This window comes from Mangifera indica, unplaced genomic scaffold (genome assembly GCF_011075055.1).
Source record: "Mangifera indica cultivar Alphonso unplaced genomic scaffold, CATAS_Mindica_2.1 Un_0017, whole genome shotgun sequence".
Lineage (NCBI taxonomy): Eukaryota > Viridiplantae > Streptophyta > Magnoliopsida > Sapindales > Anacardiaceae > Mangifera > Mangifera indica.
The window spans coordinates 121,284-193,372 of record NW_025401109.1 but is presented as its reverse complement, the minus strand read 5'-3'; the positions used below and the strand labels follow the sequence as shown (position 1 = coordinate 193,372).

Sequence of the window (72,089 nt, the reverse complement as noted above, 5' to 3'; positions counted from 1 at the left end):
TTGGGGTGAAATGTTACTTTTCAAAACCAGGGGGAAATGAGATTAATCATATATTTTTAATATGAAAAATAAAATGATGATTTTACTCTTGCCTATAATAGAAAATTCTAACAGATGTTCGCCCATGGGTAGGAATTTGGGTTTTTGAAACCCCATGAATACATATTTGTCTTTACATTAAAACTTGGGTAGGAAATAATCCTTTGGCCAATATTATTATGTATGTTCAAAATTTTCAGTTTTCATTTGAATGTATAATGAATTGAAGGGACCACCAACTCATCAGAAACTAACTATTTATGCAAACATTTATGGCTCATTATTGAACATATAATAATGAAAAGAATAAACATGAAGTTGGATATTAATTGGATACTAAATGCAATTAAAATTACATAACTTAGTTGAAATTAATATGAGGGCAAACTAAATCAAATTAAGATGACATAATAAAACTTAGTCGAAATGGAATATTAAATCAAATTCAAACAAAACTTTAATGACCCAAAATAATAATCAAAATGATATGAAATAAACAAGTGATAATGATATGAAATTGATAATCAAAATAATTTAAACAATCAAATAATCAAAATAATAAGAGGGATGAAATTGATAGTTGAAAGATTACCTTAAGAGTGATTAATGATATGAAATAAAGATGAAACTTGGAGAAGAGTTGATAATGATATGAAATAAAGATGGAGCTTGGAGAAAAGTTGATAATTTAACAAGTGAAGAAAGGAAGGACTGAGCAAAGGATAGGATAGAAAAACTCAAACGAATAAAAGAGAAGAAAAGGTGTAGAAAATAATGAGTTGATAATGTTGTCAGTGTGCGAAGAAAATAATGGATTTTATTTAATAAAACATTAGAATTGATTATATAATGTCATGACATTATTGTAAATATATATAAACTTTTGGCTTTTTTCAAGTCAAGGAAGGTCAATTGACCCTAGTTCCTTCCACCTTGAATTTGATCTAAGTTAGAATAATACATAGTTTGAACTCAAGAGAATAAGTTCGAGATCAACTCAAAATTGATGAGTTGAGACTCAAGTCTCATTTAAAAATAATTTAATAGTTGATTTAATCTAGATCAACTTGAACTTTGACAAACAAAATGAAAATGTGAAAAATTTTTACATGCGAGGACAAAAGACGCTACAAAAAAATACCTCAAAACTTTTATTAGATTTTTAGAAAAATTACACAAGAACTGTCATTCTCATCTCTTATTGGTAAACATCCCTCTTGACAATGATTTCTCCATTCACCCCCGGGGTAAAATATTTACCTCTCCTTTTTAGTGAGTTAAAAACAATGAAACTGTTGCCTAGACAATGGACTCACTTTCCATTTCTTTTATTCATTTTTCATTGCCTTTATTCCATCAAAACAATATCACACAAATAATCCCTGAATCGCACCGTTTTACTTAAACAAAAAACATACTATTTTGAGAGTTAGTTTTCACATCTTCCCTTAAATCAAATATGCAATGTTTGATTTGTACTAGAAAACCAACAATCAATGACTCACTTTTCACCATCTAATATATAGAGCAACAATAATTTTCCTTTAACAACAACTCCTTACTTTTTAACTTCAATCACGCAACTCTTCCATTAACTCCAATACTTCTACACTCTAAACACATCAACTACATAACACTATCTTCCTTGAACTATAAAATTATATAAACATAATTGTTTCGAAATTCTTTTTTACTCCTCTCTCTTACTAGCTAGCAAGTTAAGCTGTTAATATTTTGTAATGTAGTAGCAGTTTTTCCAAGGGTGATATGTAATTATCATTTGAATTTAGTAAGAATAGAGCACTTGAATGATAAAAAAAATGATGCTAATATTTGTTTCACATGTATAGCAACTTCAAATACTTTCCTTTGTGTTGGGGCCACAAACCTTAAATTTGATTATGCAAATTAATTTAGTCAATTAGCCATAAGAAATATCAATTGCATGTAGGAAATAAAACAAATCAACCACAAACAAGAACATAGGATTTACATGGAAAACTTTCCACTGTGGAGGGAAAAAAATCACAAGCCAAATTTTGAATAAAATCTACTATTCAAGAAAAATTAGGTATAATCACTCGTAAGTTTACTATGAACTTGACATCAACAATCAACAAATATATAGTCACATTATTTCCCTAGTGAAAATCCCATAATACTCTGTGATTATGGATCAATACAAGAAAAATAAACCTTAATAATTTTTGAAATAAACCCTAGCGATCTTGATAATACTTAGTGATGAATCAAAGACCAAGGAAAAATCTAACATTTTCTACCTTTGATCTACATAGGTAAGAAAAGCAAACTCTCTAATATGCTATTCTTGCTTCGTCTCAGTGTCACCATAAAAAACCTAAAAGAGATATATTTATATCTCTTTATAACAAAGGCATCAATGTAAATTTATTATATTATTTAATAATGCGGGTTGGACCTTCAAGCCCATTAAACCAACAATCTCCCCCTCCAACACATGGAAGAGTGTTAGCAGCGTAACATCACTTGGAGCTTTGTCCTGCCATCTTGGTGCAAAATTGGTGTTTATCTTAGGTCACTACTTTAGTCAACATGTCAGCTAGATTTTTATCAATGTGAACTCTTTTAATAAAATCTCTCGATTGTTCACTACTTCACAAATCCAATAGTATCTCACATCAATATATTTGGTACGATTATGGTATGTAACATTCTTGCTCAAATCCAAAGCAGTCTGATTATCATAATCAGCCACATACTCATCTTGATTCAAACTTAGCCAATTCCAAAGCATCTCTTTACCTGCTTCAATTACAACTTTATACTCAGCTTTAGTTGTAGACAAGGCAACACAATAGATAACCCAAATGTTTTTTAGGATTGTGTTGAGAAGAACGGAAAATGTTTGGCAAGGCTAAAAGGTTTACGGATTTAAGGATTAAATTTGAATCAAATGGTGTAGTGTTTCAATATGATAAAGGACTTATATGGCCAGGATTGTCATTTAAGGAGTGTCTAATGTTTGAGTTTGTCCAAGCTATAGAACCAAGACTAACTTCAAGAGCAAGATCACTTAAAATGATGGGTAGGTAAAAGTAAGTGTTGAAAATGAATTTACTTATGTAGAAATAGTTTTGAAAAGGTTAAAAAATCTTTATATGTTTGAAAAGGGAAATCTGTCTCATTAAACTTTCCTGATGTTAAAATGTAAACTCCCTCAAACTTACTTAGACACTTATACCCTTTGTGAATTAAGCTATAACCTAAAAAGACACATTTTTTGTATGATAATCAAATTTGTGTTTGTTGTATTAGTGAAGGAAAGGATAACAAACACAACCAAACACTTTTAGGAATGAATTTTTAGGGGATTTATGAAACAACAATTGATAGGGACTATTATTTCCTAAGACAAGAGTTAGCATTCTATTTATTAGAAAAATAGTAGTTTGGAAAGACTCCCACCAACAATATAAAGGCATACTAGTTTGAGATAATAATACTAGTCTCAAGTCTACTTAATAACTATATTTGCGTTCATTCTGTTGGTGAGTATATGGGCATGAAACTCCAAAATTGATCCCATTATCTTAAAAATATGGAACAAGTGTTCTATACTCACCTCCTCAATCAAATTGTATGGTTTTAAGTTTTTCTTTAAATTGCTTCCTTACAAACTTATGAAACTATCTAAAAACATACATTGCCTCAACTTTATTTCTTAAGGGAAATAGTTATATAAACTTGGTATAAACATCTAGAAAGTGCAAACAATATTTAAATCCCTCTCTAGATATTATAGAAGTTGGTCCCCACAAATTACTATGAACTAATTCTAAGAATTTTGATACTCTAATGTTAGAAATAAGAAAATGACTATGTTTGTGTTTCCCAAAGTGACAATTCTCATAGAAAGAGAGATCATACATATAAAAATTAAGATTCAAAGTTTTAAACATATATTTCATAGTTTTCTCACATGGATGACTTAATTTTTTATGTCAAACATAAATATCAATTTTATTAATTTGTAAAATAACTTGTATGTAATTCAACAATATTATCATAACTCAAAACAAAATTTTCATATGCTTTGTCGACAGTAAAATCCTTAATTTTATCAAAAAACAAACAAGATACATCATTAATTTGAAATTTTATTATATTGTACTTATCAACAGGAAACTACAATTGATATAACCCATTTTTAAGTGTCATTTCTAGCAACATAATCTTGATGTCCTTGTCCTTAGCAAAACAACAATCATTTAGGAACTTAATTGTAATACCCTCAGGTACGTTTCAGGGGTATTTATGTCTTTTGACTCTGTTTGGAGATATTTCCAAGTTTAAATATAGATATATATATTAACATGTATGTCTGTGTTTTTAGATATATATATATATATATATAAAGAAATAAAAATAAAAAATAAAAACAAAAAAATGAGATAAAGCTTAGATATATAGAGAGAAAAGTCAAAAAATGCATCTCATACCCTTTTTTCCATCATTCTTCCATCTCTTCCATAAGGAGGCAGCTTTCCTCTTGCTTTTGCTGTGTTTTTTGAAGAAAAGTTTGTGATTTGGAAGGCTTTTGGAAGATAAATAAGGAAGGAAAATAAAAGGAAGCACTTTGGAGCCTTGGTAACCAAAATATCTCTTCCTTTTCCCTTTACCTATGTATATTTATATTGGATGCATGTTATATGAATATGTTAGTATGTTTTGGTGTTGATTTAAGGTGATTTTGGTGATAAAGGAAGCAAAACAAAGAGAAGGGAGCCAACTTGCGAAGATTGGCTTGAAACAGGGTAAAGGGGTATCAACTTTGATATGTTGTATGTTTTAGGCTTTTGGTTTCTTGGATCTATGTTATAAATAATGATTTTGAAGTTGAGAAATGTTTTTTTGCCATTTGGGATGTCTATGTGTGTGATTTTGTTCATGGCAGAAAGTTGTATAATATTTACATTTTTGCCACTAAATTCGTCCCACGTTTTGGCTGTCTTACCTGATGAATCATGAGTGCTATTATAGCTTGTTGGAAAGCTCTTTGAATCCTATTTTCAATGATATATATCTTGTATAAATTGGGGATCATTTGGACTGTTAAATATTGTATGAACCACAAGGACTGCGTTACCAAATAAACAGATGAGACAGTTTTGGCCACTGAATTCATCTCACGTTTTGACTATCTTATCTAATGATTTATGAGTGCTATTATATCTTGTTGGAAATCTCTTTGAATCCTCTTTTCAATGATATATATCTTGTATGAATTGGGGATCATTTGGACTGTTAACTATTGTATGAACCACAAGGACTACTTTACCAAATAAACAGAAAAGGCAGTTTTTGCCACTGATTTCATCTCACGTTTTGACTGCCTTATCTAATGAATTATGAGTGCTATTATAGCTTTTTAGAAAGCTCTTTGAATCCTCTTTTCAACGATATATAGCTTGTATGAATTAGAAACCGTTTGAACTATGAAATTGTATGAAAAAGAAGGCTGCCCTGTCAAATGAACAGGGTTGTGAACAGTATTTCACAGTTTTGGAAAGGAAAAGAAAGAAAGGAAAGGAAAGGAAAGGAACGGAAAGAAAGGAAAGAAAAAGAAAAGAAAGAAAAAGAATTTGGGGCTTAAGATTCAGGGGTCTTCCCAAGAGTAATGTCTAGTGAGTTATGAATAAATTTAGATGGAAGCAAAATTAGTAAGATATAAGACCCGCATGCATACTATAAACTATGAGGGGGCACTTTACACTACACTGCCTACAGTAGGACACGTCCGTAGTAGGACATAGACCCATAGTAGGGTCCGCTCGCAGTAGAGCATACTCATAGTAGAGCACAATTCAGATTCAAAAATGGTGTAATGGGAGAAAGGAAAAGAGCTCAAGCTTAGAAAAGTGCCAAATCCCTATAGTCAGCTTCTAGAAAGTATCAAATAGACACCAGATGGGACAAAGTATGACCCAAATAGTAAAGAATGAACTAGATTATCCCCTCGATTTCTTATGGAGGTTGTGAGTAAGGTTGAGTCCCGAGAGTGAGTTAGAACAGGAAAGGAGATGGTTTACTAAATTCTTTCCCCTTACTGAGTGTTCTTATCACTCATTTCCTTTTCTTTCATGATTGTAGGTATAGGTGATCGAGGTAGCGCGAGGTAGGGTCAGGTCAGCAAAGATAGATTCGGTTGGAGTAGGTTATCTTTGGTTTATATTACATGCATACAGTGGCATGTTCTTATTGACTTTTGACCTTTTTGAGATGATGGTACAGTTGTATATGATTACTCTACGTATTCGGATGCTTTCAGATAAGTTTTCACATGAGTATATACATTTTTTGTTCACTTCCAGATTTTCAGTTTTCTTAAAATAATTTCTAAACACTTTTAGTGATGCGTTCATGTTAAAGTATTTTAAAAGACAAAAAAGAAATAGACGCTCTGAATATTAATTCGTAACATTTCTCCTTTGGTGGGTAGTACTTCTAGAGAGGGGTGTTATATCAACAATGACATTATTATCTTTAGTAAATTTTTATATGCAAGTTTTTAGTTATTCTAGGTAGGGATAATATGTTTTTAAAATGTAGAAATCTATTAGAATATGAAGTAGATAAAAATTTTGAACCTTTATGAGAAATCCTCAAACACTCACCACTTCCCACTTGTAGATGTTGATTTCCCATTTACTTTTCTTTGACAACAAGTTGATTTGCCTTATAAGTGACATGGTCTAAGGCTCTTGAATCCATATACCAACTCATGTCTTGGCCTATAGAGCTTTTATATTGGTTCTTGAATTTTGTCCATAGCATCCAAATGTAGGGCATGCTATTTAAGAAAGGTACTTAAGGTAATTGAGGGGTATAGGGTGATATGTTTACTTAAGGAGTGTAAAGGGTGTTTTGCTAATTATGGTGATATGTTTGTTGTGAGACAAAGCCTTGTGGATTAGGTTGGTTATACTGTGAAGAGTGATATTATGTATTTAGTGGTAGTTGTTTGGTTGTAAAAGAGTATATATGTAATACCCTTAGGTATGTTCCAGGGGTAATTACGTCTTTTGACCCTGTTGGGAGATATTTCCAATTGTATGTGTGTGCTTTTAGATATATATATATATATATATATATATGTATATATATATATATATATATATATAGATTTATGTAAAAAAAAAAAAAGAAAGAAAGAAAAGTCAATATATATGTTTGGAGAGAAAAGTCAATAAAAGAAACTTTACCTTTTGCTTTTTCCATCATTTTCCCATCTCTTCCAGAGGAGGCAGTTTCTTCCTTTCTTTGTTGTGTTTTTGAAGGAAAGTAAGTGATTTGGAATGGTTTTGGAAGATAGATAAGAAAGGAAAAGAAGAGTAAACACTCTTGGAGCTTGGTAACCAAAAGATCTCTTTCTTTTTCCTTTTCCTATGTTTATATATATATTGGATCTATGTTATAAATGATGATTTTGAAGTTGAGAAATGTTGTTTTGCCATTTGGGATGTCTATGTGTGTGATTTTGTTCATGGTAGAAAGTTGCATAATATTTATAGTGTTTGCCACTGAGTTTATCCCATGTTTTGGCTGCCTTATTTGATGAATTATGAGTTATATTATATCTTGTTGGAAAGCTCTTTGAATCATCTTTCCAATGATATATAGCTTGTATGAATTAGAGATCATTTAGACTGTTAAATATTGTATGAACCAAACGGACTGTTTTACCAAATAAACAGAGGAGGCAGTTTCGCCACTGATTTCATCTCACGTTTTGACTGTCTTATCTAAGGATTTATGAGTGCTATTATATCTTGTTGGAAAGCTCTTTGAATCCTGTTTCCAATTATATATAGCTTGTATGAATTAGAGATCATTTGGATTGTTAAATATTGTATGAACCACAAGGATTATTTTACCAAATAAACAGAGGAGGCAGTTTTTGCCACTAAATTTATCTCACGTTTTGACTGCCTTATCTATTGACTTATGAGTGCTATTATAGCTTGTTGGAAAGCTCTTTGAATCCTTTTTTCAATGATATATAGCTTGTATGAATTAGAAACCATTTGGGCTATTAAATTGTATGAAAAAGAAGGCTGCCCTGCTAAATGACTGTTCTGTAAACAGTATTTCGTAGTTTTGGGCAAGAAAGGAAGAAGAAAGAAAAGAAAGGAAAGGAAAGGAAAGAAAAGAGAAAAAAAAAAAAGAAAAGAAAAAGAAAGAAAAGCAAGAAAAGGAATTTGGGGCTCAAGATTTAGGGGTCGTTCCAAGAGTAATGTCTGGTGAGTTATGAATAAATTTAGATGGAAGCAAAATTAGTAAGATATAAACCCGCATGCAACGCTATAAACTATGAGGGGGCACTTTACACTACACCACCCGTAGTAGGGCACGTCCGCAGTAAGACACGTCCATAGTAGGACATAGACCCCTAGTAGGGTCTGCTCGCAGTAGAGCTCAATTCAGATTCAGAAATAGTGTAGTGAAAGAAAGAAAGAGAGCTCGAGCTTAGGAAAGTGCCAAATCCCTATAGTTAGCTTCTATAAAGTATCAAATAGACACCAGATGGGACAAAGTATAACCCCAATAGTAAAGAATGAACTAGATTATCCCCTCAATCTCTTATAGAGGTTAGGATGTGAGGTTGAGTCCCGAAAGTGAGTTAGAACAGGAAAGGAGATAGTTTACTTGATTCTTTCCCCTTACTGAGTGTTCTTATCACTCACTTCCTTTTCTTTCCTGATTGCAGGTACAGGTGATCGAGGTAGCTACAAGGCAGGGTCAAGTCAGCGTAGGTAGATCCGGCTGGAGCAGGTTATCTCTGGTTTATATTATATGCATATAGTAGCATGTTCTTGTTGACTTTTGACTTTTTGAGATTATGGTATAGTTGCATATGATTACTCCCTGTTTTCAGATGCTTTCAAATGAGTATATACATCTTTTGTTCACTTCGAGATTTTCAGTTTTCTTGGAATACTTCCTAAACACTTTTAACGGTGCGTTTATTTTAAAGTATTTTGAAAAAAAAAAATAGACGCTTCAGATATTAATTCTTAACATTTCTCCTTTGATGGATAGTAATTTTGGGGAGGGATGTTACAATATAGGCAAGTCTATTGTGCTTGGAACAGTATTAGCAATAGAATGTTGCCTTAGGGTAATATATGGGTTACCTAAGAAAGTGATATCAAATGTGTGATAACACTGTAAGATGGCATGCCCTATCTTACCATAGAGTTGACACATAATTTAGGGTTTAAAGATTTGTAAATACTATCAAGAAATAAAACTTTAATATTAACCAAAATATATGTGTATAGAGACTATGACCCACAAACATTTAATTCAAATTTAAAGCTCACCACTTAAGGATTGAGGTAGAAAGCAAATTTTTCTAACATTTAGAAATAGTAAAAATTGGTTTATTGCGCTCTATATGATAAATTTAGACACTAGAATTAGGGTTTATTAATATTTTGATTTTCATATTTTCATTATTTATTAATTATTATAAAATTATGAATCATTACTAACTAGAGGGGGTTTATAAAATAGAGTTAATAGAAGTGGACTTTGTATTATAATCAATACTAGCATATGGGGTTTATAAATAGGGTTGGATTCAAACTAAGTTATTTGATTAAATTTTGTTATAATTAATTGAGTTTGAATCAAGGATTTTAACCTTTGTAGTCAATCGATTAAAAGTAGAAAAGATTAAACTTGCATATAAAATTCCCTTTGAGGTGATTTGACTTATTTAGGTTCTTGTTGCACATGCCATACATCTTACCATTGATTTGATCCACACAACTCATGCGGAAAAATACTATAGTACATACAACTCATACCTTTGACCATATATTATACTGTATCACATCCAACCATATATAACTCTTGTGTGTACTAAATATTTCAAAAGTTAATGTAAATAAGATATGTCTTAGAGCACTGATATTATTTACATGGTATCAGAACCTTTTAAGGCTTAACAACTTTCTTTCTTTTTTGTTTCCATGATTGACAATAGAGCAATCATGAATATGATAAATTCTTTCACACCAACGTTTGCTCATTTTTTGAATATAGCTCACCTTTTACCCTTGAAACTATCATTCTCTAATTACCTGTTATGGTAGACTTAACTCTTGCCTTTGTTCATGGATATCATGGCTCACCATATTGATAGTAGTCAATCTCCACCACCAAAATTAATTAATGAGACAGAAGTCAATCCTGCTTACACATCATGATTCAACCAAGATCAACTCATTTTGAGCTAGATAATCAACTTTCTCTCTCTGAAACAGTTTTGCCTCAAGTTATTGGTGTTTTCTTAGCAAGGAGGCTTCACAAAACTTGCTCAGACATATGCATCTAGTTCTAAAATGTAGGTGTCGCAATTGAAGACTCAATTGAATAATCTTCACTGAGACAATGATCTCATTCTAAAGTATATACAATGGGTTAAAACTCTTTTCAATCAATTACATGCCCTCAATCATCTAGTAGATGAAAAAGACTTTGTTGATGCGATATTATCAGGCCCTAGACTAACATATCATCTATTTGTTTGCAGTGTTGGGTTGCATTTTACTATTGTGTCCTTCGATGATCTCTATGGTCTATTACTAAGTAAAGAATCCTAATTGGCAAAAGACTCTATGCAATCCAACATCATTATTCCTTCAGCTTATTACACTTCTCATCAATCCAATAATAAAGACAGAGGTCTTGTATGCAACAAACAAATCTCATATGGACAAGTTTATGAGGGTTGATCCTCATCTGGTCTGCCTAATCAATTTTCCAATCAGTTTTCAAGTGGTAGTGCTTACCATGTTATAATTGTGATTGTGTCGATAATGTTTGAAAATAGTGTCCTTCCCCATACATGCAAGATGCCTATGCTTCTAATATATTTTCCACTACCTCCAAACTATAGGTTGTTGATTCCAATACCACTCATCACTTGACCAATGACATGAAAAACCTACCCATTCATTCTGAAAATATTAGACCGAAAGAGCTTGTTATTAGTAATAGTAAAACACTTCCAATCACTCATATTGGTTCCAATACATTCTCTTTTAATTCCAAACTCTATTGTTTTCAAGATATTCTTTATGTTTCATCTGTCTGTCAAAATTTACTTTTTGTTAATGCATTTACTCATGCTAATTGTGTTTCTCTTGAATTTTTTACTGTTATTTTTTCTATTAAGGATTTGGCATTTTTTGCAATCCTGTACAAAGGCTGGAGTGACAAGGGGTTATATTCTCTTTCATTAGAGCTATATTAGTCCTCTTCTAGTGGTTGCAAAGCCTTGTCTTCTGCCTTGTCAATCATACCTTAGGCATGCTTCAATCCCAATTGTTAAACACGTCTTGTGGTACTCTAATATTAATTTTGTTAATGATATTAGTACTCGTTTTCATGCTTGTAGCATTAGTAAATCCTTCATATTACCTTTCCCATCCTCTAATTTTAATGCTTCCACTCCATTAGAATTAGTTTGTTCAGACATTTGGGGTCGTACTATAGTTTTCTCAATAAATAGTGCTAGTTATTATGTTCTATTTTATGATCATTTTAGCAAATATTCATGGATATTTTTTATTAAGTACAAGCCTGAGGTACTTAGTTGTTTCATTAAATTTCATTGTATTGTTGAAAAGTATTTCGGTTGTCCTATTAAAAGTTTTCAATCTGACTAGGGTGGAGAATTTTAGGCCATGTGAAATTATCTTACTGACAATGATATTTCTCAATGACGGTCATGTCCATACATGCTAGAACAAAATGACTGTGTCAAAAAAAAGCATACCTATATTGTTGAAACTAATCTTGCACTCTTAAATCATACTAATTTGTCAATGCAATTTTGGGACTATGCTTTTGAAGCTATTGTTTACACTATAAATCGCCTTTCCACACTACATACTAGTCATCTTTCTTTATACCAAAAATTGTTTCATGAAAAACTGAATTATGCTAAACTTAAAATCTTTGGTTGTGCTTGTTACCCTTGGATGCATCCATATACCAAAACCAAATTATCTCCTAGTTCCAAACAGTGTGTTTTTCTTGTTGCAATAAAGTTTATAAAGGATAACTTTGTTTTGACACTATTGATAACAAAATCTATTACTCACAACATGTTCTCTTTGATGAACTAGTATTTCCATTCAAAGGATTAATTGATAGTGGCAATAGAATGAATAACTCAACCATTCCTAATTACATCAGTCCATTTCCAATTAGTCATTTTCATTTCCCATTGCATCTGCCTACAACAAACACCACACCACTTAGTGATCAATCATCCTTGCTCACCCTAACAATGGCTTTAACGTTGCCCCAAGCCTTTGATCGCCATAATCTAAGTCCACCAGGATTGGATTTAATTATGGATCTCTTTCAATATTTCCAACATCAATCGCCTAACTCCTCTCCATCACCTTGGTCAACTGAGAAAAATATTCATCTCATGGTTACTAGTGAAAAATTGGGGAACTTGAAACCTAAATCTTTCACCACTGGCATCGTTATACCTGAATCACCAAAGCTTTCAAACACAAAATCTGGCATGATACAATGAGTGAAGAAATTGAAACTTTTTTATCCCAAGGCACATGGGACTTGGTCCCTCGAGAGGACGCATTTAATATAGTTGTCAACAAATGGGTGTTTTGAGCTAAGAAGAATCTTGATGGTACTATCAATCCCTTTAAGGCATAACTTGTTGCAAAAGGGTTTCATCAACGCCATGGTATCAACTACTTTCAGACATTTAGTTTAGTAATTAAGCTATCTATAATTTGGCTCTTTCTCTTACTTGCAGTATCCTTTGGCTAGAATATCACGCAATTAGATGTTTCTAATGCTTTTTTACATGGTTAACTTGATGAAACCATATGCATGGTGCAACCTTAAGGCTATGTTGATCCACTAAAACCTCATCATGTCTATTACCTCCACAAGTCTCTTTATGGCCTGAAACAAGCACTAAAGGCATGGTTGTCTTATATTACCACTCTTTTACACCGGTTTGGCTTCATTAGTTCCAAAGTTGATACTTCACTTTACTGCTATAGACAAGGCACAATATGACACATTGTCTCATTTATGTAGATGATCTTATTTCACTTATAGCAATGCTATTTTTTTGTCTCATGCCATCAAGTAGCTTCAACAAGACATTACTCTTAAAGACCTTGGTTTGTTGAATTATTTTCTTGGTGTTAAGGTTAGTTGGCTACACCATGGGCTCTTGTTATCTCAAGAGAAATACATTAAAGATCATCTTGATAAAGCTAGCATGAGCATTGCCAAATTTGTTTTTACTCCTTCGTGTCCTACCATCAAATTTGTGCATAAAGATTCTGAAGCCTTTGATGATCCAACATTGTAGTGGTAGAGGGTTGATAGCTTGCAATACTTGTGTATCATAAGACCCGAAATTGCCTTAACTATTAATCAAGTGTTACAATACATGCATCAGCCCTGTAAATCTTAGTGGCAAAGTGTTAAGTGGATCTTGCATTATTTACATGACATTATCGGTCATTACTTACTCTTTCGTAAACTAAGCAATTTTGATCTTGTTGGTTATTGTGATGCTAACTAGGGCAACAATCTAGATGACAAAAAAAGTACCATCGAGTTTGCAATTTACTTCGGCTTTAATTTAATTTCATGGAGTTGTTAGAAACAACAAATAATTGTTTGGTCCTCAACAGAGGTTCAGTATGAGGTAGTTGCAACATGTGCCTTGGAAATTATATGGCTCAAATCTCTCCTTCATGAAATTGGTTTTTTTATTACATCGACTCCTATTATTTAGTGTGATAATTTATTGACTACATATCTCACCTTGAATCCTATTTTCCATCACAGTCTAAGTACTTAGAGATTGACTTCCAATTTGCTAGAGATCAAGTCCAACAAGGGCTCCTTAAGGTGTGATATTTTTCCTCCACCAACTGCAAATGTTCTCACTAAGTCGATGTCCAAAACCATATTTCAACTCTTAACGGACAAGTTAATAGTTTTTGCAAAACTTGTTAGGCTTGAGAGAGGGTGATATGCATAACTCATGCAAACAAATATAGCATCATATATTTTGTTGTATATTATACTGTATCACATAAAACTTATAATTTTGACCATATATTATATTGTATCACATCTAGCCATATATAGCTCTTGAATGTACTATATATTTCAAAAGTTAATGTAAATAAAATATGTCTTGGAGCGCCAATATTATTTATATGATTCAAAGGTCATGCAATTAATGGATAAAAAGGTAATTCATTGTTCATTTCCATCTTCTATTGTTTAAGGGATGTAAAGATTTACTTGTATTTGTATTGATAATTGAGATGTTAGAGATATACATTTAAAGATTTTTGGTTCTACGATTTATTTGTAAAATAGATTGTGATTTCGTTTAATTGTGTTAGTGTTATTGTGATTAAAGAAGATTAGAATCTAACAATAGAAAATTGAACATGAATTTCATTGATTTTTTATAAAATTTTTACCATATGTGATTTACATCCCACACGTATAGTCATACATGATGCAAGTCGAAGCTATTTGATGGATTTCTTCTTATTTCCGGTGGAATTAAAAGATTGACATTTTCTATATTGAACAATTGACCACATAAATATTGTTCACGCATGTGCCCTAATATGAGATCAGAATCAAATCAAAATCCAGGTTAAGATTATATTATATTTCTTGGTCGAATAAAAACAACATAACCGACTTTATTTTTCTTTTGATAAAAGCTTACACATTTCTAAGTAGTGGTTACATCAATAACCGAATTTATTTTTCTGTTGATAACAATTTTAAAATAAAATAAAATTATACGGAGAAACAATAATTTATTTATATAAATTAAAATAATATTTTATAATTAAGTAATATAATTTTTTTTATTTCAAAATTATTAAATCAGATTTTACCGCAAAATGTATACATGAATATGATTGTATAATTAATTTGTATATACTTCTCAATAATAATTTAAAATAAAATAAAAATTATCTATAACTTATTTATATAAATTGTAGTTTTTTATAATTAGATAATATAATTATTTATTTTATTTTTCACTATAAAATTATTAAATTAGATATTATCACCTAATATATATATGAATATAACTATATAATTAATTTATATAAATAATATTACTCTTGAAAACACCATGCATAATATTATCTCAAAAAGTGGTGGACTTTTCATGTTTGCACATAAAGTTGAAATTGTTCTTTTGTGTACGTTTTTATCATATTTGACTTATATTAAAACCATCAAAATATTTGATTCTAAAAAATATTTTAATATAGTGTTAGGTTAAAAATTTTTGGCATGATTCTATTTCAAATTGGATTACGGTTTAGACTCTTTGATACAAAATCTAAATTGATATGATATAAACACTACTCAATGATATGAACTATCAAGTCTATTATATACTAACAATATTAATTAAGGTATGAGACTTTATTTGTAACTTCCAATAATAATAATATTGACTATTGTATAGAATTGAATTTAATCTAAATTAAATTTGAACAAATTCTAATTGGAGAATAGTTTAAACTTAAAAGAAAAAATATCAATTCGTGTATTATTTTGTAACAGATAGTGTTATTCTTTGAAATTTGATAAAGTGTGTTGTTTTATAATAAATAGTTCATCATGTGTAATATTTTGACACAATTTTATTTGTTAATTAGAGTTAGGTTAACTAAAAAATATTTCAAATCGGGTTAAGGCTTAGACTCTTTGATATGAAACTTGAATTGATATGATATGAACACGACTTAATGACATAAACTATCAAATTTATTATATACTAATAATATTAATTAAGGTATGAGAATTTATTTGTAGCTTCCAATAATAATATTGACAATTGTATAGAATTGAATTTAATCTAAATTAAATTTGAACAAATTCTAATTGGAGAATAGTTTAAACTTAAAAGAATTAATTCAATGTGAGCTCAAGATTAATGAATTAAAATTCAAATTGCATTTAAATATAATATAATATTTGAGTCGATCTAAATCAACTCAGAGCTTAAATGGATCACAAACTTGATTTGATTATCACATGTTGCATATTGTCAAAGACTAATAAAATACGGCTCTTCGTAGTTTGTAGACAGATATTCATTAGACATTTCTTGGTCAATTTGGGAGGAGATGACTTTCGCCGTCTTTCCACTATCTTTTTAATAACAATATTATTATTAAAATGCAACATCAAACAGCTGCAAGATAAAATTCCGGATATCCAAATCTGAATATTTAAAATAATATATATTATATTTGATTAAATAATTTTAAATTAATAATTTAATTTAAATTTAATCATATAATAATATATTATATAAGCATCTAATTAATAGTTAAAATTGGATGTATAGAATAGACTTAATAATTCATTTATTAATATATAACGTGAATGTGCTAACAAGATTTATTCACAGTCAAACCAAAAGAAAAGTACTATATATGAGCCATACGCAGCCTATATATACAAGACAAGAAGCAATGAATGAGTTATTAAAGTAGAAGATGATAAAATTTTGGCAAAAGGCCTAACCGAAGGCTAGCTCCTCTAAGTAGATATCTAAAATTTATCAAAAAATAATAAATATCTGCCTAACTTATATAATATTTCAAGGACTGAATGAGCGATGTAAACTTGGTATTTCGTGATGTAATATCAATTTCTTTGTTTATTCAAATTAGAAAATATAAATTATGTATTGAAACTTATTCTGTCAAATAAAGAAAATAAATAATATTCAAGATTTTTTTTTGATATCATGTTATACAATAATTTGTTGAAAATATTCAAGTTAGTTCAGATTAATTCAAATTGGTTTCATGTTAATCCAAACCTGATCCAAATTTTTAAGGGTCAACCCTAACCCTATTTGAAATACTTTTTATGTAAAAAAATCAAAACCCTAACCCAATTTTTTTTGTATCGTGTAGTATCAAGTTAACATCTCGTGCCAAATTTTGCCAACTCTAACATATAGCATTTCTCATAACTCTAGGATGTATTTAGTTTGAATAATATTTTTTTACAAAAATGAAAAATTACCATACTAAAAGATTAATATATAAATGATTATTATATTTAATAAAAATTGATAAATATAAATAATTATTATATTTAATCATTATAATAAAATGATACTAAAATATAATTATTTGAAATATTCTTATATTAATTGTTTTGTTAACTTAAAATAAATGTATTTTTATTGTAATTTTATCTTAAAAAATTAATAAATAATTATCAAAATTATAATTAATTTATTAAGTTTTTAATATATAACGTGAATGTGCTAACAAGATTTATTCACAGGCAAACCAAAAGAAAAGTAATCATATAGAATGATGATAAGATTTTGGCAAAAGCCCTAAGAGTAACTCCTCCAAGTAGATATCCAAAATTTATCAAAAAAATAATAAACATCTAGCTAACCTATACAATATTTCCAGAAGCAATGAATGAGTGATGTAGATTTGATGTTTAGTGATGCAATATCAATTTCTTTGTTGATTTGAATTAGAAAATATAGATTATATATTTAAACTCTCTCTGTCAAATAAAGAAAATAAATAGTATTGGAGATTTTTTTATAATATTATGTTATGCAATAATTTGTTCAAAATATTCAGATTAGTTCGGATTGATTCGAGTTGGCTTTGTATCAATTTGAACTTGATTCAACTTTTTAAGGGTCAACCATAACCTAACTTGAACTATTATTTGTGTAAAAAAATCATAACCCTAATCTAATTATTTTCGTATTGTGTCATATCGGGGTTAATAGATCACGTCAAATTTTGTCAATTCTAACACATTATTTCTCGTAACTCTAAGATGTATTTGATTTAAGTAATTTTTTCACAAAAATAAAAGATTACCATACTAAAAGATCATAAATTACTATTATATTTAATGAAGATTAATAAATATAAATAATTACGGTATATAATTGAGTATAGTAAAAGAATACTAAAATATACAATATTAATTGTTTTATTAACTCAAAATAAATATATTTTTATTCTAGTTTTATTTTTAAAAAATTAATAAATAATTATCAAAATTATAATTAGTTTATTAATTATTTAATATATAACGAGAATGTGCTAATAAGATTTATTCACAGTCAAACCAAAAGAAAAGTATTATGTATGAACCATACGCAGCCTATATATACAAGACAAGAACCCATGAATACAACGCACATGCATAATATCTACAATGAAAAATTTTACAAATACTCCGAAACTTTCATTGTTTTCGATAATTCTCATTCTCTTTTCATCTTTTTCATGGCGAGCAACTTCTGATTCTGTCCACGAAAACTTCCTCCATTGTCTCTTCAACCATTCTCAGCCTTCCCATCCAATCTCCCCCGCCATTTTCACCCCACAAAATACCTCCTTTTCCTCCATATTGCAATCCTACATTCGGAATCTCCGTTTCAACTCAACTTCAACTCCCAAACCTTTCCTTATCATCACTGCATTGCATGAATCCCACGTCCAGGTTGCGGTTATTTGTGCCCGGAAACATGGCCTGCAGATGAAAATCAGAAGCGGCGGCCATGACTACGAGGGCTTATCTTATGTCTCCCAAGTCCCTTTCTTCGTCCTTGACATGTTTAATCTTCGCGCTGTTGATGTTGACATTGAAAACAACACTGCCTGGGTTCAGGCGGGGGCGATTCTTGGAGAAGTTTATTATAAAATTGCGGAGAAGAGTAAAACTCATGGCTTCCCGGCCGGGATTTGTCCCACAGTGGGTGTTGGTGGACACATGAGCGGCGGAGGATATGGTAACATGATGAGAAAATACGGGCTCACTGTCGATAATATCGTCGATGCAAGGCTTGTTGATGCTAATGGAAGGCTTCTGGATAGAAAATCCATGGGGGAAGATTTGTTTTGGGCTATCAGAGGAGGAGGAGGAGCCAGTTTCGGAGCCATTATTGCTTATAAAATCAATCTTGTTCCAGTTCCAGAAACAGTGACTTCGTTTCTGGTTAGAAGAACTTTAGAATCACACAATCTAACTGAGATTGTGGATCAATGGCAACATGTCGCGTACAAACTTCCTAAAGAGCTCTTCGTCCGACTCACATTAGATGTGGTTAATAAGACTGTGAGGGGGAACTTCTGGGGTTTTTATCTCGGTGGCTCTGAGAAACTTCTTTCAATCATGGAAAAGAGCTTTCCTCAACTGGGGTTAACTCAGTCTGACTGCGTCGAATCGAGCTGGCTTGAATCAGTTGTTTTCTGGAGAGATTTTCCCTCCGGAACATCAACAAATGTTTTACTAAATCGTGCGCCGGCGCTGAGTTTCCTGAAGAGAAAGTCCGATTATGTGAGGAAGCCGATTCCTATGGACGGCCTGGAAGGAATATGGAAGAAAATGATTGAACTAGAGACGCCAATGCTGACATTCAATCCTTACGGGGGTCGAATGGAGGAGATTGCCGCGACGGCGACGCCATTTCCGCATAGAGCTGGAAACTTATGGAAGATTCAGTACTTAGTGGACTGGAATGAATCGGGGACTGAGGCGGCAAACTTTTATTTGGGGTTGATTCGAGAGCTTTATAATCACATGACTCCATTTGTGTCCAAGAATCCGAGGCAGGCGTTTCTGAATTATAGAGATATTGATTTGGGGATCAATCACAATGGAAATGGGAGCTACTTGGAAGGAAGAGTTTATGGAATCAAGTATTTCAAGGGTAATTTCGAGCGGTTGGTGAAGATTAAGACTAAGGTTGATCCTGATAACTTCTTCAAGAATGAACAAAGCATTCCAGTTCTTCCACACTAGTTTAATATTAATTATTTCAGATATAATATGAGTATCAATCAAATCATGAGCCCTCAAGAGTTAAGTATTCAATTATATATTTAAGTAATATGTAATTATGTGATTGAATAATTAAATTAAAGATAAATATTTAATTATATGAAAATAGATCATATGAATGTTTAATTAAATACTCAAAATTTGGTGTATAAAAAATTATTGTGATATTTAATGGTTATAAAATTAAACATAAGTTGGTTCTTGCAATCTTTTTGTTGGAATCTAATAAATAAATGAAGTTGTTTTTTTTATTATATGAGTTTCCAAGTATTAATGAGAATATGTGTCATCATACATCATTGTTGTATCGCTCTCTTGATGTTAATTGTTCATACAACTCTGCACGGCGTTGTAAGATCAATGATATTCTAGCAAAATGATGTCGTGGCAGTACAAGAGTCGGATACGTAATTAACATTTGAATTTTGTAAGGATATAGCATTTGAATGATCAAAAGCACGAGGCTAATATTAATTTGTTTTCACATCTGCAGCAACCTTTGATAATATCCTTTGTTGTTTGGAAATTTGGAACACTAGTGCTGTTTTCCCCTTCTACGTATGACAAATATTGAATAATCCTTGATAATATCCATGTGTACGGCTCGTTCAGACTTTTCAGCATGCTCTTAATCCAACCGACATTAAATTGTAAAGACGACGAAATTTCAACAATAACTAGTTTTAAATTGTTGGATGATTATCTCTATATATATTTTCAACAATAACTAGTTGAAAATATTAAACAGTGACATCTAAAATTCTATTTAGATTTTTATCTTTGAAATTGTGACCATTTGCCTTTTTAAAATACATAATTTTCTCTTTTTTTCCTCTATAATTAAAGGTATATAAACAAGAACAACAAACCCTCAATAGAGGAAATTTAAGAACAACCTAAGCATCTCTTTCTTATTCTTCTTTCTTTCACTTATTTTTTTTCCATTATCCCATCTTAGGAAAGGCCTAGGCCCACCCTTAACTCCAATTTTTTTTTTTTTAAATTTTAATGAAGACCCACCCTCATTTGTTTCATTAGGCCACCCTTACTAAGTTTTGCTTTTCAAAATATAAACAAGCCCAAAAACTCAATTTCCAAACCCTAACCTATTCACCAAATCCCATTCTTCCAATTCTGTCGCTTCCAAGAATTCTTAGGCCCAAGTTGCAATCCCATTCTTCACTAATTCTCCCTCGTTACTCATTTGATAAGTGGCTGCTCTATTGCTCCTAGTTACAGCTTCCAAGTAATTTTTTTTTAATTTTTATATAACAATTTTATGTTGGAGCATCTTGAATGGTTCAGTGTTTTTGGAATTAATGAGGAAATGCTGGACATAATTGTAGTTTTTGTGCCTATGAATTCTGATGAAATTTCACCGGTTGATTGTCCTTTATTATTAATAGGATTTTGTGAATGGAAAGCTTTTGTATTGGATGTTTTTTCTTGCTGTGAACGAATATACATGAACCTTAATAAGAGTGCAATTGGACAACTTATTGAAAGGAGCACGTGGTCCATGGCATATTGATTTGGCACTTAATATAATGATGAATGAGGATGTGCATAACTGTGAATAATATAATTGTCTATGGACTTTTTGTTAAGGTGTAGCTCAATGAAACACCATGAGTTGCAGTTTAAAGTTCTAACACACTCAAACTCAGCATTTGTTATAGCACAAATGCTACCCTAAAATATTTACATCCGATTGTTTTTTCATCTTGTCTGGGTTAGGCTTGTTAATTTCTTGAGATTTTGTAGAAATTTAAGAGGTCAAATAGAGATGGGACCTGGGAGTTACTCAATTTTACTTTTTGTTGTCTCGCCTGTAAATTAAATTTTGATAGTGAGGGATTTAAAGAAAGTTTATTGCTGCAATTGAGATATGAGAATTGACATTTATATTTTCTATTGAAATTGAATAATGCAAATCCCTCTTTTTGTTCTTAACTTCGGTGTAACTAGTTATTAATTTCTTAGATATATTTTGATATTTTGGGTTTAACATATTCATCATTTTTTCTATAGATTTAATATTAGATTGAGTGTTACTATAAGGTAAAATATATGTTGATTAGTGAACAATGATTGAGCATGGAGAGCCCCCCTTAGCAAAAATTTTGGTTCTACCTTTGATTTCCTCTTCCTTTTTCTCCCACTCATTTCTTTTCAATAAATTTTGATCTAGCTGATTCTTCTATTCAAGTAAATATAAATCAAGGGTTATTGTCAGATTGTCCTAGAAAATTGAAGAGTGAAAATTGGTGATGAAGAAGATAGAAGCAGAAGGATGATCAATGGTAAGAATGAATGAAGGAGAAGGATGGCTACTCTTGTTGGTGGTGAAGATTTCTATAGAAGAAGGACGGTTAAAAGTGGTGTGGCAGTGAAGATGACGAGAGGAGAAAGAGAATGACTAATGATTAGTGATGAAGATAACAAGAGAAGAAAAAGATGGTTAATGGTGGTATTAAATGTTGGTGAATGAAGAGAGGAGAAAAATGATAACCGACAATTAGTGGTAAAGAATTGAACATGATAAAAGAAAAAGGATTAAATAAAAAAAAATATTTTTTTTTAGAAAAAGGGAAAATAATAAATTATAATTATTAGAGGATACATCGGTAAATTAAATATTAGTGGATAATAAATTGATTAGTTAAATTTCAATTGTTCAATATGGGTATTTTTATGAATTTTTTTAAATTGAAGACTTATTAATAATTGAAATTTGTATTAAAGAAACATCTTATATAACATCTTATATAAGTATTTCTTGCATATAAGATTGTCTCAATATCTTATTTATTAATACGATGATGTCAATTAATAAGTTAAGAACAATGTTATGTGTACGTATTATATATATATAATTTAGATATACAAATGGCGTGTTATCATATGAGTGAATATTATATTTTTAATTAAAAATCATCCAACTATATAATGACCCATCATCTATATATTTAAATTATATATCAAAAATATATATGCATGGTTTTATTAATAAATTAAATTTTAATTTTCAATACTATTTATCATGGTTGTAATTACTGAATATAAATTTTAATTTTGATGACAAATTGAATGAAAGATAGAATTTAACATTATACAGATGTTACTGTATTATTAGAAAATTTTATCATTACATTAAAATGATATAAAGAGACTATTTATATAAACATTTTTTTAAAATTTAGGATTAATATTATGTATACAAATAAATTATACAAACTTTTGTATATAACCAAATGTGTTTGCATCTGATTACATGATTGTGAAATAAGAGAAAAAAACAAACAATCATATCACTCAATCATAAACTGCTACCTCAATTTGTACAAAAAAAATATATAATTTGTTTGTTCATACAATTTTATTCTTAAATTTAAATGCCACATGATTATATAAATTTGAATCTTAATGAAGATGCACTACCATGTGATTGGTCTTATAATAAATACTTAATCACGATGTCATATCATAATTGATACTCAAATTATTACTTATTATAAGTATACATAATTTTATTATATGTCAATCATACTAATAAAAATTTGAGATTTTGTCTGTAGCTTTCACTAATAATAATATTAACTATTGTGTAACAAACCTATAAATAAATCTTACGGGGGTCAATATTATAATAATATAAATATGTTTTAAATTAAAACAAAAACAAACATTTATATTAATAAAATATTCATGAACTAATACATTTATAATTGTTTTTTATGTGATTTCATCTTTTGAAAATATTGTATAATGACTTTATTATTAATACTATCAAATATATCATTTTCTACATATACAACTACACTATCATTTAATTATTGATCACTTATTTTATTTTGCAATGGATTTTTCATAAAATTCATTGCTGAAAAAATTCTTTCTACACTAGCAGTGATAACAGGTAAAATCAATGCTAATTTCATTAACAAAAAAACTAATGGAAACACTTTATCCTTCTTAGTTTCAACCATCACTCTTGCAAGATCTTCAGTCCCATAAATTTGATATTAGAGAGTATATTCAAAATGTAAACATCAAATTGAGAATCAAGTGCAATGAGATATAAGTCAAAAAATTCTTCAAGATAAAATTTAGTAAGACAAATTAATTTTTTATTATTAAAAGCAACCCAATTTTCATTTAGACATAAACATGCCAAATAAATAAACTTCATCTTTACTTTATTAAAACGATTATTCAACTTTTGAAGTTACATATTTATGACTATATAAAATACATCAATGCGGTAATGATTAGCATTTGTGATACCTTGAATCTTGTGTCGCAATTGCTCTTGGATAAAAAAATTTTCATCCATATTTGGAACATCAATGTCATGATTGACACAAAAAGAATAGACTTTGTTAAGTAAAATCTCCCATCCACTATCTCTTATCACTTGTAAAACTTGGTTACATGCTTCAATTAAATTCATAACATTTACAATATCTTGGTATTTTCTTTGTGCTGTTTGAAAAAGTTCATTTGTAAAGCCAAGTATATCCTTCATCATAAATAGACTAAACATAAAGTAAAATGATTGCATCAATTTCAGTATATTTTTTTGCTTAGAATCTTTGCTCAAAGTTTGTCCCATCTTTTGCCACAATTTCAAGAACATCGATAACAGATGAAAATAACAAAGTTATGCTTATTAATGAACCATAATGCAAGCCCCAACGAGTATCACCGACACGTTTCAAATTTGTCTATTAATTAAGACCTCTTCCACTTGAAAGTTCACCATCAAAAAAAGCTTTAAAAACTTTATAAGTTTGCTTATGTCTAAAAATATCACAAGGTTTTGATAAAGCACCAATAATATTAATTATAATTGCTACAATATTAAAGAGATCATTAACATTATCTTGGTTCTTTGCTAAAGCTACAAGAGTCAATTAGAGTTGATGGGCAAAACAATGAATATAATAAGCACATCTACTATGCTTCAAGTTTAATGTCTTTAAACTATTGAATTCTCTTCCATATTATTAGCTCTATCATAATTTTGTCCTCGAACTTTAGAAAAATTCAACCAATGCCTAGAAAAAAAAATTGTTAAGTGTTATCTTGAGTGAGAGAGTTGTAGTACTAATAACATGTTCAACACCTAGAAAAAGCTCTACAACAAGCTCATTCTTGTTAACATAACACAAGACAAGAGCTCAAGAAAATTCCCCTGATTGTTTGAATTTTCAAATTCATTATGATCATAAAATGCTAGTGCTTGTCTTAGAAGAAAACAAACACAATCAACTGTAGCATTTAAACCAATTCGATACTCAATTCATCCTTTAAAAAATGTCTGAATATGTTGTTTTTGATTCAATAACAATTCACACATTCTTCAAGCTTAGTTATGATAAATATTAGCACTTCTAAAGTGAACATTCAATTTTTCCTTCTTTTTTTTCCAATTTGAAACCTTTGGCCAACCAAGTGATCACCATCCTCTTTATCAGCAATGTTTGGCTTAAAAAGATGAAACAACAAATTGCCTTGAAAATCTGCCAAAATCTTTAAAAGGAAATATTATTTTTGATTCAATAACAATTCACACATTCTTCGAGCTTAGTTATGAGAAATATTAGCACTTCCAAAGTGAACATTCAATTTTTCCTTCTTTTTTTTTTTCAATTTGAAATCCTTTGGCCAACCAAGTGATCACCACCCTCTTTATTGCCAACGTCTGGCTTAAAAAGATGAAACAACAAATTGCCTTGAAAATCTGCCAAAATCTTTAAAAGGAAACTAGTGATCTTTAGGTTGATAAGAACCCCTTTTCACTTATAATCTTCTTATTTGATCTCAAATAAGAGGATCATAATATGAAATTCGTGGTCATAAACTTGGATCTATAGGATGATCTTACAAATTGACATCCACTTTTTTATTTGAATCATCAATATTATCCTCTTGTTCACGCAATGAGATCATTGTTGACTTTTTTTTGAAAAATCTTTCCATACTATTTCAAAATAATAATATATTATAACTTGATAATGAAAATGCAATAAAAATATATTATAAATAAAACAAAAAATTTATTTGTCCTGATGAAATAATAAAATAAAACTCAAATTAAAATGAAATTCACATGAGTAAAAACACAAACACCTTAAGCACAAAACTACCACAAATTCATACAAGTCTTTCTTTAAACACCTTACAAACAATTAAGAAACAATAAACAAGTCTTCTTCAAAATAATCACTCCCAAAACTAACCAAACAATCGAACAAACTTTATAAACAATCCATTAGTTATAGCAATTTAGGCGCTTATTCATGTAAATCTGGAAAAAGGAATAGTGAATATTATTGGCCAAAGGACTATTTCCCACCCAAGTTTTAATGTAAAGACAAATACATACATAGAGTTTTAAAAACCCAAACACTCACCCATGGATTAACATCTGCTAGAATTTTCTGTTAGAAGTAAGGGTAAAACCATTATTTTACCTTTCATATTAAAAAATATATAATTAATCTCATTCCCCCCTCCAAGTTTTGAAAAATAACATTTCACCTTGATTTCAAACTTTGAAAAAGTGACACTTCACCCTAACAAACCCTTGGTTTTCTTCTCTTTGGCAACGATGACCACACAACAACAAAGACAACACCATTCTCCTATCTTTTCTCTTTGTTATGACTAACAACGTCTCACAATAGATGAAGATCAATCGATGATGAAAATTGAAGATGAAGCCTTAATTCTTTAACGACGAAAGCATCAACACGATGAAACCTCAATTCTCCAGCACTAGCTTTGGTGTTATCGCTTGGGCTTCAAATAAAGATGAATTGCACTACTGAAGCTTTATCTGGAGTCAATTTGATGGATTTGAGAATTGGCCTAGTCTTCTTCTTCTTCTTCAATTTTCATCGTCGACTGATCTTTGTTTGTTGTGGGACGTCGTTGACCATGGCAAAAAGAGAAATGAGGGGAATGGTGGCCATCTTCATCACCATGCAATTACCGTTGTCGAAGAGAAGAAAACCAATGGTTTGTGGGGGTGAAGTGTCACTTTTTCAAAGTTTGAGGTTGGGGTAAAATGTTACTTTTCAAAACTTGAGAGGAAATGAGATTAATTATATATTTTTTTATATGAAAGGTAAAATGATGATTTTACCCTTACTTCTAACAGAAAATTCTAGCAGATGTTAATCCATGGGTGAGTGTTTGGGTTTTTAAAACTCTATGTGTGTATTTGTCTTTACATTAAAACTTGGGTGGGAAATAGTCCTTTGGCCAATATTATTATACTATGTTCAAATTTTTCAATTTGTATTTGAATGTATAATGAATTGAAGGGACCACCAACTCATCAAAAACTAACTACTTATGCAAACATTTATGGCTCATTATTGAACATATAATAATGAAAAGAATAAACATAAAGCTGGAAATTAATTGGATACTAAATGCGATTAAAATTACATAACTTAGTTGAAATTAATAAAGGAGGAAAATAAATCAAATTAAGATGACATAATAAAACTTAGTCAAAATGGAATACTAAATCAAATTCAAACAAAACTTTAGCAACCCAATATAACCTAAACTCTAATTTAAACAATCAAATAATCAAAATAATAAGAGGGATGAAATTGATACCTGACAAAAATACCCTAAGAGTGATTAATGATATGAAATAAAGATAGAGCTTGGAGAAGAGTTGATAATGATATGAAATAAAGATGAAGCTTGAAGAAAAGTTGATAATTTGATGAACAAGCGAAGAAAGGAAGGATTGAGCAAAGGATAGGAGAGAAAACTCAAATAGACAAAAGAGAAGAAAAGCTGAAGAAAATAATGAGTTGATAATGTTGCGAGTGTGTGAAGAAAAGAATGGATTTTATTTAATAAAATATTAAAATTGACTATATAATGTCATGGCATTATTGTAAATATATATAAATTTTCGGTTTTTTTTTAAGTCACAAGGGTCAATTCACCTTGTTGACCCCAGTTCCCTCCGCATTGAATTTGATCTAAGTTAGAATAATATCTAGTTTGAACTCAAAAGAATAAGTTTGAGATCAACTCAAAATTGATGAGTTGAGACTCAAGTTTCATTTGAAAATAATTTAATAGTTGATTTAATCTAGATCGACTTGAACTTTGACAAACAAAATGAAAATGTGAAAATTGTTTACATGCGAGGACAAAAGACGCTACAAAAAAATACCTCTAAACTTTTATTAGATTTCTAGAAAAATTACACAAGAACTGTCATTCTCATTTCTTATCGGTAAACATCCCTCTTGACAATGATTTCTCCATTCACCCCTGAGGTAAGATATTTACCTGTACTTCTTAATGAGTTGAAGATAATGAAACAGTTGCCTAGGCAATCAACTCATTTTCCATTTCTTCTGTTCATTTTTCAATGCCTTTATTCCATCAAAACTATATCACATGAATAATCCCTAAATCGTACTATTTTACTTAAACAAAAAACACACTATTTTGAGAGTTGGTTTTCACATCTTCTCTTAAATCAAATATGCAATGTTTTGATTTGCATTGGAAAACCAACAATCAATGACTCACTTTTCACCATCTAATAAATAGGGCAACAATAATTTTCCCTTAATTACAACTCCTTACTTTTTCACTTCAATCACACAACTCTTCCATTAACTCTAATACTCTTATACTCTAAACACATAAACTACATAACACTATCTTCCTTGAACTATAAAATTATATAAACATAATTGTTTCAAAATTCATTTTACTCCTCTCTCTTACTAGCTAACAAGTTAAACTTTTAATATTTTATAATGTAGCAATTGTTTTTTCGAGGGTAATATGTAATTATTATTTGAATTTAGTAAAAATAAAGCACTTGAATGATAAAAAACATTAAGCTAATATTTGTTTCACATGTATAGCAACTTCAAATATTGTCCTTTATTTTGGGGCCACAAACCTTATATCTGATTGTGCAAATTAATTAAGTCAATTAATTATAGGAAATATCAATTGCATGCAGGAAATAAAACAAATCAACCACAATCAAGAACATAGGATTTATGTGGAAAACTTTCCACTGTGAAAGGGAAAAAACCACAGCCAAATTTTGAATAAAATCTACTATTCAAGAAAAACAGGTACAATCATTCTCAACTTTCTTGGTACGTGCTGTCGTTGACACCCAAATTAAATCCTAAATTCCTGCAACAAAAATATAGTAAAGGAAAGTAGGGATCGATCCCTCGAAGAGCCTTGATTAGTACGTCGCTACAAATAATCGAAACAAAGAAATAAAAGGGGGGGTTTTGAAGTGAATGCAAATTATAATGGAAAACAATAAATAAAAATTCAGAAAAGTAATCTAAAAGGAATAAATTGATTTAACAAACCTTGGTCTTCAGTCACATCCACCAATGGAACTACGATTGATCATCGAAACCAAAAATATCAAATTAATTATTCAAATATTCGTTGTGGTATTAAATTTACCTGTCATTCCTTACGATTAGTTAATCAAAAACATGTATTCCAATTAACCCTTATTGATTAATAATTCGGATACGATCGCGAATTTAATTAAACAATAGCATTACGAATTAGAAAGACCAACGAAGTAAGACAACACAAACGTACGACGTTGCATTTAATCTAGTTGATTATTTTCCTAGGATTTATAGTTTCTGACGCAGCAAACGATAAACCTAGTCGCCACTTCGATTAGATGGATTGAACAATTACGGATTCAGCACCTAAACTAGCAATAGATTATATTAATTGATAAACTAATTGCGCACCTTAGAAATCAACCAACACAATCATGAAAAATAATTCAGAAAGATAACCAATACTCAAATAATTAAAAGATGCATTAAAGAACAAAAAATAAATCTCACAATCATTGTAGTTCCATGGTTTCAGATCCCTTCAACCAAGATAAATTATTCAGCCACTGTAGACCATGCTTTTCTCTCTAATTCTCTCAGTACAATGGTTGATAAAAACTCAAATAAAAACATCAGATTATATATATATTATCTTCCTACTAATAATCTGGAAATTGAATCCTAATCTCCTAATCTAATCAAGCAAAGTGATCCATATCTTCCCAAAAAGAAAGGAAAAGGAAAAGATATATATTTTTAATATAAATCCTTCTTCCAAAAATATCATTCCTTATTTAGCTCAATTAATCCTCTTTTCCAGCTGGTGATTATCCCTTTCCTTGGAAGCAAATCTTAATATTTTCTGGACTCTTGCAACAAATCTGGACGTTCAGATCTGCTTTCCGGATTCTGCTCTCATTTTTCACGTGCCCACGCCTAGTCTGCATTACGAAATTTCCAGTTTAATATGTCTGCTGCAGTTTTTCCTCTTTTTGGCCCTATTTATTCCAAAATTGCTCAAAGCTTCCTAAAAGCAAAAAGATAAGCAATTCCATTAGATTAAATCAAATTTCCACACAACACAAGGGAATTATAAATCAAAATAGTAACAATTATTGGCCTTATCAATTTCTATGAACTTGACATCAACAATCAAGAAATGTGTACCCAAATTATTTCCCTAGCCAAAATTCCACAATACTCTGTGATTATGGATTAATATAAGAAAAATAAACCTTCAAATAATTCTTGAAATAAACCCTAGTGATTTTGATAATATCCAGTGATGAATTAAAGACCAAGGAAAAATTTAACATTTTCTATCTTTGATCTACATAGGTAAGAAAAACAAAATCTCTAATATGTTATTCTTGCTTCGTCTTAGTGTCACCATAAAAAACCTAAAAGAGACATATTTACATATCATTATAATGAGGGCATCAATGTAAATTTATTATTATTATTTAATAATGTGGGTTAGACCTTGAAGCCCATTGAGCCAACAATCTTCCCCTCCAACACATGGAAGAGTGTTAGCTCCTCAACATCACTTGGAGCTTTGTCCAGCCATTTTAGTGTAGAATTGGTGTTTGTCCTAGGTCATTATTTTAGTCAACATGTCAATCGGATTTTTATCAGTGTGAACTTTTTCAATAAAATCTCTCGATTGTTCATTACTTCACAAATCCAGTGGTATCTCACATAAATATGTTTGGTGCGACTATGTTATGTAACATTCTTGCTCAAATCCAAAGCACTTTGACTATTATAATCAACCACATACTCATCTTGATTCAAACCCAACCAATTCCAGAGCATCTTTTTACCTGTTTCAATTACAATTATAGACTTAGCTTTAGTGATAAACAAGACAACGCAATGGATAACTTGGACATTTTTTAGGATTGTGTTGAGAAGAAGGGAAAATGTTTGGCAAGGGCAAAAGGTTTGTGGATTTAAGGATGAAATTTGAAACAAATGGTGTAGTGTTTGTGTGTGGTAAAGGACTTATATGGCTAGGATTAACATTTAAAGGGTGTCTAATGTTTGCGTTTGTCTAAGCTATAGAACCAAAACGAACTTCAAGAACAAGATCACTTAACACGGTGGCAGGTAAAAGTAAGTGTTTAAAAAGAATTTACCTATGTAGAAGCAGATTTGAAAAGGTTAAGAAAATTTTTATATGTTTGAAAAGGGAAATCTGTCTTATTAAACTTTCCTGATACTGAAATTTAAACTCCCCTAAACTTACTTAGACATTTATACCCTTTGTGAATTAAGCTATAACCTAAAAAGACACATTTTTAGTATGATAATCAAATTTATGTTTATTGTATGGGTGAAGGAAAGGGTAGCAAAACACAACTAAACACATTTCTGAATGAATAGTCAGGGAATTTGTGAAACAACAATTGATAAGGATTGTTATTTCCTAAGACAAGAGTTGGCATTCTATTTATTGGAAAAATAGTAGTTTGGAAAGACTCCCAATAACAACCTAAAGGCTTACTAGCTTGAGATAATAACACTAGTCCCAACTATACTTTATGCCTATAGTTACGTTCATTCTGTTGGTAAGTATGTGGACATGTGTTAGTGTGTGAAATTCCATATTTTTTGGCATCTAATTTCCTTGATTTGTGTTATTTAATTCATTAATTATTCGATTAATTTCTTGTTTTAGGAAATTGGGCATTAATTGCATTATTCTGAGAAAAGATGCGAAATAAAAGGAATTTAGAGTTGTCACATATCAAGACGGAAAGACAGCAAAATACATAGGAAATGCCTAATTGTGGAAAGGAGAGAATCTCGCTATTTATTGAGAAATTCACAGTTAGAGACTTAATTGACAATCGGAGAAAGTTCAGGTCCTTTGGATGATATTTGGCACAAAAAATTTCTCAATGACTGAAGCAGACCTGGCACTATAAAAAGGAAAACTGCTCTCTGTTTTAGGGGCTGGCTTTTTTTGGCATCATTTTCTTTCAAAAATAAACACAGCCGCAACCTTTTGCTGGTTCTTCTTCAATTAGGATAGGATTTTTATTTTATTTTTTTGTGAAGCCATGAGCATGAACATGAGTGGCTAACTCTTTTCTTTAGTCAAGTAATCAAGATCATGGTTCTACGATGATTGTGAGATCTTCTTTACCCGTTCTTTTCTTTTAAATATTTAATCTATTCCTAATTTTATTTATTGTTGTCTTGTTCAAATTAAATAGGAGAAGTCTTATTTATTTTGGATTAAATACAACTTTGCTAGAATAAATTATTGAATCCATAATTGTTTATGGTTTAATCATAAATGGCCAACTAGCATGCTTGGTGAAGTAGAATAACTATTGTATGTTAGTGGAATAAGTTAATCTAATTTAAACAAAAACAACGTCTGTGTTTTGTTGAATAGAATTGGTGGCTTTTCTAATTCTTAATTCTATTTCAATTTAAATTCTAAGATCGTATCTAGAACTGATTGAAAAACAAGAGAAGTAATTAAATAATGTTTCTTAATTACCGACACCCAAGGAAAAGGAGAACAACAAGCATCTTGATGTTTCATAACCGGTTTATTTAAAAGGAAAGATTAATCTTTTTATCGATGATCAATTGAATTGAACCATACTTGAATTACTTGGCTAGAACTCGTGTTATTATTGTTTCAATCTAGTTTTCTGATTGCTTTGATTATTTAATTTTGAATTAAATTATTTTTGTTTATTGGTAGGATTACAAACAACAAAATCCCTCTTGCTTTATTTTGTTAGATTTTAGATGAATAGCCTAATCTTTGTGGATACGACTCTGCTTGCCCTATCTACAAGTTTTCATTAAGAGAGTAGAAAATTTTATTTTTGGTGGATTTGACACCCATCAAATTTTGGTGTCGTTGTCGGGGATTGGTGTTGATAATTTGTTTGAAATGTTTTTTTAATTTTTTTTTATGACCCGTTTGAATCCTGTAGGAGAACTTCAGTTTGATCCTGAAATCGAGAAGACTACGAGACAACTCCGCAAAGAAACTAAATTAAGTAAAGTTTTTTCTTCTTCATCTTCTGGAATTAATTTAGGAAAGGATTTAACAAATACGAGAGTAGCAGCAATGATCGAATGAGAGCTTACTTTGAAGGAGATGGTTATACCTATCATCAATCAACAACCTCTGTGCATTGCCTATCCAAACATCGATGCCAATTTTGAACTCAAATCAGGTTTGATCCATTTATTGCCTACTTTTCAAGGATTATCAAGTAAGGACCCTCATAAACAATTGAAAGAATTTCATGTTGTTTGTTCCACTCTGAAACCACAAGGGGTAGTGAAGAGCAAATTAAACTGCATGTTTTCCCTTTCTCTTTAACTGATAAGGCTAAGGATTGGCTATATTATTTACCATCAGGTTTTATCAATAGTTGGGATGAGCTTAAAAGACAATTCTTAGAAAAATTCTTTCCTGCTTCTAGGGCCACCTCAATTAGAAAGGAAATATGTGGGATTAGGCAATATAGTGGGGAGACACTTTATAAGTATTGGGAGAGGTTTAATCAACTCTGTGCCAGTTGTTCCTATCATCAAATTTCTAATAAGCTATTAATTCAATATTTTTATGAAGGTTTATGGTTGTCTGACAGGAATTTGATCGATGCAACAAGTGGTAGAGCTTTGGTTAATAAAACTTGAACAAAAGCAAAAAGACTAATCTCAACAATTTGGCGTTAGACAGGATGCAACTGTAAGAAGGGTTAATGAGGTAAGCAATAATAATCCTCTTGAGCAAAGACTTGATAAACTCACCTCCTTGTTAGAAAAAATTGTAGTAAATCACCAACAAGTAAAGGCTTACGGGATCTATTCGAACATGGAACACTTTACAGACACATACCCTATACTTCAGGAGGACACACATGAGGATGTTAATGACATAGAAGGTTATCAAAACCAAAAGAGGTATGATCTGTACTCGAAGACCTATAATCTAGGATGGAAAGATCACCCGAACTTCAGTTATGGCTAAAAGAACAACAACTTCCAACAGTCCGGATACCAAAATAGGCTGCCCCCTCCTCAACTGTTTAATCCAACACCCCTACCTCAGTGGAAAGGTATGTCTCTTGAACAAATTGTTACTACACTTGCTAATAATACACAACAATTTCAATAGGAGACAAGGGCTAGCATTCAGAATCTAGAAAATCAAGTAAGCTAATTGGCTACTGCTGTAGGAAGATTGGAAACTCAGAATTCTGGTAGATTGTCATCTCAGATTGTGGTGAATCCAAAGCAAGATGCAAATTTTACTGAGAATATCAATGCAATCACCCTACGGAGTGGTAAGGAGTTGAAGGATCCTAAAAAGAAGATCCTAAAATATGCAAAAGAAAAGGAGATTGAATGCGAAATTGAGCCAAAACAAGCCCAAAAATCGTCCTCTCCTATAAAGAAGTGTATGCTACCTTCTGTGGTCATTCCACCTCATTTCCTGAGTCGACTTGCAAAGAACAAAAAGGAACAATGGTACGTGTTGTCGTTGACACCCAAATTAAATCCTAAATTTCTGCAACAAAAATGTAGTAAAGGAAAGTAGGGATCGTTCCCTCGAAGAGCTTTGATTAGTATGTCGTCACAAATAAATCGAAACAAATAAATAAAAAGGGGGGTTTTGAAATGAATGCAAATTATAATGAAAAACACTTATTAAAAATTCAGTAAAATAATCTAAAAGGAATAAATCGATTTAACAAACCTTGGTCTTCGGTCACATCCACCATTGGAACTACGATTGATCATCGAAACCAAAAATATCAAATTAATTATTCAAATATTCGTTGTGGTATTAAATTTACCTGTCATTCCTTACGATTAGTTAACCAAAAACATGTATTCCAATTAACCCTTATTAATTAATAATTCGGATACGATCTCGAATTTAATTAAACAATAGCATTACGAATTAGAAAGACCAACGAAGCAAGACAACACAAACGTACAACGTTGCATTTAATCTAGTTGATTATTTTCCTAGGATTATAGCTTCTGACGCAGCAAACGATAACCCTAGTTGCCACTTCGATTAGATGGATTGAACAATTACGGATTCAACACCTAAACTAGTCGTAGATTATATTAATTGATAAACTAATCGCGCGCCTTAGAAATCAACCAACACAATCATAAACAAATAATTCAGAAGGATAATCAATACTCGAATAAATAAAAAGATGCATTAAAGAACAGAATAAATCTCACAATCATTGTAGTTCCATGGTTTCAGATCCCTTCAACCAAGATAAATTATTCAGCCACTGTAGACCATGTTCTTCTCTCTAATTCTCTAAGTACAATGGTTGATAATTCTCAAATAAAAATAAGAGTATACATATTGTCTTCCTACTAAAAATCTGGAAATTGAAAGTGAATCTTAATCTCCTAATCCAATCAAGCAAAGTGATGCATATCTTCCCAAAAAGAAAGGAAAAGATATGTATTTTTAATGTATATCCTTCCTCCAAAAATATCCTTCCTTATCCATCTCAATTAATCCTTTTTTCCAACTGGTAATTATCCCTTTTCTAGGAAGCAAATCTTGATATTTAGTGGAACCTTGCAACACATCTGGGCGTCTAGATTTTATTTCCGTATTCTGTTTTCGTCTTTCACGTGCCCACGCCTAGTCAGCATCACGAAATTTCCAGTTTAATAGATCTGCTCCAGTTTTTCATCTTTTTGGCCCAACTTATTCCAAAAATGCTCAAAGCTTCCTAAATGCAAAAAGATAAGTAATTCCATTAGACTGAATCAAATTTCCACACAATACAAGGGAATTATAAATCAAAATAGTAATAATTAATGGCCTTATCAAACAACAAGAACAAGAGATCTTTGAGGTCTTCCGCAAGGTTGAGGTAAATATTCCCCTTTTGGATGCTATTAAACAAGTTCCTAGATATGCTAAATTCCTTAAGGAATTATGCACATCAAAAAGAAAATTAAAAGGAGATGAAAAAGTGCATGTTAGTGAGAATGTTTCAGTTGTTCTCCAAAGAAAATTGCCACAAAAGTGTAAGGATCTAGGTATGTTCACAATACTTTGCAAGATTGGTAATGTTAAAGTTGAGAAAGCTATGATAGATCTAGGAGCATCTATTAATGTCATACCTAGCTTAATTTATCATTCTTTAAATGTAGGACCTTTAAAACCCACGGTGTAATAATCCAATTAGCTGATAGGTCCAATGCATATCCCAAAGGGGTGTTAGAAGATGTTCTTGTTCAAGTTAATGAACTGATTTTTGCTGCTAACTTTTATGTGCTTAACATGGAAGATGATAACTCATCTAAATCAGTCCCAATTTTGCTAGGAAGGCCTTTTCTTAAGACATCTAGAATAAAAATCGATGTTTCGGAAGGTACTTTAACTATGGAATTTGATAGTGAAGTAATTAGATTCAATATTTATAAAGCCATGAGATTCCCTAGTGATGTCAATTCAGTTTTTGTTGTTAATGTGATTGATTCCCTAGCTCAACAAGTTTTTGAGTTGTAGGATTCTGATAATTTGAAGGTTGTCCTTAATAAAAGACTTAACACAAGAACATTGCAGAGAATTGAGTAGAAGCTTGTGGTAGATGACGGATTAAGTGATACGATTTATGAGTTGGAACCATTCGAAACAACCAGGTATGATGTTTCTTATATTTCATTACCTGTATCTAACTCAAAATTACTTCCATCAATTATGCAAGCACCCGAATTGGAATTTAAGCCTTTGCCAAGCCATCTCAAATATGTATATTTGGGAGATAATGAAACCCTTCCTATGATAATTTCTAACAAACTCATTCTTCTTGAGGAAGAAAAACTCATTAGAGTCCTTAGAGATTACAAGTAAGCCATCAGATGGACCATCGTAGACATCAAGGGTTTGAGCCCATCACTTTGTATGCATAGAATCTTGTTGGAGGAGAACACTAAGACTTCGAGGGAAGCTCAAAGAAGGTTGAATCCTCCAATGATAGAAGTTGTGAAGAAAGAAATAATAAAGCTCTTGAACGTCGGTATAATCTATCCTATTTTAGATAGTGATCGGGTAAGTCCAGTATAGGTAGTACATAAGAAAATCGGTTTCATTGTTTAAAAGAACGATAATGGTGAGTATGTTCCTGTTAGAGTTCAAAATGGATTGAGGGTTTGTATTGACTATAAAAAATTGAATACTTTTACTAGAAAAGATCACTTCCCTATACCTTTTATTGATCAAATGTTAGAAAGATTAGCTGGTCAATCTCACTATTATTGTCTTGATGGATATTTAGGTTTTAACCAAATTTCGGTTGCTCATGAGGATTAAGAGAAGACGACATTCATATGTCCCTTTGGTACTTTTGCATATAGACTCATGCCTTTTGGACTTTGCAATATCCCAACCACTTTTCAGAGATGTATGGTTAGTATATTTTTGGATTATGTGGAGAATATCATAGAGGTATTTATGGATGACTTTACTATTTACAATAATTCATTCGAATCTTGTCTAAATAATCTGATAAAAATTCTGAAAAGGTGTATTGAAACAAACCTTGTGCTAAACTATGAAAAATGTCACTTTATGGTTGATCAAGGTTTGATATTAGGGCATATAGTGTCTTCTAAAGGGATAAAGGTAGATAAGTCAAAAATTGATTTGATTAAATCCTTACCTTACCCAACTTATGTTTGGGAAGTGCATTCTTTTCTTGGACATGTAGGTTTTTATAGGAGATTTATCAAGGATTTTTTGAAAATTGCCTAACCACTTTCAAGACTACTACAAAGGGATGTCCAATTCGAGTTTGATGGAGAGTGCAAGAAAGCGTTTGGTCAGCTGAAGGAACATCTAATTTCTGTGCCGATTGTTCAACCACCCAATTGGGAATTACCCTTCAAGATTATATATGATGCCAGCAATTATGCTATAAGGGTCATTTTAGGCCAGAAAAGTGGAAAACTTTCTTATGTGATTTATTATTCTTTAAGAATTTTTGATAATACTCAAAGAAATTATTCCACAATTGAAAAAGAATTGTTGGTAGTAGTTTTTGCTTTAGAAAAGTTTCACTCTTATTTATTAGGCACTAAGATAATTGTTTATTCTGATTATATAGCTTAAAGTATTTGCTTTCTAAGAGGGAATCAAAGTCGAGGCTAATTAGATAGATACTATTGCTGCAAGAATTTGATTTGGAGATTCGAGATAGAAAGAGAGCCAAAAATTCTGTGGCTGATCATCTAAGTCGATTGGTGACAAACGAAGACCCCATGTCTCTCCAAGATGCTTTTCCAGATGAGAATCTCTTTCACTTAGATAGTATTACACCTTGGTATGCTAATATTGTTAATTATGTGGTCACTAAGTCATTATCGAATGATCTCACTAAAGCCCAAAAAGAAAAAATTAAAAGTAATTCTAAGTACTGTATATGGGATGATCCGTATTTATGGAAGCAATGTTCTGACCAATTAATTCGCAAGTGTGTACATGATAGTGAAATCCAATCTATCTTGGAGTTTTGCCACTCTTATGCATGTGGAGGTCACTTTAGCCCGAAAAGAATAGCACAAAAGGTTCTAGAATGTGGGCTATATTGGCCTACTCTGTTTCGAGATGCATACATGTTCCATAAGTCTTGTGCTAATTGTCAAAGGAGTGGGAATTTAGGACATAGGGATCAAATGCCACTAACCCCAATTTTGGTTTGTGAAATTTTTGATATTTGGAGAATTGATTTTACGGGTCCTTTTCCATTATCTTTTGGTAACTCCTATATTCTTTTAGTTGTTGATTATGTTTCTAAATAGATTGAAGCTAAGGCAACAAGAACTGATGATGCTACAACTGTTGTAGGATTTGTCAAGACTTACATTTTTTCCAAGTATGGAACACCAAGAGCCATTATAAGTGACCGTGGAACCTATTTTTGCAATCGGGTCATGGAGGCATTACTTAAGAAGTACAATGTCACTCACCGAGTCTCCACCGCATACCATCAGTAAACGAGTAGACAAGTCGAAGTTTCAAATAAGGAGATTAAGGCTATACTTGAGAAAAAGGTAAATCCAGATAGAAAGGATTGGAGCCTTCGCTTGGGTGATGCCTTATGGGCTTATAGAACTACATACAAGACTCCGATAGGTATGTCTCCTTATCGCTTAATATTTGGTAAATCTTGTCATCTCCCAGTTGAATTGGAACACAAGGCCTATTGGGCACTCAAACAATGCAATACGGACTTGAACAAGGCACGTAATCATAAGAAGTTACAACTTCAAGAATTGGAGGAAATCAGAAATGATTCCTATGAAAATTCCCGGATTTATAAAGAAAAGACTAAACTTTTCCGTGATAAAATGATTTCTAGGAAAACCTTTCATGTTGGACAAAGAGTACTCCTATATCATTCTAAACTTAAATTATTTTCGGGAAAATTACAATCTTGTTGGATTGGTCCTTTTGTTGTCACTACTGTCTTTTCTCATGGTGCAGTTGAAATTCAAAGTACCTCTACCAATAAAATTTTAAAGGTTAATGGACATCGTCTAAAACCTTATTATGAAGGATTTCATGCCTACAATAAAAAGGAAATATCTTTGGCTCCCTTGAATTGACAAATTGGTTGCGTCTAGCCAAAGACGTTTAAGAAAGGTGCTTATTGGTAGGCAACCCAATCGATCTTATTTTTCATTATTTTTAATCATTTTGTCTTTAATTAAGGTTTAAATTAAAACCAAAACAAAACAATAATAAAAAAATTATTAAAAAAAAAATAAAGAGCATATTTCATTTTTGTGTCTTCTCTTTTATTTTTCTAATCTCTTTTCCTCCCTGTTCAATTTCTTTTCATCTCTACAAGCCCAAATCAAACGCCGATAGCTTCAATCACTCCTCTACTACACTAACACTCTTATTTAGGGAAGTCCTCTTAACTTTCCTTTCATTCTTTCTTTTATATGTGAGCTTCAATTTTTCTACATTGAGGACAATGTAAAGATCAGGTGTGGGGGAAGGAATGTATAATTTTCAATCTCTTTGGAACCTTTGACTCTCTTGAAAGTTGTCCTAGAATTTGCTCTAAGTTAGTATGCATTATTGGTTCGAGTTTTAATGCATGAAAGAGGCAAGTATGATTAGTGATTTTGCTTCAAATGTTTCGAGTGTCTCATTGATTTTAATGATTGAATTGAATGAAAATGTGCAAGGTTTGCTACAAGTTGAACACTAATGTGAGCTTTTGAGCCCATGAGCATTTCATTACACTTTGCTCTAATTATCTTCTTTATTGAGTGTTTATCAAACATGGCTTGTTATTCTAGAATTTGCTCTGTTATGCATTTTGAGACCACATCTTTGTGAATTCATGCATTAAGATGATAAGGGCATTTAGGATTAACCACTTCGAAACTCTTAAAAAGCCAACTTTAGCTATATTTTCTAATAGATAGCCGATTTTGAGCTGAATCCCTTTTTCTTTGTTTTAACCCATAAATATTTACGCTTAAGCCTTTTTTTTTATCTTGTTTAACCCTTGTATCAAGATATTGTGAGAGTGAATTGCATGATAAAGAACCAAATGGGTAGATGGGTAGATATAAGGAGTGAGAAAAAAAAAATTTGAAAAAAAAAAAGAAAGAGAAGATATTAATCCTTATGTATTGAATAGGAAGTTTCGACAAGTGAAGTATCCATAATTGTATAGAAAAGAAGTTCAATTATTCCTACATGTTGCAAATTAAATTTAAAAAAAAAAAAAAAATCTTTGAAGAAGGGATAAGTTTCATTGAAATGAAAAAAAAAAAAAAAAGAAAAAAAAAGGAAGAGAGAAGTATGGTTGAAGAAGTTATTTTCGTTATTCTTTAAATATCATGTAAGGGAACTCACTCATATCTTGATCTTTACACCTATATTTTCCTTTTTTTTCCTACCTTTACCTAAACCCCATTACAACCCTACTTAAGACCCTTTGATTTTCGCATCGTATTCATATTTATTAGTGGTGGAGATATGATATATGAGCAAACTTATGGTAATGACTTACTATGTTTTGATCTGAGAGCTAAATGAAACCCTAAACACTTTGAGAGTATAGAGTGAAACCGATGTGAGGGTGTTGAATCTTGTTTCATTTGATTTTGATGAGATTGTTAAGATGCTTATGTTTTTCCAAAAATTCACACTATGAAGACTTGTGCTCTTGATTGTTGTTTTGGACTTGGGTTTCTAATACATCTTAACTTTGAGTTATTTGAGGATGTACTGGAAGGAGGGAAAAGGGTGAAGAAGAGACTAATTGATGTTTGCTTGAGGGCAAGCAAAGGAATGGTGTGGGGGAATTTGTTAGTGTCTGAAATTCCATATTTTTTAGCATCTAATTTCCTTTATTTGTGGTAATTAATTCATTAATTATTTGATTAATTTCTTGTTTTAGGAAATTAGGCATTAATTGCATTATTTTGAGAAAAGATGCGAAATAAAAGGAATTTAGAGTTGTTACGTATCAAGACGGAAATATGGCAAAATACATAGGGGATGGCTGATTGTGGAAAGGAGAGAATCTCGCTATTTATTAAGAAATTCACAGTTGGAGACTTAATTGACAATTGGAGGAAGTTCAGGTCCTTTGGAAGATATTTGGCACAAAAAATTGATCAATGACTGAAGCAAACCTGACACTATAAAAAGGAAAATTGCTCTCTGTTTTAGGGACTGGTTTTTTTTAGCATCATTTTCTTTCAAAAATAAACACAGCCGCAACCCTTCGCTGGTTCTTCTTCAATTAGGATAGGATTTTTATTTTATTTTTTTGTGAAGCCATGAACATGAACATGAGTGGCTAACTCTTTTCTTTAGTCAAGTAATCGGGATCATGGTTCTACAATGATTATGAGATCTTCTTTACCCGTTCTTTTCTTTTAAATATTTAATCTATTCCTAATTTTATTTATTGTTGTCTTGTTCAATTAAATAGGAGACGTCTTATTTACTTTGGATTAAATACAACTTTGCTAGATTAAATTATTGAATCCGTAATTGTTTGATGGTTTAATCATAAGTGGCTAACTAACATGCTTGGTGAAGAATAACTATTGTATGTTAGTGGAATAAGTTAATCTAATTTAAACAAAAACAACGTTTGTGTTTTGTTGTTTAGAATCGGTGGCTTTTCTAATTCTTAATTTTGTTTTTAATTTAAATTCTAAGATCGTATCTAGAACTGATTGAAAAACAAGAAAGTAATTAAAGAATGTTTCTTAATTACCGACACCTAAGGAAAAACAGAACAACAAACATCTTGATGTTTCATAACTGGTTTATTTAAAAGGAAAGATTAATCTTTTTATCGATGATCAATTGAATTAAACCATACCTGAATTACTTGGCTAGAACTCGCCTTATTACTATTTCAATCTAGTTTTCTGATTGCTTTGATTATTTAATTTTGAATTAAATTATTTTTGTTTATTGGTAGGATTCGAAACAACAAAATCCCTCTTGCTTTATTTTGTTAGATTTCAGATAAATAGCCCAATCTCTGTGGATACGACTCAACTTGCCCTATCTACAAGTTTTCATTGAGAGAGTAGAAAATTTTATTTTTGGTGGATTCAACACCCATCAACATGAAAATCCAAAATTGATCTCATTATCTTGAAAATATGGAACAAGTGTTCTATACTTACCTTCTTAATCAATTTGTATGGTTTTAAGTTTTTGTTTAAGTTGCTTCCTTACAAACTTATGAAACTGTCTTAAAACATACACTACCTCAACTTTATTTCCTAAGGGAAATAGTCAGATAAACTTGGTATGAACATCAAGAAAGTGCAAATAATATTTAAATCCCTCTCTAGATATTATGGAAGTTGGTCCCCAAAAATTACTATGAACTAATTCTAAGAATTTTGATACTCTAGTGTTCGAAACAAGAAAATACTATGCTTGTGTTTCCCAAATTGACAATTCTCATAGAAAAAGAGATCAAACAAATAAAAATTAAGATTCAAAGTTTTAAAGCATATTTCATAGTTTTCTCCCATGGATGACTGAATCTTTTATGCCAAACATAATATCAATTTTATTAACTTGTAAAATAACTTGTATGTAATTCAACAATTTTATCACGATTCAAAACCAAATTTTCATATGCTTTGTTAACAATAAAATTCTCAGTTTTGTCAAAAAACAAATAAAATACATCATTAATTTGAAAATTTACTATATTGTACTTATCAACAAGAAACTACAATTGATATAACCTATTTTTAAGTATCATTTCTAATAGCATAATCCCAATATCCTTGTCCTCAACAAAGCAACAATCACTTAGGAACTCAACAATGACATTATTATCTTTAGTAAATTTTTATATGCAAGTTTTTAGTTATTCTAGGTACCAATAATACATTTTTAAGATGTAGAAATCTATTGGAATATAAAGTAGGTAAAAATTTTGAACCTTTATGAGAAATCCTCAAACACTCACCACTTCCCACATGTAGATGTTGATTTCCCACATACTTTTCTTTGACAACAAGTTGATCCACCATGTGAGTGACATGGTCTAAGGCTTCTAAATCCATATACCACGTCATGTCTTGGTCTATAGAGCTTTTAGACTAGTTCTTGAATTTTGTCCATAGTATTGAGTGTAGGACATGCTATTTAATAAAGGTACTTAAGGCGATTAAGGGGTATAAGGTGATGTGTTTACTTAAGGAGTGTAAAGGGTGTTTTGCTAATTGTGGTGATATGTTTGTTATGAGACAAAGCCTTGTGGATTAGGTTGGTTATACTATGAAGAGTGATTTTATGCATTCATTGAAGGTTATTTGGTTGTAAGAGAGTATGTAGGCAAGTATGTGGTGAAAGAATGTTGTCTTGGGGTAATATATGGATTACCTAAGAAAGTAATATCAAATGTGTGATAACACTATAAGATGGCATGCCCTATCTTACCACAGAGTTGACACACAATTTAGGGTTTAAGGTTTTGTAAAGAATGTCAAGAAATAAAACTTTAATATTAACCAAAATGTACGTGTAAAGAGACTATGACTCCACAAACATTTAATTCAAATTTAAAGTTGACCACTTTAGGTTTGAGGTAGAAAGCAAATTTCTTTGACATTTAGAAATAGTAAAATTTGGTTTATTATGCTCTATATGATAAATTTGGACACTAGCATTAGGGTTTATTAATATTTTGATTTTTATATTTTGATTTTTTATTAATTATTATAAAATTATGAATCATTACTAACTAGAGGGGGTTTACAAAATAGGATTAATAGAAGTGGACTTTTTATTATTATTCATACTAGTTAGATGAGGTTTATAAATAAGGTTGAATTCAATCTAAGTTATTTGATTGAATTTGGTTCAAATTAATTGAGTTTGAATAGAGGATTTTAACCTTTGTAGTCAATTGATTAAGGGTATAAAAGATTACACTTATATATAAAATTCTTTTTTAAGGTCATTTGACTTATTTAAAAACCCATATATACTATGCATACAAGGTTCTTGTTGCACATGTCATATATCTCACCACTGATTTGATACGCATAACTAATGCAGAAAAAATACTATATTACATATAACTCATACCTTTGACCATATATTATACTGTATCACATCCAACCATATATAACTCTTGTGTGTACTATATATTTCAAAAGTTAATGTAAATAAGATGTCTTGGAGTGCAAATATTATTTACATGGTATCAAAACCTTTCAAGGCTTAACAGTTTTCTTTCTTTTTTGTTTCCACGGTTGATAGTAGGTTAATCAAGAATATAGCAAATTCTTTCACACTTTCTACTTCTCTTCTGAATATAGCTCACTTTTTACCCTTGGACCTAACCTTTTCTAATTACCTGTTATGATAGACTTAACTCTTGCCTTTGTTCATGGAAATCACTTGGCTCACCATATTGACAACAGTCAATCTCCACCACCAAAATTAAATAATGAGATAGAAGTCAATCTCATCTACACATCATGATTCAACCAAGATGAACTTGTTTTGAGCTGGATAATCAACTCTTTCTCTCTGAAATAGTTCTGCCTTAGGTTGTTGGCATTTCCTTAGCAAGGGAGGCTTTAGAAAAACTTACACAAACATATGCATCTGGCTCTAGAACATAGGTGTCACAATTGAAGACTCAAGTGAATAATTTTCACTAAAAAAATGATCCCATTCTAAAGTATATACAATGGGCTAAAACTCTTTTCAATCAATTGTATGCCCTCAATCATTCAGTAGATGACAAAGACTTTGTTAATGCGAGATTATCAATCCTTAGATCAACATATTTGTTTGCAATGTTGAGTTACATCTTACTGTTGTGTCCTTCGATGATCTCTATAGTTTGTTACTAAGTGAAGAATCCTAATTGGTGAAAGACTATGCAATCCAACATCATTACTCCTTCGACTCAATACACTTCCTATCAATCCAATAATAGAGATAGAGGTCATAGACGTAATAGGCAAATCTCATATGGACAAGTTTATAAGGGTCGATCCTCATCTGGTATGCCCATTCAATTTTTCCAATTAGTTTTCAAGTGGCAATGCTTACCATGATTTTTCGCTCATGTGTTATAATTGTAATGGTGTTGAACATGTTTCAAAATGGTGTCTTTCCCTATGCATACAAGATACCCATGCTTCTAATTCATTTTTAAACTACAACTCGACCTCGCCACATCTTCCACTGTCTTCAAACTATGGGTTGTTGATTCCGATGTCACTCATCACTTGACCAATGACATGGAAAATCTAGCCATTCATTATAAGAATACTAGACTAAAAAAACTTGTTATTAGCAGTAGTAAAACACTTCTAATCACTCATATTGGTTCCAATACATTCTCTCTTAATTCCAAGCCCTATTTTTTTCAAGATATTCTTTATATTTCATCTGCTTGTCAAAATTTACTTTTTGTAAATTCATTTACTCATACTAACTGTGTTTCTCTTGAATATTTTCTTAACTATTTTTTTATTAAGGATTCAACATTTCGAGCAATCCTATACAAAGGCTTGAGTGACAAGGGGTTATATTCTTTTTCATTAGAGCTATTTCAGTCTTCCTCTAGTGGTTAAAAAGCCTTTTCTTTTGCCTTGTCAGTCTGGCATGTATGCCTTAGGCATACTTCAATCCTAACTAGTAAACACGTCTTGCGACACTCTAATATTAATTTTGCTAATAATATCAGTATTCGTTGTCATGCTTGTAGCATTAGTAAATCCTTTAAATTACTTTTTCGATCCTCTAATTTTAATGTTTCCGCTCCTTTAAACTAGTCTTGCATTCTTAAATCATACTAATTTGCCAATGCAATTCTGGGACTATGATTTTGAAACTATCGTTTACACTATAAATCATCTTCCCATACCACATCTTGGTTAACTTTCTTTATACCAAAAATTATTTTTTGAAAAATCAAATTATGCGGAACCTAAAATCTTTGGTTGTGCTTGTTACCTTTAGATGCATCCATATACCACAACCAAATTATCTCCTCGTTCCAAATAGTGTGTTTTTCTTGTTTATAGTAAAGTTTATAAAGGATATCTTTGTTTTGACAGTTTTGATAACGAAATCTACTACTCATAACATGTTCTCTTTGATGAACTGGTATTTCCATTCAAAGGATCAACTGATAATGGCGATAGAATCAACAACTCAACCATTCCTAATTACATCAGTCCACCTTCAATTAGTCTTTTTTATTTCCCTTTACATCCGCCTACAACAAACACCACACTCTGATGTTACCCCAAGCCTCTAATCGCCATAATCTAAGCCCACCAAGATTGGATTTAATCATGGATCTCTCTCAATATTCCCAATATCAATTGCCCAATTCCTCTTCATCACCTCAGCCAACTGAGAAAAATATTCATCTTATGGTTACTAGAGCAAAATCGGGGAACTCGAAACCTAAATCTTTCACCACTGGCATGGTTATACCTGAATCACCAAAGCTTTCAAACACAAAATCTGGCATGATGCAATGAGTAAAGAAATTGAAATTTTGTTATCCTTAAGGCACATAGGACTTAGTCCTTCAAGAGGAAACATTTAATATAGTTGTCAACAAATGGGTGTTTCAAGCTAAGAAGAATCTTGATGGTACTATTAATCGCTATAAGGCACAACTTGTTGCAAAAAGGTTTCATCAAGGGTATGGTATCAACTACTTTGAGACATTTAGTCTGGTAATTAAGCAATTCCTTAATCCAACTCATTCTTTCACTTGCAGCATCCATTGGTTAGAATATCATGCAGTTAGATGTTTCTAACGCTTTTTTACATGGTCAACTTGATGAAACCATATACATGGTACAACCTCAAGGCTATGTTGATCCACTAAAACATTATCATGTATGTTGCTTCCACAAGTCTCTTTATGGCCTTAAACAAGAACCAAGGGCATGGTTGTCCTATATTACCACTTTCTTACATCGGTTTTGCTTCATTAGTTCCAAAGTTGATACTTCACTTTACTGTTATAGATAACGGCATAATATGACATATTGTCTCATCTATGTGGATGATCTTTTTCTCACTAGTAGAAATTCCATTTTATCAGTCTCATGTCATCCAGCAGCTTCAATAAGACATTGCTCTTAAAGACCTTCATTTGTTGAATTATTTTCTTGGTGTTGAGGCTAGTTGGTTGTACCATAGGCTTTTGTTATCTCAAGAGAAATACATTAAAGATCTTCTTAATAAAGCCAACATGAGTATTGCCAAATTTGTTTCTACTCCTTCATGTTCTACCATCAAATTTGCTCATAAAGATTTTGAAGCCTTTGATGATCCAACATTGTATCGGTAGATGGTTGATAGCTTGCAATACTTGTGTATCAAAGATCCAAAATTGCCTTCTCTGTTAATCCAATAGCATAGTACATGCATCAGCCTTGTAAATCTCACAAGCAAGGTATTAGGCGAATCTTGCATTATTTACATGACATTATCGATCATTGATTGCTTCTTCATAAACTAAGCAATTTTGATCTTGTTGGTTATTGTGATGCCAACTAGGGCGATAATCTAGATGACAGAAAAAGTACCACTGGGTTTACAATTTACTTCGGCTCTAATTTAATTTCATGGAGTTGTTAGAAACAACAAATAGTTGTTTGGTCCTCAACAGAGTTAAGTATGAAACAATTGCAACATGTTCCTTGGAAATTATATGGCCCAAATCTCTTCTTCGTGAAATTGGTTTTCCTATTTCATCGACTCCTATTATTTAGTGTGATAATTTATCGACTACATATCTCACCTTGAATCTTATTTTCCATTCACAGTCTAAGCACTTAGAGATGGACTTTCATTTTGCTAGAGATCAAATCTAACAAGGGCTCCTCAAGGTGTGATATTTTTCCTCCACCAAATTGCAAATGTTCTCACTAAGTCGATGTCCAAAACTAGATTTCAACTCTTAATGGACAAGTTAACAATTTTTGCAAAAATCTGTAAGGCTTGAGAGAAGGTGATACGCACAACTCATGCGAACAGATATAGCATCATATATTCTGTTGTAAATTATACTGTATCACATAAAACTCATAACTTTAACTATATATTATACTGTATCACATCCAACCATTTATAGCTCTTATATGTACTATATATTTCAAAAGTTGATGTAAATAAGATATGTCTTAGAACGCCAATATTATTTACATGATTTAAAGGTCATGTAATTAATTGATAAAAAGGTAGTATATTGTTTATTTCCATCTTTTATTGTTTAGCGGATATAAAGATTTACTCGTATTTGTATCGATAAGGGAGATGTTAGAGATATATATTTAAAGATTTTTTGTCCTACAATTTATTTGTGAAATAGATTATGATTTCATTTAATTGTGCAAGTGTTATTGTGATTAAAGAGGATTAGAATCTAACAATAGAAAAATTGAACATGAATTTCATTGATTTTTTATAAAATTTTTACCATATGTGATTTGCATCTCGTACGTGTAGTCATACATGATGCAAGTCGAAGCTACTTGATGGATTTCTTCTTATTTTCGTTGGAATGAAATGATTGACATTTTCTATATTGAACAATTGACCACATAAATATTATTCATGCATGTGCCCTAATATGAGATGAGAATCAAATCAAAATCCAGGTTAAGATTATATTATATTTCTTGGTCAAATAAAAACCAACCTCTCAAAAATCAACATATTTAATTAATTGATAATTGTTATAAACAGCCCAGTCGATATTGTCCGCTTTGGGCTTCAAGCCCGCACGGTTTTGTTTCTCCACTTTGGGAAAAGGCCTCAACTGGGTTAAGGGCTTCTGGCCCCTGCCTATATACATGCTCAGTGGACTGCACGGGAGCGATGTGGGACTTCAGGTCACAACACACCCCCCCATCGCAAATCGTGCTGATAACGTGTTATAAACAGCCCAGTCGATATTGTCCGCTTTGGGCATCAGGCCCGCACGGTTTTGTTTCTCCACTTTGGGAAAAGGCCTCAACTGGGTTAAGGGCTTCTGGCCCCTGCCTATATACACTCTCAGTGGACTGCACGAGAACGATGTGGGACTTCAAGTCACAACACACCCCCCCATCGCGAATTGTGTTGATAACGTGTTATAAACAACCCAGTCGATATTGTCCGCTTTGGGCTTCAGGCCGGCACGGTTTTGTTTCTCCACTTTGGGAAAAGGCCTCAACTGGGTTAAGGGCTTCTGGCCCCTGCCTATATACACGCTCAGTGGACTGCACGGGAGCGATGTGGGACTTCAGGTCACAACACACCCCCCCCATCTCGAATCGTGCTGATAACGTGTTATAAAATTAACTTAATCAATATGACAGATGAAGAAATTAAAGAAGAATTGATGGAAGGAAGTAAGAAAATATTGAGAGAATGCTTTTATATGAACCGGATGCAGAGGAGAAGAAGAAGATTTTTTGTGTGATAATAACAGAGAAATGGGGGGTTTATATAGCAGTTTGTCGCCCCCCTTTTTACCTAATACATTGACTAAAACCCATTTTATTTGCTTCTCCTGCGTCACCTTGCCATTTTCTTCTTGCTCTAATAAATGAATTCCCACCGCTTTTTTTGACTTGCTTTGGTGGAAAGCCACCTTGCTTTATAACACTCCCCCTTGGATTTCCACCACTTACAGATAATTATATTAACCTTGCTAAGAAAAAACCCAGTGGGATAAAAACCAAAGCCAAGGAACATAATTATTAAATGTCCTGTAAGTTGGCGTTGGACGTGCTTAAACTGCCTCATTAAAAACCTTACTAGGAAAACCCAGTGGGATAAAACCTAGTGAAGGAAAAAAGAGTACAGTGCACCTTTTGTCCAATACTTCAAAATTTTGCCTGATGAATACTCCCCCTGATGAACACGTTATCAGCACGATTCACGATGGGGGGGTGTGTTGTAACCTGAAGTCCCACATCGCTCCCGTGCAGTCCACTGAGCGTGTATATAGGCAGGGGCCAGAAGCCCTTAACCCAGTTGAGGCCTTTTCCCAAAGTGGAGAAACAAAACCGTGCGGGCCTGATGCCCAAAGCGGACAATATCGACTGGGCTGTTTATAACAATAATGACATTTTTGACTAGTGGCACATCAATAACCGAATTTATTTTTCTTTTGATAACAATTTTGAAATAAAATAAAATTATACGGAGAATCAACAATTTATTTATATAAATTAAAATAATATTTTATAATTAAGTAATATAATTATTTATTTTATTTTTACTATAAAATTATTAAATTTGATACTATCACATATTATATATATGAATACAACTATATAATATTACTCTTTAAAATAAGATGAACCCATTAAAATCACCATACATTTATATATATATATTGAGTATATAAAATAAATATATAAATAATATATTATTATATGAAATGTTATTTTATCTTTAATTCAAAATTAACTAATTATATGATGACACATTATTTATGTACTCAAAATATGTACACATATTTTTATTATATAATAAATACCTAATCACGGCGACACAACATTATTGATATTCAAATTAGTGTTCATTATAATTATATATAGTTTTATTTTATATTAAACCTAACAAAATTTGACATGATTTTTTAACCCGATACGATACCCATGAAAAAATTGGATTAGAGTTATGATTTTTAACAAGAAACATAATTCAAGTTAGATTCGAGTTGACCTCCATAAAATCAGATCGTATTCAGGTTGACATGAAGTGAACCCGAATTCACTCAAATTAATCCGAAAATTTTAAATAAAATATTACATAACATCATAACAGTAAAAAATCTCCAATATCTTTTATTTTCTTAATTTGATAGAAAGAGTATCAATCCATAAAATTCTTGTTTTCTAATTCGAATCAACAAAAAAATCAACAAATACTAAATTTACATCACCCAAATATATTCATTTTAATTTAATAACATTTTTTTTTGTAGACTTGTAAAAAAAATATTTGTAATTTTTTTTGGTGTGTTATAAATATTATTGATTTGAAATTAATATATTAGATGTGTCATATTCATATACTTGGACTTCTTTTTATATTTATGATAATCACATTCATCACATGGATTGAAATTAAATTTCTTAAATATTTGACAAGTAGTTGTTAAATTCATTAGTTATCAATCATATAATTTTGAAATTGAAGTTATAGACTTATTTAGTATTAATTTATTATAATATTTTGTTATTTTATCCTTACAATTGATCATATAAAAAAACAATAAACAAACTATTAGTATTAATTTGAAATAGAGTAATCTTATTTTGACAAAATATTTGTTTGTGTATAATTTTATAACAAATTGTGTTATTCCTTGAATTTTGACAAAGTGTGTTGTTTCGTAATAAATCATTCGTTATATGTAGTATTTTGACATGACTTTGCTTGTTATATAGTTTGAATTAATTAAAGTTAGGTCAACCCAAAAAATATTTTAATGCAGTTTTGGATTGAAAAATTTTGATACGATTTTATCTCAAGTTAGATTAAGGTTTAGGGTCTTCGATACGAAACCTAAATTGACATTATATGAATACAACTCAATAATGTGAACTGTCAGCTCTATTATATACCAACTGTATTAATCAAGATATGAGATTTTATTTGTAGTTTTCAATAATAATAATAATATTGACTATTATGTAGAGTTGAATTTGATCTAAATTAAATTCAAATAAGATGTAATCCAAAAATAGTTTAAACTCAAAAGAATAAATTCAGAGATAACTCAAGATTAATGAATTCAAATTCAAATTGGATTAAAAAATAATATAATATTTGATTCCATCTAAATCAACTCAGAGCTTAAATGAATGGATTTGATTATAAAAATAAATGTAATCAAATTCAAATTGAACTTGATTTGATTATCAAATCCAATACTATTATCGCATGTTGCATAATGTCAAAGACTTATTAAATACAGCTATTCATTAGACATTTCCTGGTCAATTCGGGAGGAGTGACTTGCGCCGTCTTCCCATTATCTTTTTAACAATAATAATATTATTAAAATGCAACATCTCCAGGCATTCAATTCTGAATAATCTTAAATATTTATAATAATATATTTTATGTGATTCAATGATTTTGAATTAATAATCAAATTTAATTTAATTATATAATAATATATTATATGAGTATCTAATTAATATTTAAACTAGATACATATAATAGACTTGATAATTCATGTGATCGGATCATATTTATATTGTGTCAATTTAGATTTTGGATTAAAGACCTTACTCTCTAACTCGATCTAAAACAAAATCGTATAAAAAAATTTTAACCTTAAACTGAATCTAAATATTTACAGATTGACCTGAACTGACCCGAATTAACTCAAATTATGTAAAAAGTGAACTCATATCAAAACACAACATGTAATGCAATAATTTATTATGAAACAACACATTTTGTCAAATGTAAAATAATCACTCGATTTATTACAAAAAAACACATGAAAATATATTTTGACACGAAATGATATTTTTATTAAAACAAAATTGTTCTATTTCAAGTTAATATTAATAATTTGTTTAATGTCCCTTTATATGGCAATTGTAGGGATAATATTAGAATTTTATAATTAAATATTCAAATAAGTTCACAATTTCAACTTTAAAATAATATAATTGATAATTAATAAGATTAATAACGACTTGCCAGATATTTAAAAAATCTAATTTTTATTCCATATAATGAATATGAGTATCATAAATATTAAAATCATTAATAAGTATATAAATATAACACATCAAATATAATAAGTGTAATTTAGTGGTATCTATAACAAACCAACAAAAAAAAATTACAAATAGTTTTTACACGCTTATTAAAAAAAGTTATTAAATTAGAATGAATATCTGTAGTAGAAGATGATAAAATTTTGGTAAAAGGCCTAAAACTAGCTCCTTCAGGCAAACATCTAGCTAACCTATACAATGTTTCAAGAAGCAATGAATGAGTGATGCAGATTTGGCATTTGATGATACAATATCAATTTCTTTGTTGATTCAAATTAGAGAATATAGAGTATGTATTTAAATTTTTTTTGTCAAATAAAGAAAATAAATAATATTAGAGATTTTTTCATGATATCATGTTATGTAATAATTTGTTTAAAATATTCGGGTTAGTTCTGATAAATTTGAGTTAGCTTTGTGTCAATTTAAACTCGATCCGATTTTTAAAGGTCAACCATAACCTGACTTGAACTACTATTCATGTAAAAAAATCACAACTCTAACCTAATTTTTTTTTTTTGTATCGTATCATATCGGATTAATAAATCATATCAAATGCTACGTCTAACACATAGCATTTCTCTTCACTCTAGGATGCATTTGATTTGAATAATAATTTTTTACAAAAGTGAAATACTACCATACTAAAATATTAATTCATAAATTATTATTATATTTAATAAAAATAAACAATTATTGTATCCGATCAATATAATAAAAAATATTAGAATATAATTATTTAAAATAACCTTATATTAACTGTTTTATTAACTCAAAAAAAATAAATTTATTCTAGTTTTATTCTTAAAAAATTAATAAATAATTATCAAAATTATAATTAATTTATTAATTATTTAATATATAACGAGAATGTGCTAATAAGATTTATTCACAGTCAAACCAAAAGAAAAGTATTATATATGAACCATACGCAGTAGAGATGGCAATTTGAACCCGACTTTAAGGGTCTCGACCCTCCCCGACCCTAACGAGGAGGAGATTTCCCAATAAAAATAGGGAAAGGGGCGGGGATGGAGATGAAAAAAATCTCCGTAATCGGGGACGGGGATACATATGTCCCCGCCCCGCCCCTCCCCACTCTTCTCCTCCCCTAAATCTAATATATTAATATAATAATTTCTAATATATTTTAATTAGTTTAATATTTTTAATTACAAATTCGTTAGTATTTTCTATGTAAGTTGTTTTTAAAATTGATTATTGTAGGTTAGTTTTTAAAATGTTGTTTTATATCAACATAAAGAATTAATGATGATATCAACATGAAGAACTACTAATGAAGAGATTGATTATTGCATATTGTTAAATTTTGTGAAAACTTTGTATTTGAACTAAAATAATAATGAATATTTTATAGCTCTTATAGCAAGTGATATTTTAGAAATGTATGATTTATTTTATTTATTGAAATATAGGAAGGAATTAAAATTTATATTTGCGAGTATGGGGAAGAGATCTTTCCCCGCGGGGACAGAGAGGGGATTTTCCTTCCCGGGGAGAGGATGGGGATTTTTTTTATCCCCGTAATGGGGACAGGCCGGGGATGGGGATTGATATCCCCTACGGGGACAAAGACGGGGATTGATATCCCCTCCCCGCCCCTTCCCGCCCCATTGCCATCTCTGATACGCAGCCTATACATACAAGACAAGAACCCATGAATACAACGCACATGCATAATATCTACAATGAAAAATTTTACAAATACTCCGAAACTTTCATTGTTTTCGATAATTCTCATTCTCTTTTCATCTTTTTCATGGCGAGCAACTTCTGATTCTGTCCACGAAAACTTTCTCCATTGTCTCTTCAACCATTCTCAACCCTCCCATCCAATCTCCCTCGCCATTTTCACCCCACAAAATACCTCATTTTCTTTCATATTGCAATCCTACATCGGAATCTCTACTTCAACTCAACTTCAACTCCCAAACCTTTCCTTATCATCACTGTATTACATGAATCCCACGTCCAAGTTGCAGTTATTTGTGGCCGTAAACATGGCCTGCAGATGAAAATCAGAAGTAGTGACCATGACTACGAGGGCTTATCTTATGTCTCCCAAGTCCCTTTCTTCATCCTTGACATGTTTAATCTTCATGTCGTTGATCTAGATAAGGAAAAAAAGAACAAACAGCCAATAACTGAGGGCCATCATTCAGACCCGCGATTGGTTGAGTCCTATTCAGAGTCCACATTATGGTACCGTCAAGCGTTTGATAAAGACACTCGACATGTCTTCCTCGGGGGACCATCTGAAATGACCGCCCATTTGCCTAAACCATAGTGGACCCAAATTGTAACACTAAGGCAATGGTTGGAAAACATGGTATGTACCCTTCCTTTGTATTTGTTCATATTAGTTATCATGTTCAACTTATGATGTGATTTATCTGTGTACGCATCATATCGAAGCTTTTTTGGATACACTCTGTAAATCTTATCTAGATGGTAACTGGATGACTATTTCGATCTAGTTTGTTGGACTTCTCCTATAGTGTTACAGTGAGTTTAAACAATTGGGTGCAAATATGGAGTGGCCCATATTTTTTCTAGATCAAATCAATGACATCTCACACCTTCGGACAAAAGAATTCTTTCGGCCATGGAGTAGTGTTGACAAGGTGGTGTACAACTGTAAGTTGTTTGTGATAAAATTGATTATTGGTACTTATTTCTCTTCATTGGTCGGCAGGTATTCATTTCGCTCAACTTCGACAACCAACATTGGGTGTGTGGCGTATTGGATATCAATGATTGAAGGATGTATATATATGACTCTGCCCAATACATTAATAGCATAGAGAGGGTGAAGAAGTTATTGATGCCATTTATGACACTAACACACCTAATGAAGGCAAGTAACTTCTATATATCAAAGGGAATTCCATCGCCAGATACTCCACCGACATTACAATATAAGTGTGTGATGTGCCAAAATAGGATGTTGGAAGCGGAGACTGTGGCATTTTTTTACTCATGTTTATGGAATACCTTGCCTAAAATCAGCCATTTAATTTCACATCAAAACATTCCATGAGGTTAAGAAAGCACGTGGCTATAACCATATTCCAAGGAAGGGCCCTCAGTAAGTATTTAGTGTTTATGAGTTTATTTATATGTCAACAAACTATACTAAATTGATTGTATTTATTCAATTCAATTGGAATGTGACAATGCAGGCTTCGAGGATTTCAATTAAGGCATGGATGGACGGGCATGCACATGAATTGGATGTCATTTTATTATTGTTTGAAAGATGTATTTTATTATTGATTGAAAGGTGTATTTTATTATTATTTGAATGATGTCATTTTGTTATTATTTGTATGGTTTATTTTATTATTGTTCGAATGATGTCAATAAATTATTGTTTGTATGGTGTATTTTCCACATTGTTTTATTGAAACACGGTATGAAAAAAAATTCAAATATATACATAATAAAAAATGATAGACTAACAAAAACAATAATAAAATGCAATACATTAAAAATTGTATAAAACCTAATAGATAAATTACATTAAATTAAACATGCAATACATTAAAATCCATTGTCATCGCGTACATGTACAAAACCCAATAAAAGATTCAACATGATAACCTAGTCGGCCATATAGGTTGCACCGTGAGTATGACGACCTCGGGTTCGTGTGTTACTGGGTGTGCGGGACGAGTTAACCACAGGCACTGGCGCTGGACTTTGACATCTCAAACGAGTATGACTAGGTTGATGACATCGGCTACAGTATTGTTGTCGAACTTCTTCTCCTTGTGAAGGTCTTCTTGTATGATTAGAAGGGCGACCAGACCTTCGTTGCTCCATCACTGGAGGATAAATCGCAGACATATTTGATGGTGCCCAAGTTGATTGATTCCCTAGTGGATTAATATCTTCCTCGTATACCCTATGTAAATATTCAGTAGAGTAGTATATACTGACCCAGCCTACACAGTCCGATAGGTTATTATACCTTGCGATAGCAGCAGTGTGTGCACATAGAATCTGGGATTGCTGAAATTTTTCACAATTACACGTTCGATATAGAAGATTCACAATGAACACTTGTTGTTGTGAATCATGAACTTCATACTGTTGCATGTTGATTGGTTTAACAACCATGTTGGCAGATTTGAACACATGTCGAGCAAGCTTGTCCTCAGCGCATGGTGTTAACAGGTGAGATCTCTTACTTGCAAAAAAACAACTAAAATAAATGTAGTGAAAAAACAGAAACATCAGAATAAATTTTAGTCATACGTACCAGCTATGTTTCGCTTATTGAAAAACCAATGTTGCAGCGTGCTTCGAAGAAACTCTACCAATATAGTGATAAGCAAAGCGCGAACAGTCCGTGTCAAAGTATTGAAAGACTCAGCAATATTGGTCGTCATAATATTGTACTGTCATCCTCCAAAATGGGCACGTGCCCATCTGTCATACCCAATGTTGGTCAAATAGGTTGTTGCAGTGGGATTTACTCTAGCAATTCTACTCATAACAGCTTGAAAGTTCGTGAGACAATATGTCTTAGTAGCTTTCCAAAATAGTCATTCAATATGTTTAGTTTTTTTGAACTACGAACGCATGTTACCCTTTATATGGTAATTACAAAACCCATGACGAGCGTTGATGTAATTATTGAATGATGACGATCAAAAATAATGGCCAAATCTGGTAAATCACCAATGCATATGCGAAGGTATGTCAAAAACGATGTCCATGTATCTATTCCCTTTTTGTGCCCAATACCGAATGCGAGTGGGTAAATTTGATTATTACCATCCTTGGCAACAGCAATGAAAAGAGACCCAAGATACTTTCCTTTTAAGTGTAAAGCATCAATGCACATCATCGGGCAACAGAATTGTTGGAACCCTCGTATAGAACACCCCATACACATGAAAAAAAACTTGAACTTATTTTTCAAAGCGACATCAATACGTGCCATAGTTCCTGGGTTCTTAAGCTTCAAATTATAACAGTACTCATGTAATATACCAAAAGACTCTTTCGGAGATCCTCGTAATGTATTTATTGCATATGTTTTAGCACGCTATGCTTGCGTGTAGGATATGTCATTTTGGTACCTATCTGTCATGTCTGAAATAATTTCCTTTGGTCGATAAACACGATTAACCATGAACATGGACTTAAGTATGTTACCTAACAATTCAACACCAGCTTGTTTGTGATGTGACAATAGTTAATCTCGCGGACAAGTATGGGTCTCATCTATACATCGTAAGACCCAATAGTCTTTGTCTTGCTCTCTCGTCGCTCATGCCCGCCATTTATATTGTGGGTGTATGCACTTAAGCTCATAACATATGTTATCGGAGTGACCAACCTTCCATTGAATTTCTGTCTCTAAGGCATACATTCGAAATAGTGCTCTCAATTCAGCTTTGGAGTTATAAAAACCCATTACTTGTAAATGGTTGCCTTTTTATGTTGTCTGGTTAGTAATAACTGCATTCTCAACATCAACAGCAAGCTTAGGAACCCATTGAAATGGATTTGGATTATGGATGTGACTTGGATATGCTCTAATATTCATAAAACCATGACGTCTTATGCTACATTCAGCCTCATTGTAACAAGCATGACTTTGACTTCTGTCAGCGTCTTGGCTCTGAACACCATATATGTCGTCATCAAACCCCGAGAATTCTTCATCTTAATCATCATCATCCTCCTCCTCCTCCTCCTCATTACCTTCTACATTATAATCCTCATCCATGTTGTCGTCATTATCATCATCAACACCATAATTCCCTTCAAACTTTTGAAAACTTTATGGATGTGCCCACTCATCTGTCGAATGATTTTTCCTTTCTTCATCATGAACATCTTCGCCTTGTTGATTGGCCTTTTCATCAATTTGACTCTCGGTAACAAATGTTTTGTGTAACCTTGTGAACTTCTTGCTACAACCATAAAAAACTCCACATTATTATCGTCTACAATCTCCATTGGACTCATATCACCTACTGTAAATACACACACAGTTGACTGTCTTTGATCGAGTCTTAGACGATAGTTGATTCTTGCAATGAATCCATCAAAATCAACATTTGTGTCAATACAAATCCCTCTCTCATTCCCCCCAACATATCTTGTGACATTATCATCACCTTCAACCCATTGGCCTCTATATCGAATCTTAAATGCAACTTTTTCCATCCTAACTAAAAATAAACCTAAAAAACATAAAAACTCCAAATTACACTATGCTTCCATTTTTTCAAATTAAGCCCCAAATGCAATACCAATGCAATCAAACTTCATATATACATATTTAACTATCATATCATCAACTGATGTACAAAAATTTATCAAGGCAAAACAATAAAAAACATCAAAAAAATGACAGTGGTAATTTCGTAATATATTATATAACTCTCTGTCAAGACAAGGAAAACAACACACACCCAAGCTCCAAATTGGAATAAACAAGCATAAAAAATAAAAAAATTGCATGCAATAGAAGAAAACAGGAAAAAATAAATAAATTCAGTGGGGCACATCTGGTTGGCGTTAACACCAACCCTTGGCGGAAACGACCCCAACCTGTTCATCATTAATCTGGAATTTTTTTCAGCTGTATTTTGGTTTTTTATAATCATCACAACAACATTAAACAATAATAACAACTTTAAACAATAGAAACAACATGAAATAATAGCATTAAACAATCTAACAACATGAAATCATAATAAAGTTAAATTTTACATGAACATGAAAATACCATACTTATTTCATTTTCAATTATTTATAAAGAAAACAAATAACATACGGGGTTAATTCAACACTCACCTAGACCTGGATGATTTTGCTATGAAGTCTTTGAAGCAGATGTTAATTCTCTTCATAAATTTAGCAATTTTCGTCTCTCCCTCCCTTATGTCCAATTTGAATCTTTTATAATAGATTCTCACAGGTTTTATTGTTCAATCACATGTCTTCTTCCTTCCATTAATACTAATATTTTATTATCATGCTGCAGGGACTTCTTCCTCAGTTGAGGAAGAAGAGAGAATTACAGAGATTCTTTGCATGGGTCACTTTAGGAGCGTCAACCATTTAATTATACTATAATATAATTATAATATTCTAATTAAAAATATAATATAAATATAATAATATATTATTATATTATATATAATATATTATAATATATTATTATATTATATATAATATATTATAATATATAATATTATATAATATTATAATATTAAGAATTCTTTAGATTAATATAATATCATATAACATATTATATATATTTTATTATATATAATATATTATATAATTAGATAACATATTATATATAATATATTATATAATTATATAATATATTATAATTATATATTATAATATATTATATATTAATATATAATATAATTATAATTATATAATATATAATATTATAATATTATAATATAATTATATTATTATAATATTATAATATTATATACATATAAGGGTTGGCGTTTAACGCCAACCTTTAATACTTAGCAACTTTCACGCCAACGATTTTTTTTTTTAGTTTAAATTCTTAAATGTTAATTTTTTTTTTCAGTTAAATCCTACTAAATAATCTTCTTCGATGGTCATTTCTTCCAGGATATAAAGTGGATGTGGTTGAGTTTTTGTGGGTAGCTCTTTTTTTTTTATATCCTCACTTTGAAGAATTCTTAATCTGAAGAATTCAGTTTTTTCCTTCCTTCTTTTGTTTTTGAAGATGATGATGAAGAGAGTAAGGATCTCTCTGCATGATTTTTTTATTACTTTGAAAGAAGAGAAAGAAGAGAGAAAAAAGTTGCAGAGAAGAAGAGAGAAAGAATATATGCATGAAAGATTAAAGAGGGGTATTTTGAGAAAGTTGATTACTGTTATGGTATATTTGTTTAAGCTTTAGGATATGTGGCATTTTTGTATACACGGATTAAAATAGTGGCAAAAATTTCAATTTCCCTAGATAATATCCTTTGTTGTTTGGAAATTTAGAACACTAGTGTTGTTTTCCCCTTCTACGTATGACAAATATTGAATAATGTTGGCAATTACGTGTGTACAGCTCGTTCAGCTGTTTCTGCATGCTCTTAATCCAACCAACATTAAATTGTAAAGAAGACGGAATTTCAACAATAACTAGTTTTAAATTGGTGGATGATTATCCTCACAACAACTAAATTCTGAAAATACAAGTAAAAGCAATCTAAACCCGAATCCAATGGAAGGTCCATGCTCGGTCCATAGTCCATCCAAGACTCCATCAAGTGCAATCCAATCAAGACCAATAGAAAAATACCAAGTCAAACCTCATCACTTGTTAAATTCGACCCTACATGAAGTGTGGAGCCCAAAACTTTGTCTTGAAGAGATTCAAGCACAAAACCAACCTATGTTCAAGCCCATTTCATCCTTTCCTTCATTTTGGGGTCCCAAGCCCTCTTTTGGTCATTCATTTATCACTTGGATCCATTAAAAGTCCAACAAACCTAATAGAGTGTTTAATTAGCTCTAGATATTTTATTGTCTAATTATGCACTTTACTTGTTGTTTGTGCTAGATTATGTTTAATTCAGATTGTTAGTTGCCTTGGGAGAAGCTAAACAAGTCAAAGAAGCTCAAAGAAAGAGACAACAGTTGACATATCACATGGCTATAGGAATTACTTCTTTTGGCAAGGCAAACTATGACAATTTAGCCTTCCCTTGCCTTACATTCTTCTTTGGGATTAACATGAAGATTATAGCCAAATGCCTTTGAAATGAGCTTGAAATGTAATGTAGCTTCATTTAGGTTTCATTTAATTGTAGTTTGAAGCCTATTTAAACTATCCTTAGCTGATGTATGTTTTTTTTAGTTAGCTTGAATATTAAGAAAGTCTTCTTTACAAGTGTTTTGCATCTTCTCTTTATCCAACTCTTGACCAAAGGGTTGGTGGTGATTTAAGGATGGTGGGTTTCCCTTTAGGCCTTGGTTTATTGGTTAAATTGTTGTTTGCTTGTTCTTAATCTCATTTATTATCATTTTCTTCCTTGGCTGAAATCTCTCTTGAATTCTATTTGGCTGGAACTTATTCTTTTGAGTTTGGTAGTTTAGAGTTGTGTTTGGAATTGAACTTGCTTGATTATCCCAATATAACTCACCTATCAGTTGAACTTGAACTAAAACCACATCATTTGGTATTAAAGCACCAGGTTGGAGCAAGGTGAGTTTCTTTTACTTGCTTGTTCCCGGATGCAAAGGCTGTTGGTTGTTGTTGAACTCTTTGTGTGAGTAAGGCTCTTCTCCTACATTTCTTACCTTTATAAACTTCCAGCACCCAAAACAGAACCTTAAACTTAGTTTACACCTTAAGCACTACTCCAAAATCCAAACTTCTCCTACGTTTCTTACTTTTATAAACTTCCAGCACCCAAAACAAAACTTCACACTTAGTTTACACCTTAAACACTACTCCAAAATCCAAACACCGCACACTAAATACCTATCACTTATTGCACCATTCCGTCATGTCTAGAGAAAGTGGCTCATCCTCACCACCTCACCTATAGGTATTTGGGCACCAAAAACTTGAAGGGGAGATCCAAGAACTTAAATATCAAATGACCTGATTAACGCAAATACTTAGCAACCTTGTTGTCACCTAAAACCAACATCCACACCAAAACCGAACTACCACACCTCTAGCCATCCCATAACCTCCACCACGAAGACATTTAAGACAACCCCCTTCACCTGTACACTATAAAGAAGAATTGATAATTGATAGTGACTCTAGTGAAGGGGAGCGTTTTCCAGCCCGTAGAAGAAACTTGGATGATGACCAAGGACTTAAAATAGACATACCAAAGTTTGAAGGCAGCCTTAGCCTAGAAGACTTCATGGATTGGTTACATGTTGTTGAGAGGGTATTTGATTATAAAGGGTATTCTGAAGAAAAGAAGTGCAAGGTAGCTATTTTAAAGTTTAAGGATTATACATCTCTTTGGTGGGAAAATTTGAGAAAACAAAGAGATCGGGAGGGTAAGAGTATAGTGAGGACATGGGAGAAATTAAAGAAACTACTCAAAAAGAGATTTTTGCTAGAGAACCATAAGCAAGATCTCTACCTCAAACTTCATACGCTCAAATAAGGAGACAATAATGTAGAAGTATACATTAGAGAGTTTGAGAAACTCATGATGAGGAGTGAACTTCCCGAACTTAAAGAGCAAACTATTGCTAGGTTCCTTAGGGGCCTAAGGCAAGATATAGCCAATATGGTTAATCTCCAACCATATTACTCATTTGAAGATGTATGTAAATTAGCCATCAAGGTAGAACGGTAAGGAAAGAACATGAAACCGCTATCCACCAAACCATTCAACAAGGGAACCTTCTTTACCAAAGGTTCTTCTTCTTTCACCAAATTCGTGCCCACTTACAAGGATAAGGGCAAGGAAAAAGTGAACGAATTTCCTAGAGAAAGACCAATGTCGGGAAAGAATGCACCAATGGGGAAGAAATGTTTCGAGTGCCATGGTTATGGTCACTTCCAAGCAAATTGCCCCAATAGGAGGGTTATGACTATCAAGAAGATTCAAGCCATTGAAGAAGCTATCTAAGATCAAGAAGAGGAGGAATAAGATGAAGTCATTTGCCATGGAGATGATGAGGTCGAAGATGAGGAGATCATTCAAGATACTGATAAGGGGAACTTACTGGTCATTAAGAGAGCTCTACATACCAAGAACTTGCCCTATAAAGGCTAAAGACTTAACATTTTCCAAACAAGGTGTATCATTAGTGGGAGAGTATGTTCTTTGATAATTGATAGTGGGAGTTACGCCAATGTTGCCTCAACTACGTTGGTGGACAAACTCAAGTTATCTTCCATACCACATCCTCAACCTTACAAGTTGCAATGGTTAAGCAATAGGACCAGCCTTCAAGTTACTAGGCAAGTGCTTATTTCTTTTTCAATTGGCAACCATTATATTGATTAGGTGCTTTGTGATGTTATTCCTATGGATGCATGTCATTTACTTTTAGGGAGGCCATGGCAATATGATAGAAGTGTTAGACATAATGGTAGGAAGAATACTTATTCTTTTAAATTTTAGAACAAACTCATTACCTTGACACCTATTAAGCCTAGCCAACTAGCTTTCATACCATTTGAACATGAGAAGAAGAAAGATAACTTGTTTTTGAATAGAAATAAAATTGAGAGAGCCTTGGCCATTCAAAAACCAGTGCTAGCCTTATTGATGGTTGAGAGGAGAGAAGAAAAAGGGGTGAGTGAACCAAGTCCTACGGTGAAACCCTTATTAGCCAAATTTGAGGATGTCTTCCCTAGTGATCTTCCACCTGGTTTGCCACCACTTAGGGGTATTAAACACCATATTGACCTTATTCTGAGGGTACCACTTCCTAATAGAGCTGCCTATAGGTGTAACCCAATAAAGACTAAAGAACTTCAAAGGCAAGTGGAGGAACTAATTGCTAGAGGGTTTGTAAGGGAGAGTATGAGTCCATGTTCTGTTCCAGCATTATTAGTACCAAAAAAAGATAGGACATATAGAATATGTGTTAATAGTAGGGCAATCAACAACATCACCATCAAATATAGGTACCCCATCCTAAGATTAGATGACATGTTTGATGAACTCCATGGTGCCACAACCTTTTCAAAGATTGATCTTTGAAGTGGTTATCACCAAATTTAGATGAGGGAAGGAGATGAATGGAAGACAACATTTAAAACCAAAAGTGGACTCTATGAATGGATGGTCATGCCTTTTGGACTCTTCAATGCACTAAGCACTTTTATGAGGCTAATGAATGAGGTACTCAAATCCTTTCTTGGTAAATTTGTGGTTGTTTATTTTGATGACATCCTTGTGTATAGCAAAAATCATGAAGATTATTTGGAGCACTTAAGGGTAGTTTTTGAAGTGTTGAGGAAACAAAAGCTCTTTGCTAAGCTTGAGAAGTGTGAGTTCTTCAAAGAGAGTATGGTGTTCCTTGGCTATGTAATATCAAGTGAGGGAGTCATGGTGGACCAAACCAAGGTAGAAGCCATCAAGACCTAGCCACAACCAAAGACAATCACTGAAGCCAAGAGCTTTCACGATCGTGCCTTCTTTTATAGGCGTTTTGTTCCAAACTTTAGCTCAATTATGGCACCCATCACCGAGTGCATAAAGAAATGGAGTTTTGAGTGGACAAAAACAGCTGATGATGCATTTGAAAAGATCAAGCAAAGACTTTGTGAAGCACCCATTTTGGCCTTAACAAATTTTGATCAATTGTTTAAGGTTGAATGTGATGCAAGTGGGGTTGGGATAGGTGTTGTATTGACTCAATCAAAGAAACCAATTGCCTATTTCAGTGAGAAGTTTAATGAAACAAGAAGGAGGTATTCCACCTATGATAAGGAATTCTATGCTATTGTGAGGGCCCTTGACCATTGGAGCTATTATTTGAGGCCTAAACAATTTGTGTTGCACTCAGACTATCAAGCCTTGAAGTTTCTAAATGGGCAGCTCAAAATCAGTCCAAGACATGCTAAATGGGTAGAATTTCTTCAATCCTTTTCATTTGTTTCTTCTTACAAACAAGGGGTTACTAATATGGTTGTTGATGCTTTGTCAAAAAGACATTTGTTACTTTTTATCCTTGATGCTAGGGTACTTGGATTCCAATTAATGAAGGAGCACTATAATGGAGATGAAGAAATGTCCAACATTATCAATGAATGCACAAGAGGAACTCATGGTGACTATGTTTTACAAGATGGGTTCCTTTTCAAGGGGAGTAAGCTATGTATTCCACAAGGCAACTTTAGGGAGCTCTTAATTAGGGAAGCTCATAGTAGCAGCTTGGCTGGGCACTTTGGCATTCATAAGACGTTGGAGGTACTCAAAGATCACTTTTATTAGCCACGGATGTTAGGAGATGTTCAAGCCATCGTTTCTCGATGTGGAGTATGTCAAAAAACAAAGTCTCACTTCAAATTGGGGCCTTACACCCTTCTTCCTATTCCAGATCACCCATGGGAAAACTTAAGCTTGGACTTTATTATGGCATTACCGAGGACACAAAGAGGGAGAGACTCCATCATGGTGGTTGTTGATAGGTTCTCCAAAATGGCACATTTCATTCCATGTAACAAAACCAATGATGCAAGCAAAGTAATAGATCTTTTCTTCAAAGAAGTGGTTCGGCTTCATGGAGTTCTAAGAACCATTGTTTCGGATAGGGACACCAAGTTCTTTAGCTACTTTTGGAAGACACTTTAGGGAAAGCTAGGAACAAAACTAATGTTTAGCACCTCTCATCACCCTCAAACCGATGGGCAAACAAAAGTGACCAAGCGTACATTGGGGACTCTCTTAAGAACAATGGTGAACCAACATCTAAGAGATTGGGATTTGAAGCTTTCTCATGCTGAATTTGCTTACAATAGGGCATCAAGCGTAACAACCAGGCATTCTCTATTTGAAGTGGTATATGGTCTTAACCCTCTTACTCTTATTGAGCTAACATCATTACCTATTGATTTGCAAGTTCATAAGGATGCATAAGAAAAGGTGAAGGCTATGAAGAAGTTATATAAAAGCATAAGGGTGCAAATAGAGAAAGCAAATGAAGCCTACAAAAAGAAAGCCAACAAACATAGGAGGCCAACACTTTTCTAACCAGGTGACTTAGTATGGCTGCATTGGAGGAATAAGAGGTTTCCATCCAAGCGGAAGAGTAAGCTTGCACCAAGAGTCGATGGTCCTTTTGAGGTGATTACAAGGGTGAATGACAATGCCCACAAAATTACACTACCGAATGAATTTGGGGGTGTGTCGGCTACATTCAATGTGGGAGATTTATCCTCATATCTTAAAGACATGACATTAGAGGATTTAAGGGCAAATCCTTTTCAAGTACGGGAGGATGAGCTAAACCCGAATCTAATGGAAAGTCCATGCTCGGTCCATAGTCCATCCAAGACTCTATCAAGTGCAATCCAATCAAGACCAATAGAAGAATACCAAGTCCAACCTCATCACTTGTTAAATTCAGCCCTACATGAAGTATGAAGCCCAAAACCTTGTCTTGAAGAGATTCAAGCACAAAACCAACCTATGTTCAAGCCCATTTCGTCATTTCCTTCATTTTGGGGTCCCAAGCCCTCCTTTGGTCACTCATTTATTACTTGGATCCATTAAAAGTCCAACAAACCCAATAAAGTGTTTAATTAGCTCTAGATATTTTATTGTCTAATTATGCACTTTACTTGTTGTTTGTGCTAGATTATGTTTAATTCAAATTGTTAGTTGCCTTGGGAGAAGCTAAGCAAGTTAAAGAAGCTTAAAGAAAGAGACAAGAGTTGACATATCACATGGCTCTAGGAATTACTTCTTTTGGCAAGGCAAGCTATGACAATTTGGTATTCCCTTGCCTTACATTCTTCTTTGGGATTAACATGAAGATTAGAGCCAAATGCCTTTGAAATGAGCTTGAAATGTAATGTAGCTTCATTTAGGTTTCATTTAATTGTAGTTTAAAGCCTATTAAAACTATCCTTGGCTGATGTACGTTTTTTTTAGTTAGCTTGAATATTAAGAAAGTCTTCTTTGCAAGTGTTAGAACAAAATGGTTATGTCAAAAAAAGCATACCCATATTGTTGAAACTAATCTTGCTCTCTTAAATCATACTAATTTGTCAATGCAATTTTGGAACTATGCTTTTGAAGCTACCGTTTACACTATAAATCGTCTTTCTATACCACGTTCTAGTCATCTTTCTTTATACCAAAAATTGTTTCATCAACGTCATGGTATCAACTACTTTTAGACATTTAGTTTAGTAATTAAGCCATTTATAATCTGACTCTTTCTCTTACTTGCAGTATCCTTTGGCTAGAATATCATGTTATTAGATGTTTCTAATGCTTTTTTACATAGTCAACTTGATGAAACCATATGCATGGTGCAACCTCAAGGCTATGTTGATCCACTGAAACCTCATCATGTCTACTGCCACCACAAGTCTCTTTATGGCCTTAAACAACCACCAAAGGCATGGTTGTCTTATATTACCACTCTCTTACATTTTTTGGCTTCATTAAATCCAAAGTTGATACTTCACTTTACTGCTATAGATAAGGCACAATATGACACATTGTCTCATCTATGTGGATGATCTTATTCTGATGAAAGCAATTCCATTTTTTTGTCTCATGTCATCAAGCAGCTTCAACAAGACATTACTCTTAAAGACCTTGGTTTGTTGAATTATTTTCTTGGTGTTGAGGTTAGTTGGCTACACCACGAGCTGTGGTTATCTCAAGAGAAATACATTTAAGATCATCTTGATAAAGCCAACATGAGCATTGCCAAATTTGTTTCTACTCCTACGTGGCCTACCATTAAATTTGTGCATAAAGATTCTGAAGCCTTTGATGATCCAACATTGTAGTGGTAGATGGTTGATAGCTTGCAATACTTATGTATGATAAGACCCAAAATTGCCTTCTCTATTAATTAAGTGGTGCAATACATGTATCAACCCTATAAATATCACTGGCAAGGTGTTAAGCAGATCTTGAATTATTTACACGACATTATCGGTCATTGTTTGCTTCTTCATAAACTAAGCAATTTTGATCTTATTGGTTATTGTGATGCCAACTAACACAACAATCTAGATGACAAAAAAAGTGCCACTGAGTTTGCAATTTACTTCGGCTCTAATTTAATTTCATGGAGTTGTTTGGTCCTCAACAGAGGTCGAGTATGAGGTAGTTGCAACTTATGCCTCGAAAATTATATGGCTCAAATCTCTCTTTCATGAAATTGGTTTTTCTATTACATCGGCCCTATTATTTAGTGTGATAATTTATCAACTATATATCTCACCTTGAATCCTATTTTCCATTCACAGTCTAAGCACTTAGAGATTGACTTCCAATTTGCTAGAGATCAAGTCCAACAAGGGCTTCTCAAGGTGCAATACTTTTCCTCCACCAATTGCAAATGTTCTAAGTAAGTCGATGTCCAAAACCAGATTTCAACTCTTAATGGACAAGTTAACAATTTTTGCAAAACCTGTTAGGCTTGAGGGTGGGTGATATGCACAACTCATGCAAACAAATATAGCATCATATATTTTGTTGTATATTATACTGTATCACATAAATCTTATAATTTTGACCATATATTATACTGTATCACATCTAGCCATATATCGCTCTTGAATGTACTATATATTTCAAAAGTTAATGTAAATAAGATATGTCTTGGAGTGCCAATATTATTTATATGATTCAAAGGTCATGCAATTAATGGATAAAAATGTAATACATTGTTCATTTTCATCTTCTATTGTTTAAGAGATATAAAAATTTACTTGTATTTGTATTGATAACCGAGATGTTAGAGATATACATTTAAAGATTTTTGGTTCTACGATTTATTTGTAAAATAGATTGTGATTTCGTTTAATTGTGTTAGTGTTATTGTGATTAAAGAATATTAGAATCTAACAATAGAAAATTGAACATGAATTTCATTGATTTTTTATAAAATTTTTACCATATGTGATTTACATCCCACACGTATAGTCATACATGATGCAAGTCGAAGCTATTTGATCGATTTCTTCTTATTTTCGGTGGAATGAAAAGATTGACATTTTCTATATTGAACAATTGACCACATAAATATTATTCATGCATGTGCCCTAATATGAGATGAGAATCAAATCAAAATCCAGGATAAGATTATATTATATTTCTTGGTCAAATAAAAACAACATAACCGACTTTATTTTTCTTTTGATAGAAGCTTACACATTTCTAACTAGTGGTTACATCAATAACCGAATTTATTTTTCTGTTGATAACAATTTTAAAATACAATAAAATTATACGGATAAACAATAATTTATTTATATAAATTAAAAAAATATTTTATAATTAAGTAATATGATTTTTTTATTTCAAAATTATTAATTCAGATTTTACCACAGAATGTATACATGAATATGATTGTATAATTAATTTGGATATATTTCTCAATAATAATTTATAATAAAATAAAAATTATCTATAACCTATTTATATAAATTGAGGTGATTTTTATAATTAAGTAATATAATTATTTATTTTATTTTTCACTATAAAATTATTAAATTAGATACTATCACATATTATATTTATGAATATAGTTATATAATTAATTTACATATATAATATTACTCTTTAAAACAAGATGAACCCATTGAAAACACCATATAAAATATTATCTCAAAAAGTGGTTACTTTTCATGTTTGCACATAAAGTGTGTACGTTTTTATCATATTTGACTTATATTAAAACCATCAAAGTGTTTGATTCAAAGATTAATATATTAACTTCAAATTGTTGAAGTCAGATGAAATATTGTTAGATTATAAAATAATAATTATAATAAGTTGCACATGCACTAACATATAAGGGGTGGTTAGTTTGGATAATATTTTATTACCGAAATAAGGAGATTACTTTAAAAATAAATTATTTAAAAAATTACTGGATATAAATTATTACTATATTTGATTAAATTTAATAGGTATAAATAATTATTATTTTTAGTTAAAAATAATAAAAGAATACTAACAGATTATTTTATTTAATATAACTATTTTAAAATATTTTTTATATTATTTATTATATTAATTAAAAATAAATTTATTTTTGTCTCAAAAAATTAATAAACAATAATATAATTATAATAAAATTAAGATTACTTTGTTAATCTTTTAATACTTAAGGTAAAGATGGTAATCAGATTACCACCTATATTACATATCTCAACACTATTGGTAATAGAAAATTAACGTAATCTTTTATTATTGAGAACTCAAACAAGATAATGTAAATAATAAAATATATATTATCAAAGTAATTTTTAAATCCCTAAAACCAAATGACCCCATAATGTTATAATTAATAACTTAACACAAACTAAAAAAAATAACCAAATGGCCCCATAATGTTATAATTAATAACTTAACACAAACTAAAAAAAATAAAAAATATTTAAAATATATAATTTTTTCCAATCCACAATATTTGTTTATTTATTCTTTTTCATTTTTCATTTCCCCTTCTTCCCCTTCTCGTAAGCATTTCTTTAAATTTAGATGTATTATCATTTTATTCGATATTATAATGAATAATATTATGTATATAAATAATATGTTATTATATAAAATATTATTTTATTTTTAATTTAAAATCACCTGATTATATAATAACATATTATTTATATACTCATTTTGTGTACTCAAAATATGTACACATATTTTTGTTGTTTAATAA

General features: G+C 31.5%; 2 protein-coding genes across 2 annotated transcripts; both read left to right on the top strand.

The window, feature by feature from the left end:
- The first annotated feature begins 18,329 nt into the window (after nt 1-18,329).
- LOC123205839 (berberine bridge enzyme-like 8) lies at nt 18,330-20,010 on the top strand. The gene has a single exon (XM_044622888.1). It carries the CDS (start codon nt 18,364-18,366, stop codon nt 19,951-19,953), a length of 1,590 nt encoding a protein of 529 aa, XP_044478823.1. The 5' UTR covers nt 18,330-18,363; the 3' UTR covers nt 19,954-20,010.
- A 14,226-nt stretch (nt 20,011-34,236) lies between these two features.
- Nucleotides 34,237-56,019, top strand: LOC123205850. The gene is made up of 6 exons (XM_044622896.1): nt 34,237-34,306; nt 34,601-34,892; nt 36,564-36,813; nt 39,213-39,403; nt 39,524-39,797; nt 55,744-56,019. Exons 1-6 carry the CDS (start codon nt 34,237-34,239, stop codon nt 56,017-56,019), a joined length of 1,353 nt encoding a protein of 450 aa, XP_044478831.1.
- Nucleotides 56,020-72,089: the final 16,070 nt, after the last annotated feature.

Excerpts from the sequence above, each read along its gene's own strand:
- LOC123205839 (XM_044622888.1), top strand. The coding sequence starts at position 18,364 with ATGAAAAATTTTACAAATACTCCGAAACTTTCATTGTTTTCGATAATT.
- LOC123205850 (XM_044622896.1), top strand. The coding sequence starts at position 34,237 with ATGGAACACTTTACAGACACATACCCTATACTTCAGGAGGACACACAT. Across the intron at positions 34,307-34,600 it reads GGATGTTAATGACATAGAAG|GAAGATTGGAAACTCAGAAT; the intron begins GTTATCAAAACC and ends CTACTGCTGTAG. Across the intron at positions 34,893-36,563 it reads AAGAACAAAAAGGAACAATG|GACCTTTAAAACCCACGGTG; the intron begins GTACGTGTTGTC and ends CTTTAAATGTAG.